This window comes from Panthera onca, chromosome A1 (genome assembly GCF_046562875.1).
Source record: "Panthera onca isolate mPanOnc1 chromosome A1, mPanOnc1 haplotype 2, whole genome shotgun sequence".
In the NCBI taxonomy this organism is placed as follows: Eukaryota; Metazoa; Chordata; class Mammalia; order Carnivora; family Felidae; genus Panthera; species Panthera onca.
In genome coordinates, this window is record NC_138339.1 from 208,426,975 (window position 1) to 208,499,063 (window position 72,089).

Genomic DNA, 72,089 nt, shown 5'->3' on the forward strand with positions numbered 1-72,089 from the left:
GGAAATCAAGTTAGTAGGTGCCAGTATCTGAGGGAGGGGGTGGATATTGATTGCAAATGACTCCAAGCAATTTTTTTTTTTTGAGTTTGTGGTAACATTCTATATCCTGGTGTTGGTATTGGTTACCTTACTGCATACATTTGCCAAAATTCCCCAAACCATATACCTAAGAAATGTGACTAAAAAAAATGTAAGTCATATATCAATAAACGTAAAAAAATAAATTTAAAAGTTGTAAGCAATAAAGATTTAAAAAACAGTTGTGGAGGTTACAGTGACATATCTCTATTTCCCTTTTTCAAGGCATCGCACTGTTAATGTGTGTTCAAAGCCGCCATTCAAGAACCCAATCTTCAAACCCATGGCTTAAGCATAACTGGGATACACTTCCAGAAATTTTGGCCATTGTGGAAGAAATAAACCCATTTTATGATAATCTTTTACGGTAGCTAAAATCCCCACAAAATCAGAGGCTACTGAAACTTAGCAAGCTAGGTTCCTTTGATGCCATTTAAGGTGAGGAGAAGACAGAGGACATAAGAAGGATTTATAGGGAATACATTACAAACACTAGCTCCATCTCAGAACACAAAAAGGAAAAAAAATATCAGGTGGTTTATGTTTGCAATTTGTCATGCATGCTATTCCACGGACTTTGACAGTGATGATTATGTGAATCAAACAGTAAATTCACCCTGGTCTATTATGTACATAACTCCCCAAAACTATTTTGGTGAAAGCTTTTCTTATGCTTTAAGGATTTTCATCTGTATACTCTTCAACATAAGGCAGATTGTAAAACTCTAAAATTCATTTTGAACGGAGAGTTATTTGTTCTATTGTGAAATATAGATGGAAATCAGATTTTACCTATGAGTAAAAGGAGCCCCTATTGCTAACATATTTTACATTTTCCTGAATATGAATATGTACTTATTTATCCCCTTAGATTTAGATATTCATATCTGTATAGTGCAATTGATTCATGTTCTGTTTCCTTCCTTTGTCCCCTTTCCTATAATAAATGTTAGTGATTTCTTTGAAATAACTGAAGCCTCACTAAGTACAATACCTATTCCTAAACAATGTACCTTCGTGTTCCATCTGTATGAAAATAAATAAATTATATAATGAATACATGACATTAAGAGACAAAATACAGATAATTATCACCATGTATTGAAGTAATAAATGCACATTTTAAGTAAGTAATTTTTTCTTAGATGTTTTAATGCTAAGATTAAGCTCTAGCACTTTCTTCAGGTTTTGTATATATCTACTCTCTAAAGGCAGACTACAATTTATAGCCTGGTTGTGTTTCAAGAACTTGTTTATCATTACTTATGAGAAACCTGAAACATATTTTCCCCATATGAACAATAGTATTATAAAACATTTAATTTTCTAAGCCACACTTCCATGTTCTGTTACTATGATTAGGTAAAATACTTTATTTTAAGTTAAAAAGAACCAAAACCCCCTAAAATAACATTGTTCCTGGGCAAAATGGTGTGCAAGTCAACCATTTTCAAAGAGTTTTGATTAAATTCACTGGAAGCACGCTTCCCTATGTACGGAGTCATGTGGGTTTGATGTTTGATTCTTACTGGGTCACCATTGGTTGGATGTGCTTGGACCTGAATCACAAGTTGCTCTTTAGGACTGCCAGTATCAGATATGAAATGTAAACATATTGGAAGTCATCATTGTCTTTATGACAAGAAAAAGCGATACAAGCTGAAAACCTGTGGCTTTTCTGAGACCCATCAGATTATTGACGTAGTTGCACAAACGCCTACACTGAGATCTTGAAAAATCAGCACATCCAAAGAGATAAAAATCCCGAAATTTTATTACCTGCAGCAGAAGCTGCTAGAATAATAGGGTGGTAGGAACACTAAAATGTCTATTTTATAAGGTTGCTGTAAGCTGAGTGAAGCATATAGTGAGAGTGAGAAACTCCTGGGGCTCACTGTCATAAGTCATCCCTCATAGGTATGCAGAGTTTTATGTAAGGATTCCCTGCAGTTCCTCAAGGATTGGATCTGAGAAAAATTCTTTCCTGGCATGATCAGAGTGAGGGGACAGTAATGACCTGGAAAACTGCTGAAACTCTTCTTCTTTTAAAAGTTCTAATTTTGGGGGCGCCTGGGTGGCTCAGTCGGTTAAGTGTCTGACTTCGGCTCAGGTCATGATCTCACAGTTTGTAAGTTTGAGCCCCACGTTGAGCTCTGTGCTGACAGCTTAGAGCCTGGAGCCTGCTTCAAATTCTATGTCTCCCTCTCTCTCTGCTCCTCTCCTGCTCATACTCTGTCTCTCTCTCCTTCAAAAATAAATTAAAACATTAAAAAAAATTTTAAATAAAGTTCTAATTTTGGGGCGCCTGGAGGACTCAGTTGGCTGAACCTCTGGCTTTGGCTCAGGTCATGATCTTAGTTCACAGTTCAAGCCTCACACCAGGCTCGCTGCTGTCAGTGAAGAACCTGCTTTGGATCCTCTGTCACCCTCTCTCTGTCCTTGCCCCACTTGCACTCTCTCTCTTTCACTCAAAAAATAAACATTAAATTTTTTTAAAAAAAGTTCTAATCTTGAGGGGGAAAAATTACCTAAAGGGATATTCTGAAACGTTACCTTAACTGGAAAAAGAGAATTATGTCCCAGTTACAGGTTTTTTGTTTGTTTGTTTGTTTGTTTGTTTGTTTGTTTTATCAAAGGGGAAAAATCAGCAGAATATAAGGTTTCAAAAAATAGATGTGAATGCTGCTCATAGGAAATGAAACAGATGTCTGGGGCAAAAGTCTATTTCATTGGAGGGGGAACAGAAACACTTGTGAAAGCCATACCCCTAAAAGTAGTCCATGAAAAGACAGACAAAATCATGAAATTATAGAATACTCCCTCCCCCATGTCCCACCACCAAACCATGAGCCTCCAGGATAATAGCTATGAACTACAGCTAAAAGAAATGTCAGACACAGAATCTCTCTCAGAATCTGCACAAAAGGAAACCTTAAAGCATAAGAAGACAAAAACAAGGACACTAAAGGAATTTGATGTCTATGGTACCTATATCCAAAATATATAGTAACATAGCCCAACCCTCAGCCAGATTAACATAAATCCTCGCAATGAAGGCCCATTTATCTCAGTCCTTATCACTCTATATAGCATGTTGGCATCACTTGACAAAAAAACCAAAACACATTGAAAGGCATGCTAAATGGCAAGAAAAACAAATTCTGAAGAATTAAAGCAACCATCAGAATGAGACTCTGAAGTCATGAATTACTGAATTCTACACCTGAAACCAATTTTACCATATATGTTAACTAATTAGAATTTAAATAAAAACTTGAAGAAAAAAAAAAAACAGACTGAGATATGACCCATGTGGGAATTATCAGACAGGAGATATAATTATTTTGGTGAGGAACCAAAAGGAAAAAATAAACAGTGCAAAAGAATATGTAGATAATATATTAACAGAGACATGAAAATACTGAGAATGAATTAAAGGAAATTCTAGAAGTTAAAGATACAGGAACAAAACTGAAAAATGGCTTGAACAGGTTCCTTAATAGATTCTACACAGCTGAGGAAAGAATCAATGAATTTGAAGATAGGTCAATAGAAACTTCCCAAACTAAAACCCAAAGAGAAAATGAATTAAAAAAAAAAAAGAAAAAAAAAAAAAGGAAAAGTGCACAACATCCAAGAACTGTACGATAATAATGATAATAACCAGGAATAACTTACACATAATTGGAAAACCAGTAGTAAGAAAAAAATGGTAGAAGAAATATTTATTTATTCATTTATTCAATGTTTACTCATATTTGAGAGAGAGTGTGCATGTGGGTGTGAATGGCTAGGCACAAACTGGGAAGGGGCAGAGAGAGGGGAAGACAGGACAGGAAGTAGGCTCTAATGCTGGGCTCAAACTCACAAACCCCAAGACCTAGACCTGAGCCAAAGTCAGTTGTTTAACTGGCTGAGCCACCCAGGTGCCCCAGAAGAAATATTTAAAGTAATATGGCCAATTATTACTAAATTAATAATAGGTACTAATCCATAAATTCAGGAATCTCAGAGAACCACAAGCAATATTAGAAAAACAAAAACAAACTCCCCCCCAAAAAAATAAAACTAGGCATATCATATTTAAACTCTGGGGGGAAATAGAAGAGAATATTAAAGGAAGAAAAAGAAAAAAAAATAAAATAAACTCTTACATATAGAGAAATAAAGATAAGTATTTCAGCAGACTTCTCATTAAAAAAACATGCAAAAAAGCAGTATGGATTAAAATAACTGTTCAGAGATGGAAAAAAAATCTAGAAATCTATTCCAATCTATATCCAGGGAAATTATCCTTCAAAAGTGAAGGAGAAGTAAAGACTGAAAAAAAAAAAATGAGGGAAATCATTTTTTAGCAGACTTGTTATAAAAGAAATGTAAAAAAAAATTCTTCAGGCAGGAACAAAAAAGATATAGGTCAGAAACTTAGAACTACCTAAAGAAGAGGGTTGCAAAAACCACAAATGAAAACAAAATAAAATCATTTATGTTCTTTATTCTTTGTTGATGTAAAAGACAACCACTGTTCAAAGCACTGTACCAACAATGTGTTGGGTGTGTACAACATATGAATAATTGATATAAATGGCAGCAATGTCATAAAGCATACCAGAGAGGAATGGAGGATAAATTCATAAAGGTAACTGCGAAGTTTGGTTCCTAGTTAAAAACCTATGTGTGGCTTATTTCACTTAGCCTAACACTCTCCAGTTCCATCCAAGTTGCTACAAAGGGCCATATTTCATTCTTTCTCATTGCCAGGTAGTACTCCATTGTGTATATAAACCACAATTTCTTTATCCATTCATCAGTTGATGGACATTTAGGCTCTTTCCATAATTTGGCTATTGTTGAGAGTGCTGCTATAAACATTGGGGTACAAGTGAAATAAGCCATACAGAGAAAGACAGATACCATATGTTTTCACTCTTATGTGGATCCTGAGAAACTTAACAGAAACCCATGGGGAAGGAGAAGGAAAAAAAAAAAAAAAAAAAAGAGGTTAGAGTGGGAGAGAGCCAAAGCATAAGAGACTCTTAAAAACTGAGAACAAACTGAGGGTTGATGGGGGTGGGAGGGAGGGGAGGGTGGGTGATGGGTATTGAGGAGGGCACCTTTTGGGATGAGCACTGGGTGTTGTATGGAAACCAATTTGACAATAAATTTCATATATTGAAAAAATAAATTAAATTAAATTAAAAACTTCAAAAAAACAAAAACGAAAAATCTATGTGTGATTTTTCAGGCCTGAGTACAGGCAATTACAAAGGCTTTACTTGTCATATCTTACAGAGGAAAGCTGCTCTCTCCACACAGACATGGTATACTACAGTCTCTGAAGGAAGTTGAGTCAAGGTCTGAGGCCCCCTGGACAGTCATGCTCTTCACAGGCGTGCATTTCTACTGCCATCACCTCCATTTCTAGGTCTCTTTATCTGAGGCCTTGGACAGAGGTCTTTTTTAGGCTCCTCCGCTGATGTCTCATATGGGGGAGGAAGGGGAAGTAGAAACAATGAAGACACTTTTCCCCAACCTCAGTTCCTAGTACTTTTCCACTCCTATCCTTTCCCTCTAGCTCTCCCTGACTTCAGGGTCCATGAAAGTGCCAGAGACTTTGGGCCAACAGTGAGCCGACCCCCACATCTGCATTGCCCCTTGATTGGTGGGGGCAAATGGAGCAGGAGTGGTTCTGTGGGGGAAAATGGACTAGGAGTGGGGGATGGGCTTCCTTGGTTTTAGCCTTTTGCTTATTATCCATTGCAGCAAATGATTAAACACTTAACTCTTCCACTTTTTTGGCTTGTTCCTTTAATTGGCCAATTGACTTCAGTCAGCTCAGTCTCTCTTTCCCAACTCTGCTGAAATCCGTTCAGCAACTGCACCACACATGAAGCGTTACAGTGAAATTTCATTGTGTATATACATTACTTACATATACATGTTGTGAATACTAGAAGAACCACTAAAATAGTTTTAAAAGAGGATAAATAATACACAAAGAAAAAATCTAAATTACAATTAAAAAGTTGGAGAATTTGAAACTTCTTTGTTATAAAAATCAGCTAAGGTGGAGTTGACCGGAACAGTACTATCAGTTAACTTGGTCATTTTAGCATTTATAGAACACTCCGTCCAAACCCAACAGAAAACACATTCTTCTCACCCACACATGAAACAGTTGCAGTTAGACCACATTCGGGCCATCAAACAGAAGTTGGCAAACGGATCAGAAAGCCTGAGTGCGCCCTCCTTTGGCGCTCAGGGGAAGTTCAGAGCACACCCAGCCCTCACATAGGAAACCTTCACCACAATCTCACACTGCAACCCCAGTCAATATGCTTTTCCTGCTTTTTCAAGTTATTTTCAGACCTCCTTGGGAGTCAGCCCTGTTTCATGCCTTCTTGGTGCGCATGTGATGTCATCATTCTACACACTCAAACCATTAAATACGTGTGTTTGTGTGATTTACACACATTTGAGCTAAAGGTAGAATATAACATAATAGGTACTCATAATAGGTACTCACAAATATTATCGTAAGGAATTTAACATTTAGTTTGTCCTAAAATAAAATTCAATGAAATGTTCTTGCTAGTCCTAAACCTTTTCTAAAGAGAAAGAATTGTGATTTCTCTTTAGATGCATTTAATTTAGTGAAGCTTATAGATGATTTAAGAATAGATGATTCTTTCCAATTCATTGAATCTTTTCAGGTACTATTGATTTGCTCATCCCATCTTAAGCCCATATATTTTTCTATACCCTCACTGTTTCCCAAATATATAAGAAAATATATCTGTGGATCTGAGTAAAAATCTTTCTCATCCAACACAAATTCCTTTAAAAACCTAATAAGAAAGCAATTGGAAAAAGAGACAGGGGTTCTTCTTTACTTTCTTTCATCCTTCCTGTTTGATTTCTTTCCCTCATGACTTGGATTTATTTTGGTCTTGGTTTGTGATCACATGCTAATTTGCACAGTTCAGTTCACCCAGATGGAGCATATAGCTACCTACAGGGGTAACAGTACATTTCTTTAGATACTTTCTCAAGGTCTAATGGTTTATATATCCCCAGGATCAACTTTCTTAAGCAGCAGGCAGTAAGTATCTTCACAATTGTTAAGTTATAAAAGTGTTTCCTGAACTCTGTGTCTTAACTTCATGAGGTTCCTATTTAATAGCTGTATGTCCTAATAATTCTATAATATCAGAAGAGAGCAAAAACTCACAAAGAAACACTTTCTGGAGGGGAATATACTTATGCAGAAGTTTGTAGAATGTATCACATTTATATATTAGGTACATCTTAGGTTCTGTGTGTATTCCACAATTTATCTTATCACAAGCTTAGCTACTTCGGGTACTAGGTTTTGATTAATACCTTCAGGAAAGATAAAAGTTTTCTTTCACACAAACTGAATGTTTTTATGAACATATCTAACACCCGATCCATTTCCTCTTCTTCTTGCTTGAGGGTAAATGTAAGGCAAAAATCAGTTTGCCAGTAACTTTTAAATTTTAATTTAAAAGGAAGGGATATTCATTTAAGGGGAAATAGATTTTATTATCTGAGGAAATTTTTGCAATTAAGATACTGAAGAGTTCTGCCAGTAGGACAGGTCTATACCCTTCCAATGAAAGGGAATTGCTTTAACATGAGGAAAGCTTTAAAGTTTCACTCTGTAATTTCACTTGCTTTAATGGAAATACTTTAACACCTCTGCTCCTATCAGCCCCTGCCTCATGTTATAACATCCCCATCTAGATCAAAAGCAGAAACAGAAACATTGACATTATCCAGGGTGGTCTGATTTGTATTGTGAAATCACACTTCAAAATGTCTTCTTTTATTATTCTAGCTGACACTCAATATTCTATTAGTTTCGGGTGTACAACTTAGTTATTTGACATTTGCGTACATTACAAAATGCTCACATGATAACTCTAGTTACTGTCACCATACATAGTTGTTACAATATCATTGACTCTACTCTCTATGATGTGCTTAACATCCTTAGGATTTATTTATAACTGTAAATGTCTTTTATATTTCATTTTTATCAATAGCTGCTACCTTAACAAAAACTAGTCTAGATGCAATGAAAAAAAAAAAAAAAAGGAAATGTTATCTTCCTCACGTAGGTAGCTGAATTCATGTGCTGTCTTCCATTTTTTTAATCCTATTTCATACAATTACACTTTTTCCCCCTCTGGGACCTTAGAAAATTGTATTGTGATTTGCTTGCTGAATGCATTAACTAGCAGGGGGTAGAGCACCATGATATGATTCCTTGATGCTATGCTCTCTTTATGTGCTACCTCTAAGGCTTCAGTTTTCACTCAATAAGATCATCATATTCATGGGAGTAGCCAGAGTAGGTTTTTACATAAAGTAAAACTTCCCAAGAAATATCAGCTATTTTAACTCTTGGTCAGTAATTTAATGATTAAAGGAACTTGATCAAACGTGAAACTGTTTGCTCAAGATTTCACATTAAGGCAATGGAAAAGCCTGGACTAGATTCTATTTCTACTGATATGTAATGTCCATGTCTCTTTTCTGATACCTGCTACTTTGATCACTTTGTATCTGTCTGCCACTGATAATCTGCATTTATATAGTACAGGTATTTTATATACTGCAATACATGATGATTTCATTATAATGTCTTCCCCAATAGATTGCACTCTACTAAAGGAACAAGGAAAGAGAGAGAGAAAGATCATGACATTCTCTTAAAAATCTCTAGTGCTTAGCACATGATTGCAAATTTCTAACATCACTCAATATTTGGTGATCTGAATGAAAGTGCTATATCAATGACATTTTTGTAATGCAGGTATTGAAATGAAATAAATGAAATAAATTAATTAAATGCCAGATGTAATCAGAGTATATTAATCTAGAGTCTCACAAAAATATTATAATTTAAATTATACCATTTCTCTTCCTCCTAGTACTTAGCATTTTATTATTTTTACTATAATAGTATCACTATAAAAAAACAATAACAAATTCTCAAAGCATCCATGCTAAAAGTCATCTTGTAGGCAACATCTCATCATAATTATTTTTTGATACTTGTATCAGAAATGAAAAAATATTCATTCTTTATTAAATTAGGCCTTAGGGAGATCTTTGGTATATTGACGTAGTGGTTATACTGTTTACACTGCAGAGGTATAAGAACAACAGTGAATGATATCTTTGGCAAAACACTGTTTATTTTTAATTTTTTTAAGTTTATTTATTTATTTTAAGAGAAATAGAGAGAGAGAGACAGGGGGTCACAAGAAGGCTCTAAGCTGTCAACACAGAGCCTGATGCGGGGCTGGAACCCACAAAGCCGGGGAATCATGACCTGAGGCGAAACCAAAAAAGTTGGACACTTAGCTGACTGAGCCACCCAGGTGCCCCAAAACACTTTAAAAATAAAATGCCTAGGTTAAAGTTGTCCTATACCTCAATTTCCAGAATCGTATCTAGTTAAAATCTAAACTTAGAGGTAAAGAAGTCCACTTCAGTAGAGAAGTCATTGTTTACCCTGGAGGTGGAGCCAAGAAAACTGGTTAGATTTTGGGGTGAACATATGAATTCAAGTAACTTCACTGGATTCAGTGCAAAATACGGTGGGGAGGGACAGAGTTTCATATGGAGAGTAGAAAGAAGGATTTCAGACACATAGCCAGTGCTGTAATCTAAGCCCTGTCATGTTACATGTATTTTTCACCTCAGTATAAGAACACTTCAATTTCTCCAGATGTATTAAATGGAGATAATTATACATGTATTAACTCAGCTATAATTTTGGAAAAGTAAATTTTAAATGAATATCTCAGTATTACCAAAGTAAATTTATTTACAACTGGTTTTCCATTGCTTCAATATGATAGCATAATAAATTTACATTTATCCTCTTAACTTTTATAGCATTATATATATATTATATATATATATATATATGTATATATATATAATTCTTAAATTTGTGAGCATGATATTACCTATTTGAGTTGGCAGTAGCATATAGAAAGAAATGTATATGCTTCATAATAATAATAATATTTGTAATATAAAATGATAATAAGTAGTAACATTTATAATAATAATAAGACTAGTATATCATTATTATTATTTTAAAGGGCTTTATTTTTTTAATTAATTTATTTATTTTGAGAGAGAGAGAGAGAGAGACAGAATTCATGTGCAATTCGGGTAGGGGTAGAGAGAGAGAATCCCAAGCAGGTTCTGCACTGTCAGTGTGGAGCCCAATGTGAGGCTCGAACTCATGAACCATGAGATCATGACCTGGGCTGAAAACAAGAGTCAGATTCTTAACTGACTGAGCCACCCAGGCTTCCCTTAAAGGACTTTTATAGATAGTTTTAAGTTCACAGAAAAACTGAGAGGAAGATGCAGAGATTTCCCATAAATCTCCTGTTCCTACACATGTAGAGCCTTCCCCCCATTATCAACTTCCTTCACCAAGAATGGCACATTTATTACAGTTGATAAACTGATGTTGACACATTGTAGTCACACAAAGTTCATCTATAGTTTACATTAGGGCTTGTTCTTGATGTTCATTGTATGGTTCTGGACCAATGTATAAAAATATATGTCTATCATTATAATATCATACAGGATATTTTTAGTGCCATAAAATTTCCCTGTGCTTATTCTATTCATCCCTCCTCACTCCCAAGCCCAGTTCCTGGAAAGCAGTGATCTATTTGTTGCCTCCATAGTTTAGCTTTTATAGAATGTCATATAGTATATAGGCTTTTAGATTAACTTCTTTCACTTGGTCATTATGCATTTACGTTTCCTCCATGACTTCTCATGGCTCGATAGCTCATTTCTTTTTAGCACTGAATGACAGCATAATATTCCATTGTCTGTATGTACCACAGTTTATTTATCCACTCGCCTATTGAAGAACATCTTGATTGGTTCTAAGTTTTGGCAATTATGAATAAAGCTGCTGTAAACATCCCTATTTTATGTGGATATAAATTCTCACCTCACATCTTTTGGATAAATGTATTTTGAAAATGGTATTTTTACATGTAGGTTTTTGTTGTTGTTGTTGTTGTTGTTGCATTTATCTTGTTTGATGTTTTCATAGCTTCCTAGATCTGTGGTTTGGTGTCTGGCATTAATTTGGGGAAATTCTTGGTCATTATTGTCTTAAATATTTCTTCTGATCCTTTCTTTTTTTCTTCTCCTTCTAGTATTTCTATTATCCTATGTTATACCTTCTATTGTTACCCCACAGTACTTGGATATTCTATCTTATTCTTTTTCAGTCTTTGTTCCCTTTGCTTTACAGTTTGGGAAGTTTCTATCGAGATATCTTTAAGACCAGAAACTCTTTCCAGTCTACTAATAAACCTATCAAAGTCAGTTTTCATTTCTGTTACAGTGATTTTTTTATCTACAAAAAATTTTTGGTTCTTTCTTAGGATTTCCATCTCTGTTTATTTTGCCCATCTGTTCTTGGATGCTGCTATGTTATCCATGAGATCCCTTAGCATATTAGTCAGAATTGTTTTAAATTCTCCTTCTGATGATTCCAACATCCTTGTCATGTCTGCTTCTGTCTCTTCAAATTGTGTGGGGTTTTTTTTTGGTTTGTTTGGTTTCTTTTTTTTTTTTTTTGCCTTTAGGTATGTCTTATAATTTTTCTTTTTAGTCAGACAGGAGAGACTGGTAAGAACTGCTGTAAATAGGCCTTTAGGATGTGGTAGTGAGATGTGTGGGGGGTGGGGGAGCATTCTACAGTCCTGTGATCAGGTCTCAGGTTTTTAATGAGCCTATGCCTCAGGACTGTGAACATTACAAGTGTTTTCATTTTTTTCTTACCCTCCCCCCACTTCCTTGGATGGGACACATGGGCTAAAGTAGTATGAAGTTGAGTTTTTCCTTCTCCCAGGTAAATTAGGTTCTGATAATATCTCATCAGGTTAAACAGTTTCTCCTAAGGGCAGGCCATGTCTGGTATATTTCAAAATAGCTCCTTTTTCCTTACCCCTGCCGGAAGCTGCAAGGGATTAGTGAGAACCCGGTTGAGCCTCTAGAGGTAAACCTCATATTGTGGGTGTCCCCCGAGGACTGGGTTCCCCATGGAGTGTTTTGTTTTGTTTTGTTTTTGCTTGAGAGAGAGAGAGAGAGCCTGCAAGTGAGCAAGTTGCAAAGAGAGTGAGAGAGGGATAAAGAGAGAGAGAGAGAGAGAGAGAGAGAGAGAGAATCCCAAAGTGAAGCGAGGCTGGAACTCACAGGACATGGGCTGAAACTCACAAACCATAAGACCATGACCTGAGCCAATGTCAGATGCTTAACAGCCTGAGCCACCCAGGCACCCCTCCCTGTGGAGTTTTTAACACTGAGTTGCACACACTGAGCCTCCAGCAATTTGGCAATTACAGCTCAGGTCTCTTACCCTGACACTAGTTCCTGCAGCAGTTTCTGCTGGAGTCTGTACTCTGCTAAGTTTGTTATTCTGTGTATTTGTTTGTTGGTCAGATTCTCTTAGGGACAGTGGTTTGCCTTGTCTTCACCTTTCTAAGGGATTCTAGAAAAGTGACAATTTTGTCAGTCTCTTCAGCTTTTTTACTTGTTTTTAGGATGGAGTGGTACCTTCCAAGCTCCTGACATGCAGAACTGGAAACCCCAGAATTATTTATTTGCTATATGTTCATTGAAATTTTACTAAGTGCCAGGAATCTACTACAAGGGGAGTCAACACAAATAAGACAGACAAAATTTCTGTCTTATAACAGAATTTACCAACGGACAACTGAAAAGACATTTAATATTAACTGATTTAATTTTAGAGTTAAAAAAGGAAGTATAAGTCATTAAAAAGAGGCAAAACCTAATTTTGCCATCAATGCATACCGAAGTATCACTGAAATTTGGTATTTATATAATCTAATTGATCTCATAACAACATTGCCAGAAAAAAAAATATTGTAGAATACTGAAGATACTATGAAACAAATCAAAGAAGTAAAGTAATTTTCTTATAAGCAACCTATAAGGCAAATGAGAATTCAAATCTCATAGCAGATGCTATGCTCTGAATGTTTTTATCCCCCAAAGTTCGCATGTTGAAATCCTAACCTCTGGAGGTGATGGTATTAGTAGGTGGGACCTTTCAGAAATGCTTAAGTCATAGAGATGGAACCCTGCTGAATGGGGTTTAATGCCTTATAAAAGAGGTTTCAAAGAGATTCCTGGCCCCTTTTGCCATGTGAGGACACAAGAACACTCATTTGACCATGATGGCACCCTGATCTCAGACTTCCAACTCCAGCAGAACTGGGAGAAATGATTATCTAGTGTGTATACAGTGCCCAGTCTGTGGCATTTTGTTATTGCAGCCTGAATGGACTAAAACAGTAGATAGTAGACTTGTATAAACTTCAGTGAATTGTTTTCATAGTATATGGAAATGAAGAGAAAAGGTAAAACCCTATATTACTTTATCTTTTTTTCACAATTAAGTTTAATGAAACTGACTGAATATGATAACTCAGAGATAGAGCTGGTTGATGGATATGGCTAGGTAAGAAATTTTCTGGAATTACTTTGTTGCAGAGTTTTTCTTCGGCACTGTATATTAATAATAAAAATCTAAATGATTCTCAATAGCCATTATTTAGGAAATCAGATAGTTTCCTTACTTTTATTTTTGAGTGGGAGGAAATGATTAAAAAGATTAATAAATCATAATTTTAAAAAAATATGTACCTAGTGACATGGCTTTCAGTCCTGGGGCTGTGAAGGAGATAATCTTAATAGTTTGGCAATACGTGGATCTCTAGAGATTTCCTCATTGACCACCTCCTGCTCAGTGGTAATAAGGGGACCAGTTGCCTTATTATTCATTGGATTAGAAATGCAGGTATTTGAAGAGTATGTAGACTTTTATTGTCTCTGTTTTTTCCCCCCTTTTTTCTTTTTTACAGCTAGTATGCTTGTTTGGGGATTATTTATAACTTGAGGAAGAAAAGCCTGAGGACATAGTTTTTCATATTTCTAACTTTCAGGGAACAAACTACTAAGTTCAAGGGACCAAACGACCACTAATCTCCCCTAATTAAATCCCACACTACACAGTTTTGGGAATGTTTGCTCTCCATTTAAATAACCATAAGGAAAAATGTTTTGATATTTCATTTGAGAGCTGAGGGTTCAGAATGTAAAGTTAAGCTAAAGTATATATTGAATGTTATGTCATTTGAACTTCTCTTCTAAAATTATATACATATAGTTTGTTAATCTTCCAATTTTAGTAGTTACGAATTAAGGTATGTAAATATTCTGATTATTTATTTTTAGTCATGCTGTACTGAACATATATAAAATTAGAAAACATTGATTCTCTAGTATGTACCACCATGTTCACTTTGCATTAATATTTTAAAGCAAGAAAAAAAAAAGAAAAGGAAGAGAAACAAATCAGGAGGGAGGGGGAGGGAAGGAAGGATTTTCCTGAACTAAAGTTTGATCTTCTCTATTTTCTTTCCTCAGAAATCATATATAAGGTGAAAAAGCATACATATTTCACATACTTAAACATTCTTCACCAAGAATGCTTAAATTATCACCAAATGCAAACTTCTAAACATATGGCTTGCCCTCTCCTTAAGCCTTTTGCTGCAATTATTTATGGGACATTTCTGAATATCTGAGAAAGAGAAGAAATTAATTTTCTGATATGCAATGGGTTTTTGTAGAGGTAGAAAATTTCACATAAGGTAGAGTTTGGAACAACTGTGTACTCAGAACAAAAAGAAGAAATCTGATGGTTATTTTCCTAGTTAATCCAGAAAGCATAATAATTGTGAAACAGAAAGGCTGAATTCAAGGAATAATAGTATCAATGTGAAACATTCCTTTATTATGCATTTGTGTTAGCTGAAAGGAAAGGTTGTATCTTGTAGAGAAAAATACATTGACCTAGGAATCAGGTATGTTGATATTCTCTCAAATCTGTCGTAGATAGCAAGCTTGACATAGGCAAGTCTGTTAACGTCTTTACCTCCATTTCTTCATCTATAAAATTATGGGCCAGGTATATATTTTTGTAGGTCTTTTACAGCTTGAAAATCATGTCATTCTGAAGGCTTGTATTTCATTATCCCTTATCAATAGCAAAGAAACAAAAAGTACAAAAAGCATTGATTTACTTTATCTGTGCATAATCCAGAAAACATCACTAATAAAATAATTTATTTTGTATTGGGAATTGGATTATTTGCATTGTATCTTGGGACCTGAAAAATTCTATACATAGAACAGGATTATGGAAATCTATTAACCTGTGGCATTTACTCATGTTGCATTTTACATGTAATATTTAAAAGGAGGAGGGTGAAGAGTTTGCACAGCACCTGTCAACATTTAACCTTGAATATGTCAAGAAATATTAGCTATTATGTTTGTTTGAACAATATGTTCCCAGATCCATATAGTCATAGTGATTCTATCTATACATAATATTTGATACAAACCCATTTATGATCAGAATTGGAATTCAAAACAATTCCTAAAATTATAGCTTTGATTTTGTAGTATTACATCATGCTACTTGCAAACCATTAAGTGAATTCATAATTCTTTGTTTAGTGGCCAAAAACTTAATTAAGTAAACTCCTTATTAAAGAGAAAAGTATAGACCATAAATCACACTGTAACTCAGAATAGAATAAACAAGTAAAAAAGTTCAAAATCACAGTCTTTTTGACTGAAATGTATATAGTAATGTTTAATCTAAAATGACAGCATGATTAGAGATTTATCAATTAAACAAATATGAAGAGATGATTTTTAAATAATTTAAAATTCATCCAGAAACTGTGTAAAATGTCGAAATATACCTGTATCAAATAGTTTGCTCAGCCATGCTTTATAATTATTGAATAATAATGTCTTAAAACTTTTTTTGTCATAATTTGTTCAAAAATACTTTTCTCAAACATGGTTATATATCTGGAGACCTCATTTTTTGAAACAACACTCTGCACATTTTAGAGAGCCATTCTGAGTTCTCTGTACTCTTCAGATATGGATCCTGTGGTGGTATAAAATGAGCTCAGACTGAACCAGCAGCTTGCTAACGCATATCTGAATTTTTCTGATAATTCAGCATAGAGGAGTTACAGATGATAGCCAAGGGTGCTATATTCCTCCGCATTTAAGGAACAGAGAAGTTACTAAAACAGTCTATGATAAAGACAGTTCATAGTTTGAATAAAGGATGTGCACAACAGTTTTGAGGTCCATGGTGACTCAAGAGGAAAGTCTAGTTTCTCAGTGATTGTGGAAGTGGATAAAGGGGAAGGTTTGGTGATCACGGTCAAGGAGACTGATAGCACTGGCAGCCATGATTACGGAAGTGGCTCTGACAAACTTGAATATGGTGGAAACAGTTGGTGGTATGACAAATCAGATGACGATGATTGATCAAAACCCCTCCCATTAAGTGAATGCTTGGAACAGAAACCCTTCTCTGGAGATAAGACTGGAATTAACTTTGAGAAATATGACATTCCAATTGAGGCAACAGGCAACAATTGTCTCCCACATAATGAAAGTTTCAGTGATGTTGAGAGGGGAGAAATCATCCTGAGAAACAGTTTATTTGTTATACTCCCCTGACTTCAGTGCAGAGGGACGCTATTCTTACCATCAAAGAGAAAAGATATTTGATGGCTTGTACCCAAACAGGTTCTGTAGAAACTGCAGTATTTCTCTTGCCCATCTTGAGTCTGATATATTCCGATGGTCCAGGGGGACTTTGAGGACCAGAAAAGAAAAGAGAAGGTTTGGGAGCTGCAAAAAAATATCCAGTTTTCTTGGTATTAGCACTAATGAGAGAATTGGCAGTACTGACCTATGAGAAAGCTATATCTAGGGTTTTTCATACCAATCTAGGGTTTTTCTTTGGATTATTTCTGGTGGTGCCAATATTGGTCAGCAGATTTAAGACTTAGAACATGGATGCTACTTGTTAGTACCATTTAAGAGGCCTTGTAGATATGATGGAAAGAGGAAATATTGGATTAGACTTCTGACAATATTTGGTATTGGATAAAGCTGATAGTATGTTGGCTATGGAGTTTGAAGCTCAAATATGTAAAATACTTGAAAAAATAGCATGGTATCAAAGGGAGATCACCATTCCATGATGTTTAGTGCTACTTTCCCTAGGGAAATAATGATGCTTGCTCATGATTTCTTTGATGAATATATCTTTCTGGCTGTGGGAAGATTGGTTCTACTTCTGAGAATATCCTACAGAAGGAGTCAGACAAATGGTAGTTTCGGCTTGACTTTCAAAAGGCAAGGATTCGCTGACCCTTAGCGTTTGCAGAGACCAAAAAGGGTGCAGATTCTCTGGAGGATTTTTTTTATACAAAAAAGGATACACTTACACCAGTATCCATGAGGAACAGCCTTATAGAGACAGAGAAGAGGCCTTCACCTGTTCCTTTCTGGAAAAAGTCCAATTCTAGTGGCTATATCAATAGCATCAAGAAGATTGGGTGTTTCAAATATGAAACAACTTGTCAATTTTGACTCGCCAATGATATTGAAGAAACGTACATCACATTGGCTTTGCAGAATGTATAGGAAAACTGCTACCTTGTTCTCTTAAGAGAAGCATAAATGTTACCAAGGGTTTGTTGGATCTTCTTGCAGGGACTAAACAAGTACTGCCATCTTGGTTAGAAATACGGCATATGAACACCACTGCAAGGGTAGCAGTTGTGTGCATTCCAGGAGTCGTAGATTCAGTAGATAATTTGGTGCCAGAGACTATCAACATAGTACTGGCACTAGCAATTCCAGCTTCTGTATCAACTCTGTGTGGGAGCACTTGCCACAGTGGTAGCAACTCTACAGCAGCAGAGAGTTTGCTAGAGATGGTTATGGAGGCTTTTACACTAGTAAGGATTTAGAGGAAATTACAACTCCCAAGGGGTGTACTCAGGAGTTGCCATGAGACAACTGAATCTGCTTGGCAGTGGGTCACTCCGTCCAACAAACTAATAGGGAAACCACATTTAATGTAGCCCGACAATACCTGTATAGCCTCAAGAACTCACAAGTTACCAACTGTGATATTCCACTGATTTGTTTAAAAGAACTTAAGGTCATAAGAAGAGATGAAAGGAGTAATCAGCCCTCTTCAGGAAGATACTTTCAAGACGTCAGTTCCTATACTTTAGAGTAACTGCCCTCCTGCCCACCCCATCCCAAACTACATTTATAACTTTATAACAGGATCATTTGTCTGTTAATGTACTGTGCCTTTAACTTTACACAAATTTTTGTTTTGATGTCCTGTTGACTTGATAATACTCAAGATATTACTTGTTTTGACAAAACAAACTGATGGAACATAAGCTAAAGTTAAAAAAAAAATCTGTGCATTTTAAAACAAGCACACAGTTACAAACAAAACTCGATTCCCTATTTAAGTATTTAAGGAGTAGACGGACTTTATTACAGTAAACCTCTCTCTAAAGGCTATTTGACTTCCCAAATATGTCATTACAGAGAACAGCAGATATATGTTTTCCAGATTAAAATATTGTAATGGCAATGCCATCCTTTCTCCTTAATATAAGAATGTGTTTTGCCTTATGATTGCAAGGAGACCTGATTCTAATGAAGCAAATGTCAGACATAAGGGGATGTGGAAAATTACTAGAGAGACTCAGTGAGTCTTGATGAATCTATCTAGTACAGGAAAATTAAACAGAACCTGATTACTGTTTGCTAAGACCGGGCTCATCTGTGCACACATTTAATTTATGGTTTTAATTTACCTTTAATGTAAAATATAACTTCCAAGGTTTTAATATATCACTTGTCCTTAATAAATCTGTCATGAATGTGAGTTCGTCTTATATAATTTTTATAGGCAATCTTGCAGTCTGAGAAAAATTTAACTAAATCACAGATTTTAATGTTTGCTATATATAAAAAATATGCCTGCAATAATACTTCAGTATTTAGTGGTGATATTTGCAGTGAATAGAAAAAAAATCCAAAGATTAAAAAAAAACAAAACTCCATCCTTTAGAATTTTATATATTAGCATATTTTAGTAAGGTAGGACATACGACTCTTGAAATGGCTAATCTTCTGGATATTCATTTTCAAGTGATTGGTGTTTACCGAAAAGAGCTCAAGGAGCATAATCTAGGAGGATGAAAAGAAATGAGATGCTATTGTGAGACTCAAGGACAGAAGTTAAAAACTCTTAATCATGAGCTAAAGGTTCACCAATGTCTGCTTATTCTGATCACATATGCCATATTAACCACATTTGAGCTATTAATGATTTTCAAAAATCCTTCCTTAAGGATGGCACTTCAAAAATATTTTAGTGGAAGTTAAGGGAAAAAAAGTAAATAGAGAGAAAAACAAAAAGAAAGCCTTGTGCACAGTGATCAGTATGCTTTTCTGGCTTATCATGCTTCTGTGTCATGGATAAGGTTAGATATGTAATTTTTTTTACTCAGTTTTTATTTTTATTTATTGGTCAAGCATGTCGGGAATATATACCACATCATTTTTCTGCTGAAATTTGTCCTTTTCTTGGTTCATATTAGAAAGCAAACACATAATTTCAATTATATAATGCTGGGGAGTGGGGAATATAAAATTGAAAACCCTTTCTATACTTTTTTTTTTTGGTTGGAATAGAAAATATGTCTACAGAGCCTTGACTTAATTAGAGTACTAAAAGAAAAAACTGGAGTTAGGGCTGAAGGCCTAGGAGAAGGTCATACAGAAATTCCACCACCTGACTGAGAGCAGAGGGCTGGCCAGCACTTGCACTCAGCACAGGTTCAAGCTAAACTGACCAAGTGCTTTACATGCTACACTGTAGTAATTAATTCAGTAAACCTTGTTACATGAAGTTGGGACATAAATGTTTCCCTAATAATTATAGTGCAATGTTAGGTAAACCCAAAAAGTAGTAACATACATAAAAAACAATTCTTCCCAATTGTATGTGTTTAATATATATTTTGCCAAAGTCATAAGTTTTTCCACGAATCTGAAATATCAATAGACTTTACTTGTTGAATTGTGACTGAATTAATTATATAACTATGAGCTTGAGAACACATTTTTCACTTACCAAGAAATAATTTAAAAATTAATAGAAACACATAAAGAATTAAAACTACTTAGGCATCTTACGAAGGGACAGTATAGAGCTATATAGATAAGGATACAAGCTATTTGAGTGTGAATCTTAGCTCTTTTTTCCTTCTAACTGAACTTGGACAAGTTATATAATATTCCTGTGTTTTATTTCCTTATTTGTAAAAGGAAGATAATAATATCTACATCACTAGATTATTGTGAAGATTAACAATTTCAGATGTGTGAAAACAGAACCAGGTATTTTATAAATGTGTGGTAACAATATATGGCAAATCCCTTATTGCAGCAAATATAATATTTCCCTACGTAATGATCATTAAGTGATTGATTATATCCTTTTTTTCTAAGTTACTGCTTTTAGTTCCTATCTTATTTATCTATAATTTTAGTTTCCTTTATTACATGAGGATTTTTAAGCAAATAATAGAACCAGTATTATTTAAGTATATCATATATTAAAAGTACTACAATGCAATATGATAAAGGTATTCTTTTCAAAGAGATTTCAAGTGAAAGCAAAGAATTTCCTTAAGAAAATGTGGATTTTACGATGCAAAATAACTGAATAGAGTGTACTAAAATTATTACTCCAAAAGAACAATAAATTAAAAATATGCTCTTAAAAATATCTAACCTGATCCTATGAACTTTATAATGCAATGATAAAATTGACAGAGCTATATTTACCAAATTAAAAAGGTAGCAGTACTAAAAGTGATGATACTCAGATCATACTCAGAGTGATACTATACTATAAAATCAGTACTTCTGATTACAAAGGAAGTTAGCTTGTAAACAGGTAAATAAATAAATGATTGATTTTGAAGACTTTTTCATATATCAAAAAAATGAACAATAAGATTTAAGAACTGTATCCTAAAAACACATTAACACATGATCATATGAACATGCCAGCTCACTGTAGGAGTACATGACCTACTCAGGTATTTGAGTCTACAGTTGCATTGGGCATAGTTCATTAAAATCCACGTTCAAAGAATGAAGGCTTTATGTTGAAAATATGTCATTTTTCCCAATTGATGTATACATACAGTAAAATTACTACCAAAATCATCAAAAAAAATACATGGGCAGCCTACATCAGATTCTTATACTAGAAAAACATAACACCCTGTCATGAGTAATGCCAAAGGGGAAAAAAATATCTATCTATATCTATATCTATATATCTATATCTATATCTATATCCATATCTATATCATCTACATCTATATCATCTACATCTATATCATCTATATCTATATCATCTATATATAGATGATATCATCTATATATAGATGATATAGATATAGTATCTATATATAGATATAGATATAGATGATATAGATATAGATAATTCATTAATTTAATCTGATTGAAATGTTCTGTTTTATGACAAAATTTGAATTTTGGGAAAACAAAGATCAGAAGAGATTTTTAGACATCGTCTGTATTAGCGTTTCCACGTATAGAGAGAATCATTATTTCATTCCAGTAATACTGGTAGACCGAAAAACTATAGATGGAGCTAAATTGCTGAATTCACAAGATTCACATGAATTTTGGCTCAAGTATCACTGAGTGATGGTTTCAATTTATATCTCAAGGTAAGGAAGCCTCAAGTAAAAATAGATCTAGGCATTATTTAAAAATTAGTGTTAATGTTTATTTTTGAGAGACAGTGATAGAGAGAAAGAGAAAAAGCATGAGCGGTGGAGGGGCAGAGAGAGAGGGAGACACAGAATTTGAAGCAGGCTCCAGGCTCTGAGCTGTCAGCACAGAGCCTGATGCCTGGCTCCAGCCCAGGAACTGTGATATCATGACCTGAGTCGAATCAGATGATTAACTGACTGAGCCACCCAGGGGCCCCTAGGCATTACATCTTCATATAAGCATTATGTCCTTAAAATTTTAATGTTACTTATCAGAAATAAATCAGTTTATTGAAATTAAAATGTGTGTTTTTTCTTCTACATTATTAAAATTCAATTAAGTTTTTCTCAATGAAAGCAAAATCCTTCAAAGGAGGGATGGATAACAACAACAAACTGAAAATATGATTCTCTATGTTGTTAATTGAAAAATAAACTAAAAGTTAAAATTAACTGCATAAAAGAAAATTTTATCTATCCAGAAAGCAGTTTTATATATTTTTTTCTGGAAACAAAATATCATATAATATTTAATTATCAAAATAACAGATTACTCCTTACATAGTACAGAGAAATATATCAAAGTTTCTAAAAAAAATCTATGTCTATGTCAAATATAGTTTGACATAGACTATACTATATACTATACTATATACTATATATAGTATACTATAATAATTTTCATAACAAAAAAGAAGAAAATGTTTTAGCGTATTAAATTGTGTATTATAAATTTAATCTGATAATCTAGAATTCAGTGATAATGGCAATAATACATTCATAGATTATACATTATTTATTTATGGTTACATGAAACACAAACTTCCTAAAAATGTATATAAATACTCAACAAATTGCATTTCATTGGGCTATAGAAACTTATAAAGTTTGAATATCAATTCAAATTAGAATAGTCCAAAGGAAAAGCCAGAATACATATTGATCTCCATAAGAAAATAGGGTGTTTACTAGTGCTTTCTCCATTGAAACAGAATTAAGGCCAAAGAAATGCCAAAAGTAACCCATTTTTAAAAAGACAAGGTCAGTTGGAGTCAGGAGATTTTATTAGAACTAAGAGGTGATCACGGTATACTTCCTAAATTCCCTGGCTCTATGAAACTACCAGGAAGGAGAAAAAGATAGAAGGCAGTATGGAAAAGCAGGAGTCACATATGCGTCATCATTGTAGTCAGATCGTGAGCACATAATGTCCACACTTTGGGGAGGAATATGTTTTTCCCTCCCATTAACCGAGCATATGTATGTGTGTGAGGATGTGTGTTCCCTAAAACAAGGAGAAAGTTCGTTTGTCAGCTGGAATTCTGCTTAAGCAAAAGGTTTACTGACCTCTCCTGTGCATCTCTGCCCAGTGGAGAAGAGAATTGGAGATGTATCTCAAAGCACTGTGTTTCTAACACAGAAAGGAGTGAGTTTTTCACAGGGCAAGTGGATCCCCAGAAATTAATAGAGGTTGAGTTTCTGTTATCCCAAGAGGATTGTCTGCCAGATTGTGAACACCAACAGCATGAGCTGGTGGATGCATGAGGTACAGGAGGTAAAGGGATTCATGGAGGAGGACTAAATAAATAGAACAGGGTGTCCATGGTGGGGAATGCCAGAGCCTTCCAAAAAACTCACACATCAACTCTTTGAATCAGCAACCCCTCAACCCCGTGGACTTGTGCCACACAGAGGACATTAATGACCAATTAATGTCAGCCATAGAATAAAAAAACAGCAAATTAGAATAAAGCAAGTGTCAGTTGGGTAAAAAGAACTTCCGTTATACCTTTCTTCTTTCTCCTCAATAGTATGGAAGAGGGAAAAGAGAAGGAGTGACTCAAAGTTAACCAAAATTCCTTTTTCATTTAGACCATTTAGAGTCACAGACAAACATGAACTGGGGTATGGACTTGAAGAATGGGGAAAATTAAACCAGTTCATCGTTAACTGGATTGATCTTTAAAATATTCAAATTGCTAGATAATTGTGGAATCTGCTCAAGGTACAGTTAAGAGACAAACATGGAGATTTGACAGGTGGTGATTAAATTTAGTTAATGGAAAAAATAATATTTCATTCATAACCCTATGATTTGAGACTTCTTAATATACTAGCCGCCATATTTAGAACATTCTGTAATATCTGTGTTCCTTCTAATAGAGCTCTTTTTCTTTTTATGTACTGCAAAGACTTTAGGTATCCACTTCACTTAAAAAAATGTGTACACATATGAAAACAAAAAGCCTCTCTGCATTAAAGGAACTAACGCATCTGAGATAGATGCTTCTAGGAATGAGACTCAATTAATGGTTGTTTTTCTTCCATAGATATTGCAGAGGTGACAATGTCATGCTCAATATCATTTCCCTACATTGCTTTAAAAATGGATAGAAGAAGGCAATACATGAATTTCATTCTGTATTTATGTTGAATAGAAAACATAGGAGGGGAAGCACCAAAAAAAAAGTCTCCAAAAATATCTCTTCCTCCTTACTTAATCAAGAATATTTATTGGCAAAAGAAAATAAATTTTACGAGTTTTTAAAAAGTGATTCTTTTAACTAACATTTATATTATCAATGAAAGTTTTTCTCTTCAAACAAGCACCCTCAATAAAAATACAAAAAAAAAATTATGTCTAACATATATAGCTTGTGTTCTTAAATGAGTCACCTAGAACATAAGTGATAGTATGCTACTAGGAAACATCATTTACTTTGATATGTTAATTCTGTTTCAGAACATCCACTGAATGCATAGCTAATTACTCAAAGGTAAGATTATATTTTCTATTTTTGTGAAGTGTACTATTCAATGGGTAGGTAGGTACACAGACATAGTTTTTAGTGACATGTATTGCATTTGAAATCAAAAATATTTTTCTCAGTTAAATACTAAGCATCAGAGTTTCTGAATACCAATCCTAAAATAAATTTCATTCTAATATAAGGCTTCATGAATAATGTCCAATTTTATGTAGTATTTTTAAGAACTATTTGTTAGAAATGATGTTAAAGAAATGATAAAAGGGGAAACTAGTGGAGTATGATAAAAATGTTGTTCAGGTTTCTAATGGGACAGTTTAATACTTGGAAATCATATATTTTTTAAATTATTAATCCTTTATTTCATGTCATCAATTCAATCAGTTTGTTAGCCTAGTGCTTCTTCCCAGAGAGAAGGTGTTTAGGAGGTAGCCTGGATTGTTTCCAAAAGCCTATTCCGTTTGAATAGTCTACGAAAGTGGGTTTCTAAGGATACTACGAAGAGTTGAAAGACATGTTGGTGAGGAGAGATAAAGGAAAATTCTAGAAAGAGAAAGAAAACATTTGAGTCCTATTTCTCCTATTTCCATGTAAGAGTCTAAAGGTGATTTCAAATTCAAGTATTCCGTGGGATATGATGGTCTCAGTGTATGTGGTTTTATTCATTCAGTTTGACAGGACATTTATTGGGCTCTTCCTAAATGAAGAGATGCATCTCAAATTTATTGATTCTAATCAATGCAAATTATACAGAGTCACTTAATTCTAGGAAAGTAAACATGTAGAATGTTAAGTATGTTAATATGTAGGTATTTAGAAAAAATATTAACTGACAGTGAAATAGTATTTGCTTAGGTCAACACCAGTTATTAATTATTTTGACAAGTAGCATTTAATTATTGCAGTCTATACCTGTGTCTCAGTATTTAAAAACTATACTACCTAACCCGTATTTTAAACTGTGTCACAACATCTCCCTCGACACAGAGTCCCATATTTGGTAATATCAGCTATCAAGAGAATTGCCAGTAATTGCCAGAAACACAAAGTAATTTTAATAGTTCTTAAATAAAGTCTTTACTTACAGGCTATTCACTCATAGCCAATTTTCACACAATTTTAATTTGCTTGGTTAGCTGGTTTCCAGTATTACAAGAAATTAGAAGCTATAATTCACAAGTGGGCAGGCTGATAAATACAGGCACAATAAGAACACTTTTTAATTATGAAAGACTGACAGTGACAGCATAAAGTACCTGAAAGTGTAAATAGAGATGACATTAATATATAACTTGATAGGAATAAATAAGAGCCTAACAAGGAACATAAAGGAAACAAAATAAATCAAAATAAATCCAAATGGAAATTTTATTTTAGTTGTTTTTATGCTGTTCTTGTTAGTGTAATAAGTCCAATTTCCAACTCTCGATTACTTCACAAGCATGTGTGTGCACACACACACACACATCTAACGCACACTCTAATGATCTGATTGTTGCCACAGACATACATCAAAACTCCTCTTGTATATGTTGATTAAAGAAGAAAAGTTTCTATCACAGAAGTCTTAGCAAAAAAGAGGAAGTATGTAATTGTGAAAATATCTCATAGTGAATGTCGCTCCAGTTATTATGATAAAGGCAAGTGTACATATTGAGGAGATATTCTGATACTCTGCATAAAGACAAAACTGCTTCAGGCCCCAAGGGAGTTGGCCATTTTGCACATGTCAGGCAGCCTAAATCTGTGTGCTCTGGGAATATCAGGATATAGTGACCATAATCATGGACACTTGGCAAGCTTATGTGGGAGAGTGGAAATACTCTAAGTGTGTCTAAGTATCTTGCTGGGGTAAAACAGAAAGAAGGATAGAAATGCCAAAAGATGACTGCAGACTCCCTTGTAGAACATACTATGTGTAGGATTCTCAGAAATAACTAGCAACTGCTTTGGGAAGTGCCGAGGTCCTGTTTTAACTAACTTAGGGATTATCACTGCAGTAGGTATTTATGACTTATTTTGGTTCTTGAAGATGAAAGCTCTTCAGGAGATTCATATCTGTACAACTATTTATCCCCAGGTAAAGTTGGTGGTACCTTGTTGTCCTGAGTTTTGATTGCTGTACACAGGGTTTTATAAATTTCAACCAGAAATTTTTAAGCAAAAGGCCACATCTTATATTTTAAGAGAAATTATCCTCTGAAATCCTAACTCTACCTCTACTTGGTGATCCCAGCTGGACCTCTTTTCACTTGAAATTCTAGCCTACAGCTCTAAGCAGTTTGGTCCTTGCTGATTCTCCCTGGGTCCCATGGTGACCCCTTTAGTCTTCTTAGAATCAATAGTTCTTCTTAAGCAGGGAAAATAAAGCTCCAGGCCAAAATAAGATAGAAAGAGCAAAGAAAAAAATAATAAATAACTGGCACAGCTTTCTCTCATGTGATTCCTTTAACTTCATTCACTAAAGGCCACATACTCAGTTTTTTTTTTTTAAATCAGAGAATCATGATGGGACGGAGAAAATCAATATAGTCTTCTTTTCATTGTAAGTTAGGTATTATTCCACATCCTTCCAATGACTCTTGGTCTAGTTCATAAATACATTTTTGTCGTGTTTTTATTATGCCATAGTCTTTTCTCAGTACCCTTTTTGTATGTCCATCATACTAATTGGTTCCCACTACCACTCTAAAGACACAGGGGCACATTAGGTGGATGTGGGGCCAATTTGTATTTTGCCTTATATCATCATCTCATTTCTAAGATAGTTTTTATATTATAGTGGTATTGAGTACTGCTGTAAATAAGATACAGCCCAAAGCACATCTTAGGAATGACGAAATATGTAAAATATATTTTAGAATTATTATGCATTGATATTAATGTATAATTATGAAATGATAGGCATGTAAGAATGGGTGTCTTAGTTTAAGATAATGGCGATATAGTTTGAAGAAAGGTAAGGTTTTATATTGTTAGTAGAACAAATAGTATTTGGTAATAGATTAAGAATGGGCTATAAACAGAAATGAATGTTTAGTTCTGATTTAAGAAACTTGATAGGAAGGGTGGTGAAATCAGGTTGTATGTGCTAGAATTGACTTAATTACTCAATTACATGAGAAAAATAGGCAATCAGTTATGCATATTTAAAGCTTAGAAAGGTCTTGAGAGAAATACGTGGTTGCCAAATGTTCCTATAAAAGTGGCATTTCAAGCCGCAGAAATAGTTGAGCTTGCCTAAGAAGAGAGAATGTGAAGAAATGAGTAGACGTCCAGAATTTGGGCTGTACCAATTAGTGATCAGGGAAATGCTGTCTTTCAAATATGATTTAACTTTGCAAGGTCCCTGGTCATATCATCTTAAAGAATCAAAGGTCTGAGTTCTTACCATTTTAGGGAATTTGAATATTGCCATTTTTTTCAAAATGATGATCAGGTTGATTTCATATTATAGCAATCAACATTTATTTCATCTTGCTTAATTTTAGGTTTATCAGCTACCATGAAACAATTTGTAGTATTTAACACTTTTTATACTTTTAGAGCATGTAATTATGAATAGAGAAACTACTTTATATTTGTTTATAGTGTTAGATTTTTAGATACTTTAAGATGTACTTAATTTAATATACATACATTTATTATTTAATATAAAATAGATTTAATGATAAAATTACATAGACTTTGTTATCAGCAGAAATTAGATAACTGGATACTGTTTTATTTGGATGATGAAGAAATTTATTTAAAAATCCACATAATAGGGGCACCGGGGTGGCTCAGTCGTTTAATTTTGGCTCAGATCATGATCTCATGGCTTGTGAGTTCAAGCCCTACATTGGGCTTTGTGCTGACAGCTCAGAGCCTAGAGCCTGCCTCAGATTCTGTCTCCCTCTCTCTCTCTGCCCCTCCCCTGCTTGTTCTCCCTCTCTCTCTCTCTCAAAAATAAACATAAACACTATTATTCCTAGAAATTAAATATCCTATAATTTTCACTTATAAAACAGATAACTCCTGTTGTCTAGATATATATATATATATATATATATATATATATATATATATATATATAGACAGACACCGAGAGAGAGAAATTATGTCAATTTTTAAAATTCCTTAAGTTTATTCTATTCTTTAAGCATAACTATTTTTGTTTCATTCCATGAATTAAATTGGTACTTATCCAATATTCTTTTGCTGTTAAAATCTCAGATCATTAGGTTTCATTTTAATTCATTTATTACCTGTGCTCTGTTTGGTATACTGGTTCATTGTATTGAGATTTTGATCTTGACACATTTTAGAGAAGAACACAAGTCTTATTATCAAAAAATATTTCTGTTGGAATTATCTGTAAGTGCCATCATTTCTGGTATAGAATTTTCAATTATATCTTTTCCACTTAGTAATTTAAGGTTGGTCTTCCATTGTTTTTTTGACAATCTGCATTTTGAGGTCCAGCTAACTATTTCTTTGTTGTTGCCCTATTTCTCCATTTAAATGAGACTTATTTTGCCTCTGAAATTCTCTACATTCATGAGGATATTTCTTCTTTTTTAGTTACTTTTTATAAGTCTTGATTGGTAAATAGTGAACACTCTCTTTGCATATTAAGAATTTCCTGTAGGGGCGCTTGGGTGGCTCAGTTGGTTGAGTGTCCGACTTAAGCTCAGGTCATGATCTCACAGGCTTGTGGGTTTGAGCCCCGCGTTGGGCTCTGTGCTGACAGCTCAGAGCCTGGAGACTGCTTTGGATTCTGTGTCTCCCTCTCTCTCTGCCCCTCCCCCGCTCACACTCTGTCTCTCTCCCAAAAATAAACATTAAATAATTTCCTGCAGTTCAGGAAAAAAGGTGTCTTGTGGCATATCTTCAAACACTTTTTGAAAATGTCATGTTAGCTCCTTATTTTTATACTGCCTTGTATGTATGTCATTCATATGAAAAATATTTTCAACTTATTTTTGTTGTTTATAGTTTGGAATTTGGTTTATTTTCTCAATACACATTTCTATAGTGCCAAATTTGCACTTCACTTAGCCTCATGCTAATTTCTTGTTTGACTGCAACATTTATGCTATTGTCTCTTTTTGCTTGCATTTTAGCCATCTCTTTCTTTATCATCTTGCTTTTCATTTGATATTTTATAAAATTTATAGAAATATTTAAATGACTAAACCAATGCCCTTTAAATAATGCCTTTTTGGCAAGGGAATTAAAAGCAAAAATGAATTACTGGGACCTTATGAAGATAAAAAGCTTCTGCACAGCAAAGGAAACAACCAACAAAACTAAAAGGCAACCAACGGAATGGGAAAAGATATTTGCAAATGACATATCGGACAAAGGGCTAGTATCCAAAATCTATAAAGAGCTCACCAAACTCCACACCCGAAAAACAAGTAACCCAGTGAAGAAATGGGCAGAAAACATGAATAGACACTTCTCTAAAGAAGACATCCGGATGGCCAACAGACACATGAAAAAATGTTCAACGTCGCTCCTTATCAGGGAAATACAAATCAAAACCACACTCAGATATCACCTCACGCCAATCAGAGTGGCCAAAATGAACAAATCAGGAGACTATAGATGCTGGAGAGGATGTGGAGAAACGGGAACCCTCTTGCAATTTTGGTGGGAATGCAAACTGGTGCAGCCACTCTGGAAAACAGTGTGGAGGGTCCTCAAAAAATTAAAAATAGACCTACCCTATGACCCAGCATTAGTACTGCTAGGAATTTACCCAAGGGATACAGGAGTAATGATGAATAGGGGCACTTGTACCCCAATGTTTATAGCAGCACTCTCAACAATAGCCAAATTATGGAAAGAGCCTAAATGTCCATCAACTGATGAATGGATAAAGAAATTGTGGTTTATATACACAATGGAATACTACGTGGCAATGAGAAAGAATGAAATATGGCCCTTTGTAGCAACTTGGATGGAACTGGAGAGTGTGATGCTAAGTGAAATAAGCCATACAGAGAAAGACAGATACCATATGGTTTCACTCTTATGTGGATCCTGAGAAACTTAACAGAAACCCACGGAGGAGGGGAAGGGGAAAAAAAAAAAAAAAAAAAAGAGGTTAGAGTGGGAGAGAGCCAAAGCATAAGAGACTGTTAAAAACTGAGAACAAACTGAGGGTTGATGGGGGGTGGGAGGGAGGGTAGGGTGGGTGATGGGTATGAGAAGGGCACCTTTTGGGATGAGCACTGGGTGTTGTATGGAAACCAATTTGACAATAAATTTCATATATTGAAAAAAAAAAAAAGAATATAAATAAATAAATAAATAAATAAATAAATAAATAATTCCTTTTTAATGATATCAGTGAACACATTAGATCTATAAAGTGGCTCTAAGGTTTGCTATTTCTTTCCAGAATGTTTTGTTAGAAATATTACCAAAGTTTCTCTTTTTCCAGCTTCTTTGTTGAATAGAGCCTCATTCCCTCCTACTATAACAAATTATCCCAACCATTTCCCTTTACAGGAGATGACAAATGGTTCAATTTTTCTATAGTCAGTGGTTATTATTACTGATTTAGCAATATTTTACAATTCTTGTTCAGAACTAAGAAAAAATTTCTGTTACTGCTTTATTAAAGCAAAAACAAAAGCAAATTAGAGGTGTAAACCTAATAGTGCAGAAAAACTGGTGTCCATTTATTTAGATGTAATAAAGCAGCTGCTTCCTCCTTGGGATAAGGAACTAGTCAGCACATGTGGAAGGATCAACCTTCATTTACTAAAATTCAGTGTATCCCTCAAACCCTATTGGAACTCATGAATCAGAACAATAGGCATATGTAAAATGTAAATATGAAAAATTGCAATTAGGCCTTTGGTAAGTTTAGAACTCTTTATATAATTTCATGCAATGCTTCTCAAGTTAAATTATCCCATTGAAGTTATTGAACACAATTATTTTAGGTATATTCAAAAGAAAGTCAGCAGATGTATCTCTTTTTAGATACTATAATGTATTTCACTTGAGATGTGTCAGTGTAAATGTAGCCATAATATTTTGATGTTGGCTTTTTCACAGAGGAGATTTTTTCATGCAAAGATAGCAGTAATCAGAAGATATATTTGAAAATAAGAGGGAAGTAAGTTTTTATTTATTCTAGATAAGCTAAAGGAAAGTAAATATTTTATGTTCCGTTTTAATGTGGAAAGAGGAAAATTATGTAAGTAAAAAGAACGATGATGTCTTCCCACAGGAGTGACTCTAGAATACATGCAACCAGTATTTGGGTCAAAATATTACTCAGGGAATAGGAGAAGCAAGCAAATGAAAAGAATTCCCTGAAAGTAACTAAAAACAAATATTTACAGTTTCAGGTTACATGAAACAAAATAGAAAGATTAAAACAATTACCAGTGATGTTTAGTAAATAAAGTCTTTGAGAAGACATTGGAATGTGTTACTGCATAATTTGGAAAGCTCATATCCAATAGAAAGCACCATTTTTATTTAAAGACAAATTTATTTTTAATCCAATAGAAAGCACCATTTTTATTTAAAGACAAATTTATTTTTAAAGACTTAAAGTCTTTTTAAGTTGTGTACTAGAAATAAAAAAATATATATAATATTGCTGGGAATTTGCCTAAGATATATCAATAAAACATGATATGAATTTTAAAAAATATTTGTGTATAGTCAATTATTCCTAGATGTTAAAAATTCATAACAGTGTATTTCCTCATGACTTTTTTTGAAGAAAACAATCTAATAGTTAAGAATACATAAGAAGCAAAAACATTTATATTTACCTTGAGAATTATCAGAATATCTGATCTTTTATATCTGTGTTTATTTCAGGATCTTAGAGGAACTTAACTAAAATAAAAATTGATGGCCTGCAGCTACTACATAGGGATGTATAATTGATATAATTCATGAGATCCCACATTTTATACTCACATAAGACTTTAGTAAAGCAAAAGATACAGAACGGCAAAATAAATAAAGCACAAGCACCCATCAGAGACGTCCAAGAATTCCAAATACAGCTGCCAAGATTCTTTTTGTTACACAGGACATGCTTTATCTTTGGATCATGAACCACCAGGACATGTATGAAATATCTTGGACTCAGGGAACCCACAGGCTCATCTGAGGAGCGGTCTTTTATACATTTCTGGTCACATAGCTTATACACCAGACTACTATCAGGATCAAAAACAGAAACCACGAGAATATAACGGAAACGAGGGGTACAAATTATCAGTCTGGACATTTTTCATAAACAATTCTGATATGTTGGTACACGTCATCTCCTTGTCTGTTTTGGACCCTGGGATATATTAATCAGTAGTTAGTGATTCAACTTTGCCAATGACCAGTCAGCACCGTGGCTCTAAGCATCCCTGAATATAAACACAGGGCTTTAACAGACTAGCTGAGATTAATCTTTTACTTACAAAGAGAAGAATCATACAAAGATTTTGGCAACGTGACATCTCTCAAGTTGAAAGACAGAGGCCATATCCTCAAGGTTCACAAGTAGAATGTTCCGATACTGCCTAGGAGTTTTTACTCTTTGTTTTTACAAAAAAAGGCCATAACTTCAGCATTCTTATAATATATCAAATATAAATTTTCCAGATTATTACCATAATGAATGAAAAACATGCTCTTCTTCCCCAATCTTTGCTTGTTCATGGAATTGTACTATAATTGAACTTAAGCCATCATGCTACAATATTTAACAAAGGTCTCATAAGGAAATATTTGGTAAATAAAATAGTAGAATGCTGGATATCTACAACTATTCTAAATAAAAAAAGAATCTGTATAAAGGGAAAGAGAGCACACTTGAAAACTTCTGTATGTTTATTGATATTCTAAACTTAAATTATTGTCATGATTTGAGAATAATATCAATGAACATATAGAAGACTAGTCCTAATTACATATTACATAGAGACACAATGATTTTTTTTAATTTTATTTACCAAACTAGTTAACATATGGTGTAGTAATTGTTTCAGGAGTAGAATTTAGAGATTCATTGCTTACATATAACACCCAGTGCTCATCCCAGCAAGTGTCCTCCTTAATACCCATCACCCATTTAGCCCATTCTCCCACCCAATACGCCTCAGGCAACCCTCAGTTTGTTCTCTGTATTTAAGAGTCTTATGGTGTGCCTCCTTCTCTGTTTTTATCTTATTTTTCCTTCCCTTCCCCTCTGTTCATCTTAACTTCTATATATGAGTGAAATCATATGATATTTATCTTTCTCTGGCTGACTTACTTCACTTAGCATAATACATTCTAGTTCCATCCACATTATTGCAAATGGCAAGATTTCATTCTTTTTAATCTCTGAGTAATAGTCCATGGTGTATATATACCACATCTTTATCCATTCACAGAGACACAATGATTAATCCAAGAATCTTCTCCACTCCTACCCCCCACCCCCCAAATCCTTGATAGGAAAGCAGAATGGGTTGCAGGATTGATCATTGGTTTTTGTTTTTTTTCCCTATTTTACAGGATTCAAGGGTTGTATGAGATAACGTAGGTACTTAATACAAGCATTGCCTACCACATAGTACACTTAAATAAGTGATAACTATTATCTTAATACTGGAGGCAAAATTTCAAACTTCAGAAGACATTTTTGCAATGGGAATATAGAAATCAAATCTCTGTGCAGAGATGTATTATAATGTATTAAGTCATAAAGTATGGATAAAAATAAAAGAACTAAAACTAAAGATTTAAGCCTTGAAAAGCCCTAAATATGGTGAAAAAAGTAAAACAACTAATCAAAGGAGTCATTGTAAAATTTAGAGAGCTAAAAAATTATCAAGAGTATTAAATTAAACAGAATTTAAAGGAAGGTATTCTTTCTTAAAAATTGTTTTAACTGTACTATAGTGAATTTATAATACTAAATTTGTTTCAGGTGTATAACATAGTGATTTAATTATATATTACAAAGTATCGTAAGTGTGGCACAATATTATTGACTATGCTTTAAGTTATAAAATAAATATGTAAAGAAGGTATTTTCAAGAATGAAGTAACTTGCAAGTTCAAATCTGGCCAAGAGTCACAAAAAATTAGGATGTTCTATTACTTAAAGCTTATTTTAATTTAAGTGATTTTCCTTTCCAATCCAAGAAATCACACTGAACCTTATTGTGATATAGAGTGCTTTCAGTGAAGATAGGTGAAAATAGTTATTTGGTTCAAGATTATAGTTCTGTATGCTTAAATATAGAAAATAATTATCTATATGATATTTTTATCTGTTAAGTTTCTGCTTAATAACTGTCAGGCTTGAAATTTTCATATCATATGCTTATGCTATACTGCTTTTCATTTACTAAAATCAAAGGGCTGTGGCATGCTTATTAAGAACAAAATGGTCTACTTATACATCTTTGGTTTTGGTACTCCAGAAACTCTTACCCAATTATAATTACTGGGGAATTTTTCCTCTCCAATGGGGACTAAGTTCTAATAATTTTTCCCACTATAACATTCTCAAATGTCACTGGAATATAGAATATAGAATCAGATAGAATACAGAATATTCTATTAAATGTGTTGCCAGATGTAAGTACTCAAATTTAATTTTACCTAATGTATCATGAATGCTATCTTTTTAGACCAGTGGTTCTCAAACTCTAGCATGCAGTAAAATGACACAGAGGACTTGTTAAAACACAGATTTCTGGGTCTTGTTTCAGACTTTACCACCTCAGTACATATGAGGTGGGCCCAAGAAATTACATTTCTAGGAATTCCCTAAGTGATATAGGTGTTACAGCTGATGCTGGTGAGGGACTCATTGCTTTAGAATAATGATTTATACCTGTTTCTTTCTCAAGGTTCTAGAGTATGAGAGAACAATAAAATTAACATTTGCCTTTAGCAAAACATGTTGGAAGGTCCATCTTGAACAAAATATTGAGGCATTTCCTTGTCACGTAATGGAAAACTTTAGCTGCAACCAGCCTTGCCAGCTGTTTAAAATAAATTCATTCAGCTGCCCATATTCATAGAAAGAAATCTTTCCTGGAACTATCATCACTAACAACACATGTAGAGAAAAATCACATTTGCCTAATTATATCAATTTTCTGGAATGAAGTAAAAGTCTCACAGAAGTAACAAATACCAGTTGTTCCAACTTAAGGACAAAATATAAATTGCTTGTTTTTTAAAAACAAAAAGTATAACGGATTAAGTTTAGAGAATTCTATGGCATGTTAGTTTATTAAATATTTTTAAATTGCATTGTATTGCAATCATTAATGTGATCAGACTTTTAAAAACTAACGTGTTTCCAGCAATTTTGAAAACATAGTTTTATAAATGTACTTAGTACACATTGACATTAACAATGAATGTATCTATATTTTTCTATCATGGCTATAAAACATGAAGGAGATATCTTGTCTTTAAATCCTTAAGTTCTTTTTTTAAATTTTTTTTAATGTTTATTTATTTTAGAGACAGTGAGACAGCACATGCAGGGAAGGGGCAGAGAGAGCCTGAGACAGAACCTGAAGCAAGCTACAGGCTCTGAGCTTTCAGCAGAGACTGACGCTGGGCTCGAACCCACGAACCCTAACATCATGACCTGAGCTGAAGTCGGACACTCAACCGACTGAGCCACCCAGGCACCTCCTTAAGTTCTTTAAGCATTAGATGATACATAAAATATTATGACCTTTGTAAGACATCAATATTTAGTAACAGCATACAGAATTTCAAGTATGTCTACATGTATATGCACAGTTCCAGAAAACACATGTAATGATTACAAAGTGATGAATATATATTATTCATCCATAGGGATGAATTAATTGCTATGAAATTTTAATGCACAATTCTACAATATGCTTTGAAAGACAAAATGACTGAAGAAAATAAGAACTGAGGAATTACTATGTGAGAACAGAGACCCTAATCATATGTGACAAAGTTCTTTGTAATTTTATTATTTAATGTAATATTCTGTCAGAAATAGGATTACATATGTTCATATCAGCACATAAAATGGACTTTGGGCAATATCATTGATTTGAAATTCATCAGAAATGTGAATCATGAACTCCCAATTACTTTCCTCATAGCATAGCATATCAACATTGTATATGATTTATAATCTTTATTACTATCTGTAGGAGGAGACACAATAGCCTGTGATGACATACTCTGTTCTCAGTATTGCTAGTGTCAGTGGTAGAGATGCATTATGAGTATATTTGAAAAATTGTATCTGAATTAAATATCTTTACATTATCTTAACTAAGATTTCTCTTGATAACGGGAGGAAACATTTAAACAAATCTCTTCCTTAAGATAGTTGCACATTTATGTCTTCTCTTTATCAAAATTAATTAAGAAAGGATAAACTATAATTTTATTGTCCTCTAAGATTATGGCTTACTAAGTAAAACAAAATTAAGTGTATATAGATAAGTGTTACTAAACTTGATACTACCTATTCCATTTAAATAAAAAAATACGGAGAGAATTAATTATCTGCCCCTAGTATTATCACTTACTCTGTGTTTTGACCTGAGAAATGTTAAGCTTGTGTATTTTTTGCATGATAACCATCTTGACAAGTATCTGGACTTACTCTGTGAAGGAAAATGCAGCATTTAGGGTAGGTGATTTTTTGTCTTGTTTTCTAGATGGACAACAGAGAAGAAAAATAATACATATCTGTATAGTTGTTATGTGGCAGGAATTCCACAATCTTTTCATTATGTGGCAGGAATTCTACAGTCTTTTTTTTTAATTTTTTTTAACGTTTTTATTTATTTTTGAGACAGAGAGAGACACAGCATGAACAGGGGAGGGGCAGAGAGAGAGGGAAACACAGAATCGGAAGCATACAGTCTTTTAAAGAAGCCAAACATCCTTAATTTTACTATGTGTTGGCAAATACAATTCAGAGTTAGCATCTGGGGAACTGTGATTGACCATTGAGGAAATGAGATATATTCACCTGCTTTATGAGTTTTCTTAGTCCTACAGCCAGCATCCCTTTTCTAAATAATGAAAGAGCCCTTTTTGACCAAATGTTTTCTAAAATATATTTATTTGTCATACAATATTTTGATAAAAATTTTAAAAGAAATAAACAAAAGACTTTTTGTCTATTCAAGATCCATTTGGGATAGATCCCAAATTTAAGGTTAATGATACAGAGTACTTTGCTTGACACACCAGGACCCTTCATTTTTAAGTTCATGCCTTAGGATCTCTGATCATCTATTTTTGTTTTTCAAAAAGGAAAAAACAAAAAAAAAGACCTCCCCCCCCCCCACATTGCTACTGTTAACTACATGTGTTTCTATGTAAAATTACCTTCAAGTGATATTTTTATTCTATTTTCTCGTTAAACTTTTATTTTAATGGGTCTAAAAATTCTGTGACAGATTTTTGGTCAAGTTGTTTCCATTAAAAAGTACTGATTTTAAAAACTAATAACTTAAAACTGCACACACACACACACACACACACGCACACATGGTCCATAAAACATTCTCCTTTCTTCTGGAGGCTTTACAATGAATTGTTATCATCAACCAGCCTTTTACTATTAAACTTAAAAGTCCAATTGACACAAACAGTTGTGAGACCTTTCCTCTACCACTGATTAAGACTGGGGTGGCAGGTCCTGGGAGTGATGTTCATTTAGCCTTCTGAGCTTTCTGGAAGGACTTGCTGTCCCTACCAGCTCTGCTACCTTCTTGTCCACTGCTTTGATGACACCCACACCAATCTTCTGTCTCATGCCATGAACAGCAAAACAGTCTGGAGGAGGATAGTCAGAGAAGCTCTCAACACACATAGGCTTGCCAGGAACCATATCAATGATGGCAGAATCACCAGATTTCAGGAACTTGGGGCCATCTTCCAGCATTCTGCCAGAATGACAGCCTTCTCCTTTCTCTCAGTGAATCTGCAGGCAATGTGAGCTGTGTGACCAACCAGCACAGGTGCATATCCAGCACTGATTTGGCCTGGATGGTTCAGTATAATCACCTGAGTCATGAAGCCAGCTGCTTCCACTGGGGGGTCATTTTTGCTGTCACCAGCCACATCACCTTGGCAAACATCTTTGACAGATACGTTCTTGACATTGAAGCCAACATTGTCCCCCCAGGAAAGGGCTCACTCAAACCTTCATGGTACATTTCAACAGACTTTACTTCAGTTGTAACACTGACTGGTGGAAAGGTGACCACCATGCCAGGTTTAAGAATGCCAGTCTCCACCAGGCCCACAGGGAGAGTACCAATACCACCAATTTCGTAGGCTTCCTGGAGGAGCAGACACAAGGGCTTGTCAGATGGATGAGTTGGTGGCAGAATGCAATCCAGAGCTTCAAGCAGTGTGGTTCCATTGGCATTGCAGTCTTCACAGTTAACTTTCCATCCCTTGAACCAAGGTGTGTTTGCACTTGGCTCCAGCATGTTGTCACCATTGCAACCAGAGAATGGCACAAATGCTACCGTGTCAGGGTTGTAGCCAATTTTCTTGTTGTAGGTGCTGACTTCCTTAACAATTTCCTCATATCTCTTCCGGCTGTAGGGTAGCTCAGTGGAATCCGTTCGCCCAGCGTGTAAGCCAGAAGGGCATGCTCACGGGTCTGCCCTTTCTTGGAGAACCTGCTTCAAGTTCACCAACACCAGCAGCAACAATCAGGATGGCACAGTCAGCCTGAAATGTGCCTGTAATCATATTTTTGATAAAGCCTCTGTGTCCTGGGGCATCAGTGATGGTCACATAATACTTACTGGTCTTGAATTTCCACAGGGAGATATAAATGGTGACATCATGTTCACAATGTAACCTCCTTCTCAATTTTTTTGATAGTGTTTTTGTCAGTCCCACCACATTTGTAGATTAGATAACCAGTAGTGGAAGAGTTGCCTGAATCTATATGTCCAATGATGACGATGTTCATATAAGTCTTTTCCTTTCCCATTATGGTTTAGGTTTAGTGGAGGTTTTCGTAACACCTGTGTTGTGGCAGCAAACATGTTGCAAAAAAGCTCAAATAATATTTTTAAATTCTTTGATATCAATAGATTTTTTTAATTAATTTTTTAATGTTTATTTTTGAGAGAGAGAGAGAAACATGAGCACGAGTGGGGAAGGGGAAGAGAGAAAGGGAGACACAAAGTCAGAAGCAGGCTCCAGGCTCTGAGCAGTCATCACAGAGTCTGACGTGAAGCTTGAACACACGAACCTTGAGATCCTGATCTGAGCCAAAGTTGGACGCTTAACCACCTGAGCCACCCAGGCGACCCATCAATAGATTTTTTTAAGAAGATAATTTACTATTTAGAAGTATCCTCAATTAGCAAAGTTCAGTGAATGATATAATATTTCCAGTAGGTTTTCTTAGAGATACACTCAAGAAGTGAGGGTATAATCCTAAAAAAAAAATATTGACAAACTGAAACCAAAATAAACAAAAAAGAATTATACATCACGACCAAGTGGGATTTCTCCAAGGTATATAAGACTGGTTCCACATATGAAAATTATTAAAATAATCCTCACATCAGCAGACTAATAGAAAAATCACATGATCATATCAGTAGATACAGAGAAAGCATTTGACAAAATACAACACCACTTCAGTATCAAAATTTTTGATAAACTAGGAAGAAAGGGGTAGTTCCTCAACTTGATAAAGAATATCTACAAAAAATTTACAAATAACATCATACTTAATGATAAGAAATATGAAGCTTTCCCACTGAGGTCAGTTACAAAGGAAAGATGTCACCTCTCACCACTTCTTTTCAACATGTAGTAGAAGTTCTAGCTAATGCAGTAAAGCAAGAAAAGGAAAGAAAAAGTATATGTATTGGGAAGGAAGATATAAAACTGTCTTCATTTACAGATGATATGATTGCCTATGTAAAACACTGAAAAAAATTCAGAAAAAAATTTTTACTGGAACAAATAAACAATTATAACAAGGTGCAGAATACAAGGTTACTGTGCAAAGGCAATCTTTTTCATATATATCAGTAATGAACAAATGGAATTTGAATTTAAAAACACAATCCTATTTACATTATCATCCCCCAAATGAAATACTTTGTTATAAATCTAACAAAATATGTAGAAGATCTACATGAAGAAAACTAGAAAACTCCAATGAATGAAATCAAAGAAGAGCTAAAAAAAATATAGGGAGATATTCCATGTTCATTAAAAGGAAGACTCAATATTATCAAGATGTCAGTTCTTCACAATCTGATCTACAGATTCAATGAAATGCCAATCAAAATACCAAAAAGTTACAGTGTGGATATTGAGAGACAAAAGACCCAGAATAACCCAACATGGAATCAAAGTAGATCAAAGTTGAAGAACTGATGCTACCCAACTTCAAGATTTAATATAAAACTATAGTAATCAAGATAGTGCAGATTGGTAAAAGAAGAGATAACTAGAACAATGAAACAGAACAAAGAACCCAGAAGCAAAACCACATGAATACAGCCAACTGATATTTGAAAAGGAGTAAAGGCAATGGAGTAGAGCAAAGATAGTCTTGCCAACAAATGGTGTTAGAACAACTAGAAATCCATATGTAAAAAAAGAATGTAGACATGCCTACACACTTCACAAAAATTAACTCAGAATAGATCACATACTTAAATATGAAACACAAAATTATAAATCTCTTAGATGACATATAGGAGAATATCTAGATAATTGAGTATGGTAATGACTTTTAGATATGACACAGAAGGCATGTTACATGTAAGAAATAATTGATAAGATAAACTTAATTAAAATTAAACACTTCTTTGTGAAAGATCATGTCAGGAGAATTAGAAGAAAAGCCTCAGATTAGCAGAGAATATTTGTAACAGACACACCTGATAAAAGACTATTATCCAAAATATATAAGAACTCTAAAAATTCACAGTAAGAAAACAACCTGATTAAAAAATGGGCAAGGGACCTTAAAAGGCACCTCACCAGAGAAGATATGCAGCTAGCAAATAAGCGTATGAAAAGACACTCCGCACCATGTGTCATCCTGGAAAGGCAAATTAAGACAACAATGTGATATTATTAGATATCTATTAGAATGCCCCAAATTTGAAACATTGACTACACCAAATGCTGGCAAAGATGTGAGGAAACAGGAAATCATTCATTGCTGGAGAGAATGCAAAATGGTACAGCCATTTTGGAAAATAGTTGGTGGTTTCTTACAAACCTAAACATACTCTTACCATATGATTCAGCAAACGTGCTCTTTGGCATTTAACCAAAGATTGTAAAAATTTATGTCCATACAAAAACTTGCACATGGATATTTAGAGCAGCTTTATTAAAAATTGCCTGAACTTGGAAGTAACGAAGATGTTCTTAAATAGGTGAACAGATAAACTGTGGTACGTCCACAATGGAATATCATTCAGCACTAAAAAGAAATGAGCTATCAAGCCATGAAAAGGCATGGAGGAAACTTAAATTCATGTTTACTACCATGTGAGAGTTTACTGGAATTAGGAAATACTGATAGGATCCAATTTTTAAACTCTGATAAGGATTTTTCCCCTTTCTCTATAAAGTTTGTAATTCTTAAGGAATTATCCACACTGGTGTGGGAAGATACACATACTTTTAAAATAACTTTCTATTATATACATCAATAAATGCAGGTAGTACATATTCTACTTAGGGTCTCTTATATCAGGGTTTTATAGGTTTCTAAATTTATTTCTTCTGACTCTGAACATGATGGAAGGATGAGAGGGTGCATAAAAAGTTATAAAAGGCCACAAAATGAATTTCTTTAACTCTGCAAAATGTAGGGGTTAAAAGGTGTATAGGCAAAATACCTATAAATGAAAGCTATATTGAAAAATCTTTGTTATAATTTCTTTTAATGTTTATTTATTTGCTTTTGAGAGAAAGCACAAGTGGGGGAGAGAGAGAGAGAGAGAGAGACAGAATCCGAAGCAGGCTCCAGGCACTGAGCTGTCAGCGCAGAGCCTGATGTGGGTCTCGAACTCACAAATGGTGAGATCATGACCTGAGCTGAAGTCAGACGCTTAATCAACTGAGCGACCTAAGTGCCCTGAAAAATCTTTCTTCTTAAATAGACTTATCCTTACATGAGATTGCAATGTGTACCTCTAGTATCATCCCATAGCTTGTACCACAAAGAATAACATATAAATTGTCATTTCCAGTTTTATAGTGATGGATGTTACATTTCAATAATACAAAACAAACTGAGAATGGTGTCTCATTCCTTTTATTAGTATGTTTTTAATGGCACCTAATTTCCCAATCCTTATGATGTATATTTATCTAAAAGATGTATTTGCATTTAAGAGAAAATAATACTTATGTAATTAAACTCACAGAAAGATAAAACTGCTCCAGCCTTAGATCACCTTATGAGTGATGCTATGTAGTTTTTTTTTAATATATAAAACGTATGTATTTGAACTACTAAGCAAAGTGAAATTTAAATGGTAAGTTATGTGTTTTTCCTCATAGATACTCATAGATCATCTATATCCATGTCATTTCATAGCATAGTGCATAATAAAGGGTAACTGTGCCACCTAGTTTATGTGTTGTTTGAAAAAAGAAGAACTCAGAGGCAGTGTCTCTCCAGCTTAAGTCTGAAGTATGCGTTTTGGTAACTGGCAAGCTGACAGGCAGAATCTCCTGCCTCAGAGCTCACTGATAAGAGTCCTAGCTGGACAGAAAACACGTGCAAGAGCAAACTCAAAGGAAACTTCAATAGTGCCTTGATTATGGGAGAAGTAACTTCATGTATTTGAAGTCAAAGAATGCAACCGTAACATGCACATCATGATCTACTTCACTGGGCAGAAATGCTTTGTGGAACAAAGATCAAAGAATGCCAAATCACATTATGAAATTATTTTTTGCAAGGCTGCAAATAGAAACTAAGTAAATTAAAAATAAGAACAGCCTAATGATCACAGCAATATTTTGAATGTGGATATGTGAATCTACGTACAACATGAAGCAGTGAAAGGGAATATTCTATTTGCTTAACAAGATTTTGTGTTTTCCTTAAGTTTATTTATTTTGAGAGAGATGGTGAGTGAACATGCAAGTGGGGGAGGGGCAGAGAGAAAGGGTGAGAGAGAATCCCAAGCAGGCTCCAGACTGTCAGTGCAGAGCCCGATGCAGGGCTGGATCTCACGACCTGTGAGATCATGACCTTAACCAGAGTCCAGAATTAGATGTTTAACCAACTGAGCTACTGAGTGGCCCCAAGATTTCATATTTTTAAATGTAGTAAAATTACATTATCATTTCAGACCTATTATTCATTTGTCAACACTATTTGTTTGTCTATAAATACATTTATTTCCCTAGTGATTGCTTTCTTATCATATTCACTTTTTAAAACATATGTTTTTCTAATAATGATCATGTCATTAAATACTGTGTATTTGCCTCTGATGAGGTGAGAAAACTGATGATTAGGGCATTGAGATATTTGCAGAAGCCATTCTGAACACCTACTTAGAGAACTAGCAGATTCTCAGCGAAAAAGTTTACTAAAGCCATAACAAAACAGTGGAATACGAAAGTAAGTCAATGCACAGTTGAATGGGGGGAGAAGTAATTGAGAAACTAATAATGATGTAGGCTGGTACTGTACAATTCACTGGGTAGTCTCATTCATAGTACCATAGGGGATTTGTTGCATAATTTGACACACTCAGGTAATAGAATTGGTTAAATCTGATAAGCAGCAGTCTTCTAATGGTACTACACAATCTGTTTACTCACAAATAGACCCAGCTTTCATTTGGAAAAACTGTATCAAATCCTGCTTTTGAGAGAGTACCGTAACAAGAGATGAAGGCAGATTATAGGATTATAAAGAAACAATCAGACTATCTGCTCGGCAGTCAGTGGACACAAGAGTTATGGTGGCTTGGCATTGACAATGAAAAAGAACTGTGGTTCTTCAGATTTGTTAAAATGCAGGTTTATATGGAATATTAAAGTACAGTAGTGACATGGTTTTCACTGTAGAACATCTGTGCCAAATACATAATTCTGGTACCAATTTAAATGTAATGTATTTGTCCCTCACTAGCTGATATGCCCTGAAGACTTCTTCTTACACATTTACTTCAGAAAAATTGTTTCTACTTATGTTTCTTAAAGTGAATAAATTGTCTTCTACCAAGACTGTGGATGAACTAGATGATGCTGACACAGTACATATACATAGAAAATGGCTATAATTGTTTGACAATAGTTAGATCAACTAGAGTTATACCAAGAGTTCAGGAAACAGAAATCTCTGCCCCAGCACTATATGATGCAAATATATGAATAGATGGAATTGTTCTATATCTGTACTATGCGTTACAAAATACTTACAAGCCACACATTGCTACTGAGAACTTGAAATGGTGGTTAGTTTGTTACACAGAATTTTTAATGGATTTTAAGCTGATTTTATTTTTTAAAATTTTTTAATATTTATTTATTTTTGAGAGAGAGAGACAGAGACAGAAAGAGTACGAGGAGGGGAAGGCAGAGAGAGAGAGAGAGAGACAGAATCCAAAGTAGGCTACAGGCTCTGAGTTGTCTGCACAGAGTCCAGTGTGGGGCTCAAACCTACAAACCATGAGATCATGACCTGAGCCAAAGTCAGACACTTAACTGACTGAGCCACCCAGGTGCCCCATTTCATTTTCATTTTATAGAGCCATATATAGCTAATGACTACATTTTTGGACAGAGCATCTCTAGAACATAAAATTAAAATAACTAGAAATAAGCAATTTATTAAATGATGGAGTTAAAAGGCAACACTTTAGCAGGGACTTTGGTCTTATAAACAAACACATAAATTTAAAAATTATATAAAGACAAATATATTTCTGTCTATCTATCTATTTATCTATCTATCTATCTATCTATCTATATCTATTTCCCATCCTGACCAGATATTCAAAGTTCAGTATTCAGGTGTTCTTTCAGCAGTTCATAAATTTAATCAGAAGCCTAAGTACTTCCCATCTTTGGCTCTTCTATCCTTAGGGTGTCCAAGTGTAGCTCTTCATGGACACACGTTGTTTTTAGAAACTCTAAGAATAAGGTCCTTATTTAAAACACCTAAAGAAAAAAAAGGAAAGAGTAAGGTTCTCTCAGATCTCAGTCTTTATATTAGTAAAGAAAACTCTCCTAGAAGATACCCCACAAACTTTATTTATATTTTATTTATTGTATCAATCCACATGGGCAGAACTGGCTGCAGGGATTAAAGGGGATTGACTAACACTTGAAGACTGAATCACAGAAGAGAGGCTTAGGCAGAAAGGAAAAAGAGGAAGAACTCTTGAGTAGGGCACTAATGGTGTCTCCTAAGCATACTATTAATCCTGAAGAAAATCTCAGCTGAGTAGGGGAAATGAAAAAAAGAAAAAAAGAAAAATATGTAAAAATGCTTCAGTAGAAATACAAAAATGTACCAAGGGCCTCCAGCAGTAGACAAGAGTGAAAGATGGTTTTTCAGTACTTGAGAAAAGGATTTATGAAGGCACAAAGTTTGTCTTCTTTAGACTGAGACATATGGTATGTAGTGAAGAGTAGAAAGATATAGATCTGGAGGGCTTGCTAAGAGTTAGATCACCTAAACCAAGTATGTCAAGATAAATATATGTGCCTCAAATCAGAAATGGTAGGTAATTGTTGAGTAGTTTTCAATGGAGAATGATACCATCAGACTAATTATTGTTACTAAAATATTTCATGTGCACCAAAGGGTAGGTAGAGTGTGGCAAAAACTTCTCCTGCTTACGAATAACTCTAACCCCAACCTGGTACTCCATGTTCCTTTCCAGCTTTATTTTACTTAGTAGAAATTATCACCTTGTAATATATATTGAGCCACACACCATATGCTATGCCCTCCCTGTCAAAATCTTCCCAGTTATTTGACTATTCTCTCTCTCCCTCACCTACTCCACTCAAGCCACGGTGCTCTTCTTTCTGTTTGACACACATACTAGCCATCTTTCTCATTGGAACATTTGCAATTGTCCTTTCCATTTGAAATACTCTTTAGATATTACAAGACTTCATCCTTTGCAGGTATTTATCAGGTTCAGTCTCAGAGGAACCATCCTGAAACCGCATATTTAATATTACAACTACCACCCTCCCCTAACCTAGCAAATCCTATATACATTTCTAGGTTTGATAATTTTTCTCATTGAACATATATATTTTGGTCAACATTCTAGATATCGTACCAAATGAAAATTCTATATAGAATACTGTCTGCTTTTCTCACTGCTGTCTATCCATGTTAAGCACATAGCAGGTTCCTTACAAATATTACTAGAAAGAATATATTCACTCTTTATAACAACGATATGCCCATGACTGTATCTTGCTTACTAATAAGGTCTTTTGGACAGAAATTTTATGTTATTTGTTTATTTCAGGCTTAGCATTTTCTGTTTTATAAGACTAAGGCAAACAATTGTTAATATGCAAGTTGTGTTGGCAGACTTAAACTAGTGATACAGCAGATCATATGTGGTCCAGCTATAAGCTTTATTTGGCTTATTTCAGTTAATGAAACCTGAAAAAGGAAGTTATCAACCAATATTTATAAATAAATATATTTGAATATAAAATTCATAACTAACTAATAAAAGTGAGCTTACTTTCCCTCATAGTAATAATCAGTTAATGCCAACTATTGGTAGACAGGGTATATGTTACAAATAGCCCCCATCCCCAACTCATTTCATTCATTTATATTCTTTGACTTGCTTTCTTGATATTTTAGTTTGTAACCTCTGGTATAATTAATGGAAAACTTCAGAAGAATGTGAAAATATTCTTTTCACCAAGTATTAGAATCTTTTCAGAGAAATTAGTTTTAATTTGCTTCTATTTTAAAATGAAATATAACTATTTGTTGATAGAATTTCATTCTTACTATATTAATGTGCATATTTTGATAATATTTATAATTATTTTGTCAATTCCACATATTAGCCAACTCAATAAATTAATTAACTCCAGCTCTCTAAATTAATTAAATCTACAACATCACAGAGTCCTGTTGTCTTTAATTAGTAAATGGTCCTAAGAAAACCTGGGCAGGAAACACAGGAACATAGCAACAGGATCGGGAGGCTGGAAAGCACAAAGAGCGGTTGATAAACTTGAAATATTCTTCCATATCGGTATTTCCAATACATTTTAAAGGGCATATAAGGCTGTGACAGCTTTTCAGCTGAAAATACATTTGAAGGAACGTGAAAATGTAACATGTGCCACAGTGAGAAGGTACATATCGTGTTTATTCACCCAAGAAACACAAAGGCAGGCCAACCTTTCACCTGGCTTCAACACAGATTCAGTCTCTCTTTATTAGACACTTTATAAGACCGTGACTATACTTCCTGAAAGTTAGAAACATTCAAAGAAGTGACTTAAACTTTACTGTGCATCTGCATGTTTAAAAGTATGTACAATGTTGGGGCACCTGTGTGGCTCAGTGGGTTAAGTGACTGACTTTGGCTCAGGTCATGATCTCGCAGTTTGTGAGTTCGAGCCCTGGGTTAGGCTCTGTGCTGGAGCCTATTTTTGATTCTGTGTCTGCCCCTCCCACTCACGCTCTGTCTCTCTCTCTCTAAAATAAATAAACATTAAAAGATTTAAGAAAAGTATGTACAATGTTTGAAATTTATTGATGACATCAACCTACTAAAGAAGAAAGAAGAGTAATTCAGAAAAGGGGACTATATTTGTAGGATCAAATGTCCCTGACAAGGTAAAAGTCAATGATTCTAAAGATCATGAATGAGGATAGACTCTGACATGAGTTCAGGGACATGGGAAGGAAGGGAGAGGATATGGATAAGATGCAGGTGGTTTGATACGTTTGGGGCAGGGAAGATGAGGTCATTACTGTGCAACTAAGTTATATCTGTCACTAGTACCCATGTAGATACCTATTGTAATATCCATATTTGAGATAAATATAAGACAATATCATCCACTTAGATTGAAAAGTGAGGGAAAGTTTGAGGGGAAAAGAAATTGTGTAAAATGAGATGTTATTGAATGTGGGAGAGCACACATCATAGTGAAGGACGAAAGATTTATGGGCAGTGTAGATTTAGTATTTGAAATATTTGATGATGATTTAGAGATCCCTCAATAGGAATGTGTTTTCTCTCCATCTACAGTCAGTTGTTCAGGTGCTGGGACACTAGATTAACTTTAATATTAAAAATCACTAATGATTATTGTATCAATTGTTGTACTAAGTATCATAAATATATAAACTCATTACAACAATAACATGCTCAGATAGGTAGGACAACCAATCCAATATTACACTTATAAGATGCAGAGATTGAACTCTTAGAGAATTTGGGTTTAGCCAGGGTGAGAGATGGAGGGAGAGAGGAGCAAGATACTAAGAGTGTAAGGAATGGAGTGATTCCCAGAGCAGATAAATGATAGGACTTAAGCAGAAAATGGGATTTTTTCACATTTATATAGCATATGTAGCATATTTTTCATATTTATTTCATATTTCAGTCAGATTTTTCATATTTATATAGCACTTGTTAATATTTTTTTCTTCAAGTAAGTGCCTAATGTGAAATACTAACAGGTATTTGGAGGTGAGCCAGTCAAGGAACAGTGAGACCTGGAATAGCAGGGAAAGAAAGGAAAAAGTGGGAAAAGGAACATAATCTTTACACCACAGTATATATAAAAGGGAAATGGTGTGAAATGAGGGATGATCTTTAATGAATGTGGAGGAATAACTGGGGAAATCATCACTGAGTGTTGCAAATCAGTTTTCTAATTTATTTAAATATAGAATCACTCATCAAGTAAGCTATATTTAAAATGAAATACTTTAAAACCTCTCAGTAGTTTCAAAGATTCCCTCAAGATTGGTTAAGTTAATTAAATATGGTAGCATTATATATATGTGAATACCATGAGGCATCTTGATCATAACAGTATATTTGAATGCAGGCGAATCATTTATCAGCAATATTAGTTTCTGTTAGAGTGGTGGTTCTCTATTCATGATAACATAAAACAACATACAATGAACTGAAAAACTCTTTGGAACTTTCTTGAATCAAAAAGAAGGTTGAGGGGCACCTGGATGGCCTAATCCGTTAAGCGTCCCACTCTTGGTTTCAGCTCAGGTCATGATCTTACCATTGTGAGATTAAGTCCCATGTAGAGCTCTGTGCTGGGCATGGACCCTTCTTAGGATTCTCTCTCCCTCTTTTTCTGCCCCTCCCCAGCTCGCTCTTGCTTGCTCTCTCTCTCTCTCTCTGCCTCAAAATAAAATAAACTTTAAATATATATATTTAAAAAAAAACAACAAAGAGAAGGTTGAAAATTCTTCACGGAAAAACTAGAACCCAAGCATATCCACATGGTCTTAGAAGAAGAAATAATTCATCAGTTTTGCCTACATGTAACCACTGAAGACATCTTCTATCATTAAATTGTTTAAAATTCACTGGCCTAAGATATAATGGTAAGAGGAAATCACCATGTGAAATGAGTCACCAGGACACTCAGTATAGGCTATATAATGCTGCAGTAATATAACTTTAACGTTTCAGTGGTTTAATACAACAAAAGCATTTGCCTCACTTATATGACATGGCCAAAGATCGTTGGCAATACAGTTCTGCTCACACATGTTCCATCTACTTATATCCCACCTACTAAATCAAGTCACATGGCCTTGCTTAACAGCAAGGAGAATTCTTTCCTGGTAAGAAAAGAGATCTTGCTTAGTTCCAGTAATGTCTACCACAGACCCCTATGGCTTCTAAGGGTGACCAATGTAGTAAATTCCTATGTTTTGAAAAAAGGAGAACGGATGCTGGAAAACAACTTTTTACTATTGCAAATATTTTTTTAATTGAGATTTTGATTTAATATGTGATTGATACATAAGGCACATATTTTATATCCATTTTATGCAGGAGGACATAAAAAGAGAAATAAATACATTTGCCCAAGGTCTTAGATGGCGTAGTCCATGTTTCTTGGAATGCTCTCACTGTTTCTTGGTTAAATATTTAAAAAAAAAAAAAAAAAAAAAAAAAAAAAAAAAGTTTATTTACGAGAGAGAGAGAGAGAGCGAGCGTGCCAGCAGGGGAGGAACAGAGTGTGAAGGAGACACAGAATCCAAAGCAGTTTCCAGGCTCCGAGCTTTCAGCACAGATCCCAGCTGTGGGGCTTGAACTCACATCACAGATCGAGAGATCATAATCTGAGCCAAAGCAGTCGCTTAACCGATAGAGCCACCCAGGTGCCCCAATAAAGTATTTTTTTTAACTTTAAAGTAAAATTTTATTTTATTTTATTTTATTTTCAATATATGAAGTTTATTGTCAAATTGGTTTCCATACAACACCCAGTGCTCATCCCAAAAGGTGCCCTCCTCAACACCCATCACCCACCCTTCCCTCCCTCCCACCCCCCCATCAACCCTCAGTTTGTTCTCAGTTTTTAAGAGTCTCTTATGTTTGGCTCTCTCCCACTCTAACCTCTTTTTTTTTCCTTCCCCTCCCCCATGGGTTTCTGTTAAGTTTCTCAGGATCCACATAAGAGTGAAACCATACTTAGCATCACACTCTCCAGTTCCATCCACGTTGCTACAAAAGGCCATATTTCATTCTTTCTCATTGCCATGTAGTACTCCATTGTGTATATAAACCACAATTTCTTTATCCATTCATCAGTTGATAGACATTTAGGCTCTTTCCATAATTTGGCTATTGTTGAGAGTGCTGCTATAAACATTGGGGTACAAGACCCACAAACGTAAAGTATTTTTTAAATCCATGACATTCAAGCTAAACGGTACAAATTCTGTGTATCATTTTACAAACTTCTTAGCTATAATCTATTCTCTGCTGTTGTGTCCCTTTCATATATCTTAAATTTAGCATTTGCCACTTACATCATGATTGGCTATGGTTCTCTATTGTCTTTTAAGAAATAATGAAAAGTGCTTTTAAAAGTTCAGAATATTGAGAGCAGAAGAATGTGTATTTAATAAAAAAACAGTAAGTACATCATTAGTCTTTCAAGTTTAAGACTTGACTCCATGTTATTTGTAGAATGCCTCTGTAATGTTATTTTTCTGCACTATCTTTAGAACTAATACAGCTTTGGGGTGCCCAGGTGACTTAGTTGGTTAAGCGTCTGACTCTTGATTTCAGCTCAGGTCATGATCTCATGGTTTGTGAGTTTTAGCCCCACATCAGACTCTGTTTTGATGGTGTAGAAACTGAGATTCTCTCTCACCCCACCCTCCCTCTCTTTCAAAAAATAAAGTAAAATAAAATAAAATAAAATAAAATAAAATAAAATAAAATAAAATAAAAACATTAAAAAAAGAACTACCCAACAATCAAGAAGAATGGAATCTTGCCATTTGTAATTATGTGGATGGAACTAGAGGGTATTATGCTAAGCAAAATTAGTCAGAGAAAGACAAATATATGACTTCACTCATATGAGGACTTTAAGACACAGAACAGATGAACATAAGGGAAGGGAAGCAAAAATAATATAAAGACAAGGAGGGGAACAAAACATAAGAGAGTCTTAAATGTGGAGAAAAAACAGAGGGTTACTAGAGGAATTGTGGGAGGGGGGATGGGCTAAATGGGTAAGGGGCAATAAGGAATCTACCCCTGAAATCATTGTTGCACTATATGCTAACCAATTTGGATGTGAATTTTAAAAATAAAATTAAAAAAAATAACTAATCCAGTTTTGCTCATTTACATAGCTACAAGGAGACAAACTTCTCAGATGACATCTATGTCATTGCCTATAAATGTGCAATACGCTCATTTGCTAGTGTTTTAAGGATAAGTGATTCAGAGATTTAAAGATCTTATTTTATATTTTTAACAAAAACTAATAAAGCTTGAGTATACTTTTTACAGTGTAAATAATGTTATTCTTGTATTTATTTTCAAGTTTTTCTTTCCAAGTTTCCCTTTTATAAGTGAATATAAGACTCATTAATCAATAAGTAATTTATAGAAACCCGTACATCTGCAAGTCCCATATAACAGAGAAACAAAACATTTGATGTCCTGGCAATAGATTGCTACTAAAAGAATAATATATTTAAAATTCAAAATAGCTTCTTATATAATAGCTAAAGAATTCAATAGTGTTCAAAAAATAATTACTTTCTGTAAACCCTTGTACAAGCTGTCTGATCAACATGACAGAAAAAAATCTTCAAAGAATATATATGTGTCTCATACAATGGACATTTTATCCACTGTCATAGAAGCCCCTTACTTTTATTTCCTTCAGAAGTTTTGAAGAGAAAATCTTTTTTTAAGCCTTTATATAATTGCAAATAATAATTTTCTACATAGGTTTGTCTTCTACAGAATAGATACAGTTTTGTCAGTCTTTTGTGATCCTTGTCCTCTTTACAAATGTGGTTTAAATTGAGCTCTACTGAATATTTTCCATTTCTAACAGTTTAAAAAGGCGCTTTCTTAACAAAATATAACATAGTTCATAATTTGTACATGTACAGCACAGTTTTCTCTTTTATTTTGTTCTCAGGATCCCTTTTGTCATCTTCTCACTCACATCACTTCATCTATAGTTTTATCAGGCCCCAATATTCTTATTTTATCATTGACATATAAGGTTAAATCCATTTTATACTTCTTATCTTAGACTGATATGTGCTTCCTTTTTCATTTATTCACCTTTAAGCTTTCTGTCGACCTCTGGACATATTAACTCAACTAAAAACATATTGACCAACCGCCAACTAAAAAGCACTCTCTCAGTTCTCCAAACAACTCTAAGCCAACATTCCCAATTGCTTCTTTAAAAAATTCTAAGGACTTTTTGCGTTGCCTGTCAAGTTTACACGAATAACATTTCATTTCTTTTTCCCAAACACCATTTCATTGTGTTCATAATGCACTAACATTGACCTAAACAAAAATATATTTACATATCATTTATATGCATTTTTGGTTTATTTGTATCATTGATACATAAACTATCATAACTTTAATGTAAAGATCTATAAAGAAATTTCTAACAATAACTGTTACCTAATTAGGAAAAAATGATCATAGAGAAATCTAAATTTCTAGAATGGGTTAGTTAATAGCTAATGAATTTACCTTGAATATGTAAAAACTTGTTTGCAAAATACGTTAGTCTTCTCAGGCTGCTATAACAAAAGCACCTTTATTTAAGCCACTTTAAACAATACAAATTTATCTTCTCACAGTCCTGGAGACTCAAAGTCCATGATCAAGGTGCCAGCATGATGGTGTCTGATGAGAACTCTCCCTTAGGTTGCAGATAGCCACCTTCTTGCTTTACATTCATATGACCTCTTCTTTGTGTGTGCAGAGAAAGAGGGAGAGAGAGACTGCAAGAGTGAGCCAGCTCTGGTATCTCTTCTCATGAGACACTAATTCCAGCAGATCAGGGTCCCACTTGATTTACATAATAAATATATTGATAATAAAAATAAGCCTCCAACTTCATTTCACACCAAAATTAGCTAATGGGATTAATGGGCGAGTGAGGACAAGAAAAACAGAATTGGAGAGACAATGAATCCTTTTAGAAGAAAGGAGACTAGCACTACTTTCTGAAAGAAAAAGAAACAGTAGAAGAGAGGAGACAAAGTAAAATATGAGAGAGGTAAGTGAAGAGAGAAGAAATTCATGTGGAAAGTTGGAAGAGATGAGACATCTGGAGAGTTGCTACGAGCCATTGTGATTTTTTACAGGTAGATGGGTAAAAGGATTTTAATTGAGTTTCATTATGTTTTCTGTGATATAATCCCTTTTTCACCCTCCAGAATGCTATTATAAAGATATGTGTTTCAAATGTAATCTTATTTGTGTTGGACATGTATGCATGTGCACCTGTATATTTTATAGATCTCATACTGACATGAGCCCTTAAATGGTATCAAAGCATCCCAGGTTTATTTAGGTCACATGACAACAAAGCCAAAAATTTCCAGGTGGCAGGAAATTGTTGAGTAGCATAAATAGGTAGGAAGTATAAAACCTGGATAGAAAGAGGTTTTATAATTAGACAGTCCCAAAATAGAAAAAGAAAAACATTATAAAGATGAAAATCCATTGACAGAGCTGCCTGCACTATGACACCCCCCCACCAGTCCCCCCCATCCTCTTCCTCTTGTCCTTTGTTTTCCTGATCCTGTAACACAAATGTAATTCAAGTAGAATTGGGGAGGGTGTCACCATACTTGAAGGCTTGTGGACATTTCAGAAATTTATGGACCGATGACTGTAACATCATCCCAACATATTGCCACTGCATAAGACTTTTGAAACTTTGGCAGTAAGAGTGTGGGAAGGAGGGAAACTCTAGGACTAATTGAAGTTAAAAATTTCCATCACTTCAGTGGAAGGGGCATAAAAGCAAAATTAGTTTGAGTCATGAAAAACAGAGAGGATATTTTTTCTTGCAGACAGTTTATGGATTTAGATTAGTATTTATTACACATTGCTAAAAATTTTTATGTGATGCATGAACTATATGTTATGAACTGATTACAAACCATAAAGATTTGGCATTCATTTTGATGCAGGTGCTTTGACCTTGTGGAATAACTGATGCTCAGAGAGTAGGTGTCTTCTCAAAAGTGACTGCTGATTTCAGCAATAACACTGAACTACGATGAGACTGAATTAAGAGTACTGTGGAGTCTACAGTCCTGACCAAATGCAGTAGCCTGGAAAGGTAAGAAAATGTGTGTGAGTAAAGGGTTGAAAACAATTTCTGAGCACTTCATACTCTCTTCATTTTGAGGAGAAATACCTAGAATGAGGAGCAGACGTAAGAGATTTTTCAAAACCATACCTTGGAATTTCTTTATTCTACTTGCAAACAACAAGCACCATTAGCTACGTAGAGAATTATCACAAAATTTAAAACTTCTGCTATACATTCACACAGTCCCAGTGCTTAAGCCAAGTTTGGCTTAATTATGTAGTTTATTTGACAAGAAAATGCTAAATAAATGAGAGAAAAAGCAAACGAAGAAGCATAGTATAAAAATGTGAATGCTTTAAGCAGGACAGGTACATCACAGTTTGCTCATTCCTTCTGTAACTCCTTTATCTTGTGTGACCTAGTTGACTTGTTTCTTTTATATACCTGGATCCTCTAAAGCACTTTTGTCCACCTGCTTTGTAGGCTAATTGAAATTTTTGTTTTGTTTCGATTTTTCCCAAAAACATTATCACTGAATTAAGTGTCTTTTGATTGAGACTCTTAAGAGTACAAATTTGTCTAAAACTTGAAGGGTCTGAGTTTTGGCCCTACATCCCTATGGCACAATTTTCACAGATGCTGACAGAAGACACAGAACTCCTGTGTCAGAGACAAAAGATTTCACTGCTCTCAGCAGAGCAGAAAGCATGAGGTTTATGTTCGCATTAGCTCCCCTTGGTCCCAAACGTGGATGGTATACCACAATAAGTTTGGGTCTGAGCTGAGGAACTTCAAGTTTAGGGAACCCTCAATCATATAAAGGTACACTAGCAAATCTTCCCAATATACATGCTGGAGAAATACATTATCTTTATTGTCTTAGTCAAGAAAAAAAAAATCTGCCCTTGAGGGAGACATTCTGCCTGTCTTCCAAAGGTATTTGCTATACGAACTTCTTGAACAAAAATCAATGTCACTTGACAAGAATCTACAAGAGACATGAAGAGCTGTCTCCGCACAGAATGTGAGGGTGGTCTGCTGCACCTACAGAAATACTGGATTTCAGGAAAAATCTAGACATTGGACTTCTCAGTTTTGGCAAGGAAATACTTCTAAGAAAGCCTCTAAAAGTTTAAGAAGGTGCAAGCACTCCTGTTTCTCATTTGCTTATGCAAACCAAAGGCATTTAATGGTACATTTATCTATTAAGAAAAACAGTATTTATATTATAGAACTTAAGGTGATTGGGGGTATCTCATGTAATCACCAACCGTAACAGGATATGGTTATTCAGGAACTCCCTCTCTTGTGAGAAGTAATAGAGGTCCACATGCTGGAAGGAGGGCTGGAACCTGAAGGTGGATCATAATTCAAATTCTAGTTGGGCCACCAAGGCATTACCTCAAGCTCTTAAGCCAAAATTGATTGTGCAAGGGTCACCAGTGGCCTTAAGAACTTCCAATACTGTAATATACACACACCAAAAGACTGTGTGTTTATGAGATTGAACATTATATCTCCAAATGTTTTAGAAGAGAGCAGCTTATGCCCCAGTAACTGAAGGGAGATTACAATAAAAGAAAAGTCATGGTCTGGGGAATAATTTTAGAAGTATGCATTTCGTGGGGTGCCTGCGTGGCTCAGTCAGTTAGGTATCCAACTTTGGCTCAGGTCATGATCTTACGTTCTGGGTTCCAGCCCTGTGTCGGGCTCTGGGCTGACAGCTCAGAGCCTGAATCCTGCCTCAGATTCTGTGTCTCCCTCTCTCTCTCTGCCCCTCCCCCACTCGTGCTCTGTCTCTCTTTCAAAAAGAAATATTTTTAAATACATATAAAAAAAGAAGTACGCATTTCGCTATTTGAGACACATCTTGATTCCTTCTGTCTTCCTCCAATAGACTAGCAATTGGCTAAATGTAGCTCAGAAGTGGTACCATGATGGTGCACAAGAAATCACTGTTTTCATTGAAATGAAATTTCATTCATTTCAAATATTCTCAGTGAATGTAGTTGGGCTGCTCTGGAGACCATGACTGTAAACACAAGATAACCAAGTGTTGCCACTGACTTCTTTCTTTATTTAAGATTATCAAATATAGTCCTCATTTTCTTTTTAAATTCCTCAGATTTATTTTTTTTCGTGATGCCTGGGTGACTCAGTTAAGTGTCTGACTCTTGATTTCAGCTCAGGTCAGGAGATCAAGCCACCATGTTGGGCTCTATGCTGACCACATGGAGCTTGGGATTCTTTGTTCCTCTCTCTCTCCCCCTCCCCTGCTTGCTCTCTCTCTTTCTCTCTCTTTAAAATAAACAAAGAACCTTAAAAAAATTCCTCAGATTGATTTTTACATTTTTATAAGCCATGTGGGAAGAAAATATGTAATTTTGAGGAGCATGTCTTCCTCCTAAATTCCTTTGGGTTTATCAGAACAGACATTAGATATCTGAGGATTTCTGAAATAATAATTATTTACATTTTGGCATTATTTACTCAAAGGGGATATTTCTATCAATTTTTAAAAATTCGTATTATTTTTGTAATTAGTTACTAATGGTATATGTGTGCTATGTTAGTAAGATAATAAATGGCTTTAAAATAGTGCATCCTTAAAAATACCAGAAAAGAAAACTAGAACATGAGAAATAACAGTTTGAGGAAGCTATTTGAAACTTGTATAACAAAAAGTACTATTTTTATTATGATATAAATAGGGGTTATGTGTAGATCCAGAAAACTCATACATAAATACTAAAGTCCACATGAAAAATAAGTACATAAAAATTTAGTCTTATTAGAAATCAAAGAAATACACATTTAGTGAAACACTGTGTTGCTCACATTTCTAAGGATTTTGTTTAAAATATTAATACTTAAAATTTATCAGATGGAGGAAGCTCTCATGTAGTCAATACAACTTTAATAATTATAGGTAATGATGGTAATCTTCCATAATTAATCAGCCAACTTAAGTAGTATGCTTTGAATCAGTATTTTTATTTCTATGGTTTTATTCATTCCATGTTTAGAAATATTTGAAATAATATATTAGCAAAGAATAATCTAAAGCTGTGAGGAATTTTAAACATTGTATACAGTGATTGCAAATGATTAAAAAGATAGTTAATAGTATAAGAAGAATTAGCATATACTGAATACTTTTTATTTTACAGGCATTGCCCAATGTGAGATAGATAAACAAGCATACATTTTTGCAATTTATCAGTATAATCATGTATGTATATAGTTATAATTATTTTTATGTTACAGAAAGGAAAACAAGTTTAAGGCAGTTAAAATACATTCCCAAAATATAGCCGCTGGAGTCCAAAGGTTGTCCCAAGTTTATAAGACCCCAAAATTTGGATTTTTGAGTATCCCAAACACTTCTGTTCTTATGTAAGATAAAAGGCAACACAATCCTAGAAATTATTTTATAGAAAAATTTAGGAAACTGCTCACAGCATAAAATAAAAATGAACGATCTAAAGTACAGCATGTAAATATAATCCTATTTGTGTGTTTATATTCATAAATATATCAAAGTATTTCTACTATTTAACCATGGATGTCCAGAGTGTGTGTTCTTAAATGTTATTTTAATAGGATGAGATATTGTTTAAAATAAAAAGTATTAATAAGTTTGAATAAAACAACATATATTATCAATAAAAGATCAAGTGCCAACTAGTATCTGAATCAGGGAAAGCAATTAGCAAATTATTTCAACAGTGAATATGTATTCCCCTAATAGGGTTAAACATTTGTTTAAAGATGATGACCTAGTTTCATTAACATCATCACTGCATGTAAACAGTGTGATTATTTTCACAAATATTGTAGAATTACACACATTTTAAACCTCACAGCAGGACTCTGTAATCATGGCAGAAGGTCTTTCTAAAATGAACAGTATTTCTTTCCCAATAGAACCACAAGTAGACAAATGAAGATACTATGAATAATCATGGCTTCCATAAAACAGCAGTAATGTTAATTTAGTATAGTTTAAGACTTATATCTCTTGAGGAAATCCTGAGAAAAAACAAATAATATTTGCCTGAAGTGACTGCACAGTACAAAAGTGGAATGAATGTTTTAGTATCAGAAGTATCAGAATAAGAAATGTATCCTTTGCCAAATTTTTAACCTAAACTCACATTTCTGAAACTTTATTTGTTAACATGAAACATTTATTGAAATATAAAACTATATATTTTTTTTTACTTTAGTAAAATGAGATTAGCACATGGATTTTTCAAGGAAATTTACTTTGTGGAATATATATGCGTGAGTAAACATAAACTGCAGTGGTTAGAATTTTTAAAAGTAAATAAGAAAGTAACTTAAAGAATAAACTCTTCATCTTTTCTTTCTCTCTTACAAGTTTTTTTCTTTTAAATTCACCTGATGTTAAAGAAAGTTTACTTTGGGGAAAAAAGGAAGATTAAAATATACTTACCTAAAATTTAAATTTTGTAAGCAAAGATTCTTAAAGATAGAGCGAATAACAATATTGAAATAGAAGATAAACTAATATATTACCATTATATATATTTTTCTATATAATGCATATTTTATATACATTATATTTGTATATATATAATATATATGTATATATTAGATGAATGAAGACTAGTGCCCCTAAATAATAGAATTAATATTTCCTCTTGATTGTTCAATGGTTTCATTTAGTTTTTGTTAATTATTTTGATCATTTTATTGAAAAAGATAAGTGCCATTTGTAAAAATGTAGTATTTTACCATCAGCAACTGTGAAGGATCTGGAATTTTCCCTACTTGCAATCTAACAAATAAGCATACCACAATTTCACTGATGATGACAGAAAAGATGAAACTCCTAGATCAGAGAAGAAAGACATTATCACTAAGAGAAATAACAGGAGATACAATTGTCAGTATTTTTGGTGCCAGTTTTTGGAGCCTCCATTCCCATGCCTTCACATGAAGAGGATTAGGTGATCCCTCCACACTCAGTAGGTGACATTACATGGAGAAGTACTGATGTTGGGGACCCAAACTTTTTTTCATAAATTGGTTTTAAGTTTATTTATTTTGAGAGAGAGAGAGGGAGAGAGAGAGAGAGAGAGAGAGAGAGAGAGAGAGAGAGAGGGAGAGGAGAGAAAGAAAGAAAATAGAGGAGGGGCAGAGAGAGATGGGAAGAGAGAGAGAATCCCAAGCAGGCTGTGCACTGTCTGTGCAAAGCTCAATGCCGGGATTGAACTAACAAACTGTGTGATCATGACCTGAGCAGAAATCAAGAGTCAGCTGCTTAACTGACTGAGCCACTCAGGCAACCCAAACCCAAACTTTTTATACTGAACACTATACAGGCTCACATTTTTTCTGGAGGGAGACACTACCTCTTTTACAAGCTCTTTGCTATAAAAACATCCTCATAAAAGATAATCCACAGTAATATATTCAGTATCTCTGATCACAAAAAGTACTAAAACACATGGACTCATGAAGAACTGTTTCCTAACCCCTATAAATTCAAGAAAGTCTCATTAAGACTTTGCATTACACAATAAAATCCATCAGGTCTGAGTCAACCATTTTGGGAAAAATCATTATAATTTGTTCAAGATACACTTATTTGTTCTGACTTCATTTTATTTAAAAATGAAATATCACATTCACACTGTTAGAATATAATAATTTCATAGCAACAAGACAAAAAATTGGCAAGATGTTGTACTACGCACAGCATAAGACTGAGTGTCAAAATATGTGAATTATCGACCAGCACGAACATTAACTAAGAATGTGTCCTTTAACAAGTCATAGGATCACTGTGTTTTAGAGTCAAATAGAATCACTGTGTTTTATCTCATTATCTAAAAACATGGAAAATGGATCGGATGATCTCTAAGGAACTATTAACATCAAAGAGTTAATAAAACTATGAAATGTGTTAAAAGTTTACAAAGGGTTTGCTGTTTTATTTTTTTCTCACTGTAATTTATTTCATTTCAACCCAGTGAATAAATTGAAATTGTATTGTATATAAATACACTAGTATGAATACACAGAGGAGCTAAATATGAACATTTTTCCCAAGGAAATTTAATATTTGGGAAACAGAACTGTATACCATTGTATAGGTTGTGCATTACATAAAACCAGACTGTGGTATGAGTGAGATTCCCTATATTTGAGCATTATATACCCTGACAAACTTTATGAACCAGTCTATATAAGTATTCTATTTCTGTATAACAAATTATCATAAACTTGCAAGTTTAAGGCAATTTTATTTATTTGTCTCACACTTCTGGGTTCAGGGGTCCAGGACTAGTTTAGGTAAGTCCTCTACTTCAGGGTCAATTATAAGGATGCACTCAAAATATTACCTGGACCATGGTTCCATCAAAAGCTCATTTGGTTTTCTGCTTACATGATCTGTTGATTGTTGTAAGCAGGGTGTTGAAGTCCCCTAGTACTATGGTAATATTATTAATGAGTTTCTTTATGTTTGTAATTGATTTATATATTTGGGTTTCTTCACATTGGGGGCATAAATATCTACAGTTATTAGGTCTTCTTTGTGGACAGACCCCTTAATTATGATATAATGGCCTTCTTATCTCTTGTTACAGTCTTTATTTTAAAATCTAGTTTGTCTAAGAATGGCTACTCCAGCTTTCTATTGATGACCATTAGCATGACAGATGGTTCTCCATCCCCTTACTTTCAATTTGCAGGTGTCTTTACATCTAAAATGAGTCTCTTGTAATCAGGATATAGATGGATCCTGTTTTCTTATCCATTTTGTTACCCTACGTCTTTTGATTGGAGCATTTAACCCATTGACATTTAGAGTGGGTACTGAAAGATGAATTTAATGGCATTGTGTTGCCATAGAGTTGGTGTTTCTGGTGATGTTCTCCGGTCCTTTCTAGTCTTTGTTGCTTTTGGTCATTTTTTTGTTTAGTCTTGTCTTTTCTCCAAAGAATCCCCCTTAAAATTTCTTGCAGGGCTGGTTTAGTGGTCACCTTTAGTTTTCTTTGTCTGGGAAACGCTTTATCTCTCCTTCTATTTTGAATGGCGGCCTTGCTGTATAAAGAATTCTTGGCTGCATATTTTTTTTCCAAGCTCAGCACATTGAATATATCCTGCCATTCCTTTCTGGCCTAGTAAGTTTCTGTGGATAGGTCTGCTATGAATCTAATCTGTCTTCCTTTATAGGGTAAGGACTTTTTTCCCTTGCTGCTTTCATAATCCTTCCCTTGTCTGTAAACAGAAAATAAACAAGGAAATAATGGTTTTGAATAACACACTGACCAGACGGACTTAACAGACATATTCAGAACATTTCATTCTAAAGCATCATAATACACATTCATCTCGAATGCACATCTCGAGTGAACACTCTCCAGAATACATCACATACTGGGTCTCAAATTGACCCTCAACGAGTACAAAAAGATGAAGGTCATGCCTTGCATAAGGATGGCTACTCCAGCTTTCTTGATACTTGAAATGAACCACAAGAAACAATTTGTAAAGATGATGAATACTTGGGGATTAAAGAACATCCTACTAAAGAATGAATGGGCTAACCAAAGATTAAAGAGAAAATTAAAAAGTACACAGAAGTCAATGAAAATGAAAATACGACAGTCCAAAACCTCTGGGATGCAGCAAAGGTGGTGATAAGAGGGAAGTATATAGCAATCCAGGCCTTCTTAGGAAGGAATAAAGGTCTCAAATACACAACTTAACCTTACACCTAAAAGAGCTGGAAAAAAAAATAAAGCCTAAAACCAGCAGAAAAAAGGAAATAATAAAAATTAGAACAGAAATCAATGATATTGAAATAAAAAAAAAACAGTACAGGTCAATGAAACCAGGAGCTGGTTCTTTGAAAGAATTAACAAAATTGATAAACCCCTAGCCAGACAGATCAAAAAGAAAAAGGAAAGGACCCAAATAAATACAATCATGAATAAAAGAAGAGAAATCACAATCAACACCGCAAAAACATAAACAGTGATAAGAGAATATTATGAGCAATTATATGCCAACAAATTGGGCAATGTTGAGAAAATGGACAAATTCCTAGAGACATATAAACTACCAAAACTGAAACAAGAAGAAATGGAAAATTTGAACAGACCCATAATCCAAAGAAATTGAATCATTAATCAAAATCTCCCAACAAACAAGAATCCAGGGTCAGATGGCTTTCCAGGGGAATTCTGCCAAACATTTAAAGAAGAGTTAACACCTATTCTTTTGAAGCTATTCCAAAAAATAGAAATGGAAGGAAAACTTCCAAACTCCTTCTACGAGGCCAGCATTATCTTGATTCCAAAACAAAGACCCCATTAAAAAGGAGAACTACAGACCAATATCCCTGATGGGCATGGAGGCAAAAATTCTCAACGAATACTACCAACCTGGTTCCAACAATACATTAAAAGAATTATTCATCATGATCAAGTGGGACTTATTCCTGGGATACAGGGCTGGTTCAATATCCACAAATCAATCAATGTGATACATCACAATAAAAGACACTATAAAGACCACATGATCCTCCAGTAGATTCAGAAAAAGCATTTGACTAAATACAGCATCCTTTCTTGATACAAACCCTCAAGAAAGTAGGGTAGAAGGAACATACCTCAAGATCATAAAAACCAATACAAAAGGCCCATAGCAAATATCATCCTCAATGGGGAAACACTGAAAGCTTTCCCCTTAAGGTCAGGAACATGACAGGGATGTCCAGTCTCACCACTGTTATTCAACATAGTGTTGGAGGTTGTAGCCTCAATAATCAGACAACACAAAAAAATAAAAGGCATCCAAATTGGCAAGAAGGAAGTCAAATTTCATTCTTCACAGATGACATGATACCTTATTGGGGAAAAATCAAAGACTTCACCAAAAAACTTCTAGAACTGATCCATGAATTCAGCAAAGTCTCAGGATATAAAATCAATGTACAGAAATCTATTACATTTCTATACACCAATAATGAAGCAGTAGAAAGAGAAATTAAGGAATCGATCCCATTTTACAATTTTACCCAAACCCATAAAATACCCAGGAATAAACTTAACCAAATAGGTGAAAAATCTATAGAAAGTGAAAACTGAAAACTATGAGCTTCTGAAAGAAATTGAAGAAGACACACACACAAAAAAAATGGAAAAACATTCCATGTTCATGGACTGGAAGAAAAAATATTGTTAAAATGTTGATACTACCCAAAGCAATCTACACATTCAATGTAATCTGTATCAAAATAACACCAGCATCTTCTCAGAACTATAACAAACAATCCTAAAATTTGTATGGAACCAGAAAAGACCCTAAATAGCCAAACTAATGTTGAAAAAGAAAACCAAACCTGGGGAAATCACACTTCTGAACTTCAAGCTGTATTACAAATTGTAATCATCAAGATGATACGGTACTGGCACAAGAACAGACCAATAGCACAAGAATAGATCAATGGAACACAATAGAGAACCCAGAAATGGAACCACAAACATATGGCCAACTAATCTTTCATAAAGCAGGAAGAATATCCAATGCAAATTCAGCAAATGGTCTCTTCAGTAAATGGTGTTGGGATAGCTAGGCAGCAACACGCAGAAGAATGAACTTGGACCACTTTCTTACACCATTCACAAAAATAAACTCAAAATGGATGAAAGACCGAAATGTAAAACAGGAAGCCATCAAAATTCTAGAGGCAACAACCTCTTTGACCTCAGCTGCAGCAACTGCTTACTTGAAATGTCTCCAGAGGCAAGGAAAACAAAAGCAAAAAGGAACTATTAGGACTTCATCAAGATAAAAACCTCTGGACAGGGAAGAAAACAATTAGCAAAAACTAAAAGGCAACCAATAGCATGGGAGAAGGTATTTGCAAATGACATATCAGATAAACAGTTACCATCCAAAATCTATAAAGAACTTATCAAACTCAACATCCCCCCCAAAAAAACCCAAAAAATCCAATGAAGAAAGACATGAATAGACACTTCTGTAAAGAAGACATCCAGATGGCTAACAGACACATGTAAAGATGCTCAACATCACTCATCAACAGAGAAATACAAATCTAAACCACAATGAGATACCACCTCACACCAGTCAGAATAGCTAACATTAACAATTCAGGCAACAAAAGATGTTGATGAAGATGTGGAGAAAGGGGGACTCTTTTGCATTGCTGGTGGGAATGCAAACTGGCGCAGTCACTCTGGAAAACAGTATGGACGTTCCTTAAAAAATTAAAAATAGAACTATCCTATGACCCAGCAATTACACTACTAAGACTTTATCCAAAGGATATAAAAATGCTGATTTGAAGGGGCACATGCATCCCGATGTTTGTAGCAGCACTATCAACAATAGCCAACGTATGCAAAGAGCCCAAATGTCCATTGACTGATGAATGGATAAAAAGATGTGGTATATGTATACAATAGAATATTACTCAGCAATCAAAAAGAACAAAATCTTGCCATTTGCAACGTGGATGAAACTATAGTTTATTATGTTAAGCAAAATTAGTCAGAGAAAGACAAATATATGATGTCAGTAATATGTGGAATTTAAGAAACAAAATAGATGAACATAGGGGAAGGGAAGCAAAAGTAAGATAAAACCAGAGAGGGAGAAAAAACGTAATAGACTCTTAATTACAGAGAATAGACTGAAGGTTGCTGACTGGGTGTTGGATAGGAGATGGGCTAGATGGGCAATGGGCATTAATTAAGCAGGGCACTTGTTGTGATGAGCACTGGGTGTTATATGTAAGTGATGAATCACTAAATTCTATTCCTAAAAATATTATACTATATTTTAACTAACTTAGATTTAAATTTAAAAAAAAATAAGAAAGACAAATCTTTAGAAGTTCTAAGTATTCTAAAAAGGAAAAAAAGAAGAAGCTCATTTGGGAAAAGATCTGCTTCCAAGTTCTGTCACTGTTGGCAGAGGTCATCTCCTTGTGGTATTAGAACTGAAATTTCCATTTTCTTGCTGGTTGTTGACTGGGATTTAGTAACAGCTCTTAGAGGCCACCACAGTTTCTTACCACTTGATCACTCCATAAGCCCTCTCACAAGAGGTAGTTTACTTTTCCAAGCTGGCAAGGAGAAGGTCTCTATTTCCAGTGTGTTAAGACACAATCTTATAAAACATAATCACAGGAGTGAGTGGTTTCCCATCACTTTAGACTTGTAGCATACCATAATCAATGGACTTCCTATTATTTTTGCCATATAAAATTGGTTAGAATGAAGTCACAGGTCCAGTCATAACCAATAGAATGGACACAAAATCATGGGAATTAAGCAGGAATTACTGGGGAACAAGTATCAACCTAGAGTCTGCCCATCACACAATCTTAAATGGAAAAAAAAAAGAATTAAAGGATAAATGCATATATATTGTTGATATTGAGAGGCTTAAACACAAACCCTTGAATATGATAATGTGAAATATTATTGAAATTAGTTTAAATGAAGTTTTAATGCACAAATGTATATATTCATAAGACACAAGAAGACACAGTTAAAAACTTCTCTAAAAAAGCACACTCAAACTGAAGCTAGCATTTTCTTTGGAGTTGTGAAAATGAGATAGACAAGAAACTAGAAACTGTGTTGTTAAGTTGAGTTGATTGTTGAATTTTTAAGCAGAAAGTCACTGGGTATTACAATTATTATTAAACTTTCTCTGAGAAAACCACATTTCTTCAGCCAAGACAATAGCTTCTACATTGCCATGGTATTTCCAATCAATTGTTAGTATTAAAAAGTACTTTGGTCAACTGAGTTAGATAAATGTGCAAAGCAATTCAATGGAAAAAGGATACTATCCAAAAAAAAAAAAAATAGGTCCTGGAACATTTAGAAAATAATGAACCTCAATAGATACCATATACCATATAGAAAATTAATTCAATAGGGACTATAGACCAAATTGGAAAATGTAACACTACAAGCCTCCTGAAGGAGACAAAGGAGAAAATATTTGTAACCCTGCCTTGGTGATACTTTTAGATATAATATCAAAAACTCAAACCATCTTAAAAAGTTGAATGTTGGGTTCAGGGGAAGATGGTGGCATAGGAGGACGCTGGGCTAACCGCGTGCGTCCTGCTGATCACTTAGATTCCACCTACACCTGCCTAAATAACCCAGAAAACCACCAGAAGACTAGCAGAACGGAGTCTCCGGAGCCAAGCGCAGACGAGAGGCCCACAGAAGAGGGTAGGAAGGGCGGAGGTGGTGCACGCTGCACGGACTGGCTAGAGGGAGCTGAGGCGGAGGGGCGGCCTGCAGGCCAAGCAGAGCCCCCAAGTCTGGCTTGCAAATGCGGAGGGGCCGACAGAGTGTGTTCTGACAGCAAGCGGGACTTAGCATCTGGGAGGTCATAAGCTAACAGCTCTGCTCGGAGAACAAGAGGGCTGGAGGACAACTGGAGGGAGAGTTGTTGAGCCCCTGACGACAGAGCACAGCTTGGAAGGAAACAAAGGCATTCGCCAGCGCCATCTCCCTCACCCATCTCCCAGCCAAAATCCCAAAGGGAACGGGTTCCTTCCAGGGAACTTGCTTGCACCGCGCAAACACCCAAAGCTGTGCTTCTGTGGATCCATCCCTCCTGCGGGTCTGACTCCCTCCTGGTGCCACAGGGCACCCCCCCCCCAAGCGGATCTCCAAAGGAAAAGTGAGCTGAGCCTGCCCCTCCCGCCCCTGTGCACCTTGCCGATCCACCCCAGCTAATACGCCAGATCCCCAGCACCACAAGTCTGACAGTGTGCAAGTAGCCCACACAGGCCACCCCAGCCCACAGTGAATCCTGCCCCTAAGAGAGGGGAAGAGGAGGCACACACCAGTCTGACTGTGGCCCCAGTGGTGGGCTGGGGGCAGACATCAGGTCTGACTGTGGCCCCGCCAACCATCGCAAGTTATTCAAGACAGCACAGGGGAAGTGCCCCGCAGTCCCGCCCCACTCCAGGGACTATCCAAAATGACGAAGCGAAAGAATTCCCCTCAGAAAAACATCCAGGAAATAACAACAGCTAACGAACTGATCAAAAAGGATTTAAACAATATAACAGAAAGTGAATTTAGAAAAATAGTCATAAAATTAATCGCTGGGCTTGAAAACAGTATAAAGGACAGCGGAGACTCTATTGCTACAGAGATCAAGGGACAAAGGAACACCCAGGAGGAGCTAAAAAATGCTATCAATGAACTGCAAAATAAAATGGAGACAACTACAGCTCGGATTGAAGAGGCAGAGGAGAGAAGGTGAACTAGAAGATAAAATTATGGAAAAAGAAGAGCTGAGAAAAAGAGAGATAAAAAAATCCAGGAGTATGAGGGGAAAATTAGAGAACTAAGTGATGCACTAAAGAGAAATAATATACGCATAATTGGTATTCCAGAGGAGGAAGAGAGAGGGAAAGGTGCTGAAGGTGTACTTGAAGAAATAATAGGTGAGAACTTCCCGGATCTGGGGAAGGAAAAAGGCATTGAAATCCAAGAGGCACAGAGAACTCCCTTCAGACGTAACTTGAATTGATCTTCTGCACGACATATCATAGTGAAACTGGCAAAATACAAGGATAAAGAGAAAATTCTGAAAGCAGCTAGAGATAAACGTGCTCTAACATATAAAGGGAGGCCTATAAGACTCATGACTGATCTCTCTACTGAAACTTGGCAGGGCAGAAACGAATGGCAGGAAATCTTTAATGTGATGAACAGAAAAAATATGCAGCCGAGAATCCTTTATCCAGCAAGTCTGTCATTTAGAATAGAAGGAGAGATAAAGGTCTTCCCAAACAAACAAAAACTGAAGGAATTCGTCACCACTAAACCAGCCCTACAAGAGATCCTAAGGGGGATCCTGTGAGATAAAGTACCAGAGACATCGCTACAAGCATGAAACCTATGGACATCACAATGACTCTAAACCCATATCTTCCTATAATAACACTGAATGTAAATGGACTAAATACACCAACCAAAAGACATAGGGTATCAGAATGGATAAAAAAACAAGACCCATCTATTTGCTGTCTACAAGAGACTCATTTTAGACCCGAAGACACCTTCAGATTGAGAGTGAGGGGATGGAGAACTATTTATCATGCCACTGGAAGTCAAAAGAAAGCTGGAGTAGCCATACTTATATCAGACAAACTAGACTTTCAATTAAAGGCTGTAACAAGAGATGAAGAAGGGCATTATATAATAATCACAGGGTCTATCCATCAAGAAGAGCTAACAATTATAAATGTCTATGCACCCAATACAGAAACCCCCAAATATATAAAACAATTATTCGCAAACATAAGCAACCTTATTGATAAGAATGTGGTGATTGCAGGGGACTTTAACACTCCACTTACAGAAATGGATAGATCATCTAGACACACGGTCAATAAAGAAACAAGGGCCCTGAATGATACATTGGATCAGATGGACTTGACAGATATATTTAGAACTCCTCATCCCAAAGCAACAGAATATACTTTCTTCTCGAGTGCACATGGAACATTCTCCAAGATAGATCACATACTGGGTCACAAAACAGCCCTTCATAAGTTTACAAGAATTGAAATTATACCATGCATACTTTCAGACCACAATGCTATGAAGCTTGAAATCAACCACAGGAAAAAGTCTGGAAAACCTCCAAAAGCATGGAGGTTAAAGAACACCCTACTGAAGAATGAATAGGCCAACCAGGCAATTAGAGAAGAAGTTAAAAAATATATGGAAACAAACAAAAATGAAAATACAACAATCCGAACGCTTTGGGATGCAGCGAAGGCAGTCCTGAGAGGAAAATACATTGCAATCCAGGCCTATCTCAAGAAACAAGAAAAATCCCAAATACAAAATCTAACAGCACACCTAAAGGAAATAGAAGCAGAACAGCAAAGACAGCCTAAACCAGCAGAAGAGAAATAATAAAGATCAGAGCAGAAATAAACAATATAGAATCTAAAAAAGCGGTAGAGCAGATCAACGAAACCAAGAGTTGGTTTTTTGAAAAAATAAACAAAATTGATAAACCTCTAGCCAGGCTTCTCAAAAAGAAAGGGGAGATGACCCAAATAGATAAAATCATGAATGAAAATGGAATTATTACAACCAATCCCTCAGACATACAAGCAATTATCAGGGAATACTATGAAAAATTATATGCCAACAAACTGGACAACCTGGAAGAAATGGACAAATTCCTAAACACCCACTCACTTCCAAAACTCAATCAGGAGGAAATAGAAAGCTTGAACAGACCCATAACCAGCGAAGAAATTGAATCAAACATCAAAAATCTCCCAACAAATAAGAGTCCAGGAGCAGATGGCTTCCCAGGCGAGTTCTACCAGACGTTTAAAGCAGAGATAATACCTATCCTTCTCAAGCTATTCCAAAAAACAGAAAGGGAAGGAAAACAGCCAGACTCATTCTATGAAGCCAGTATTACTTTGATTCCTAAACCCGACAGAGACCCAGTAAAAAAAGAGAACTACAGGCCAATATCCCTGATGAATATGGATGCAAAAATTCTCAATAAGATACTAGCAAATCGAATTCAATGGCATATAAAAAGAATTATTCACCATGATCAAGTGGGATTCATTCCTGGGATGCAGGGCAGGTTCAACATTCGCAAAAAAATCAATGTGATACATGACATTAATAAAAGAAAAGATAAGAACCATATGATCCTGTCAATGGATGCAGAAAAGGCCTTTGTCAAAATCCAGCAACCTTTCTTAATAAAAACCCTGGAGAAAGTCGGGATAGAAGGAACATACTTAAAGATCATAAAAGGCATTTATGAAAAGCCCACAGCTAACACCATCTTCAATGGGGAAAAACTGAGAGCTTTTTCCCTGAGATCAGGAACATGACAGGGATGTCCACTCTCCCCACTGTTGTTTAACATAGTGTTGGAAGTGCTAGCATCAGCAATCAGACAACAAAAGGAAATCAAAGACATCAAAATTGGCAAAGATGAACTTAAGCTTTCACTTTTTGCAGATGACATGATATTATACATGGAAAATCCGATAGACTCCACCAGAAGTCTGCTAGAACTGATACATGAATTCAGCAAAGTTGCAAGGTACAAAATCAATGTACAGAAATCAGTTGCATTCTTATACAGTAATAATGAAGCAACAGAAAGACAAATAAAGAAACTGATCCCATTCACAATTGCACCAAGAAGCATATAATACCTAGGAATAAACCTAACCAAAGATGTAAAAGATCTGTATGCTGAAAACTATAGAAAGCTTATGAAGGAAATTGAAGAAGATATAAAGAAATGGAAAAACATTCCATGCTAATGGATTGGAAGAATAAATATTGTCAAAATGTCAATACTACCCAAAGCTATCTACACATTCAATGCAATCCCAATCAAAATTGCACCAGCATTCTTCTCGAAACTAGAACAAGCAATCCTAAAATTCATATGGAGCCACAAAAGGCCCCGAATAGCCAAAGTAATTTTGAAGAAGAAGACCAAAGCG

At 34.9% G+C, this 72,089-nt stretch overlaps 2 pseudogenes; one reads left to right on the plus strand and one right to left on the minus strand.

The window, feature by feature from the left end:
* The first annotated feature begins 16,140 nt into the window (after window positions 1-16,140).
* Window positions 16,141-18,144, plus strand: LOC132680570 (ATP-dependent RNA helicase DDX3X pseudogene; annotated as a pseudogene).
* A 19,979-nt stretch (window positions 18,145-38,123) lies between these two features.
* Window positions 38,124-39,689, minus strand: LOC132680293 (elongation factor 1-alpha 1 pseudogene; annotated as a pseudogene).
* Between the last annotated feature and the right edge of the window lie 32,400 nt (window positions 39,690-72,089).